The following is a 72,089-nucleotide window of genomic DNA, read 5'->3' as shown; positions in this document are numbered from 1 at the left end:
GGAATTTTGCCTTCGGTTCGGTGTACGATAATGCAAATTCCGAATTTTAGGTTTTTGTGGTCATTTTATTAACGTTTTAGAAACCTTTCTAATCTGTCTAGAAATGTGATCATTTTGTCAAACTGTATATTGGTTTGGCTCTTGTCACGTTTCTGCATTATGATGATGATATCTCACATACTGAACCGAAGGCCTTGTACCGCAGTATGTGCCATATCGTGGTAAGGGCGTACCGCTTCATTCTAATAGAAATACATGTAATGAAACATTATTCTGATATTTTCAAAGTTTGCTTATTTTACATTAAGTAGGAGTTGATTCCTGGTGATTACTGGTATTGTTATTGCTTATAAATTGTGAATTCAACACATATGCACAACAACCACTCGCTTCAACTCTGAAAACGTGGGATATATTTTCAAGAGAACACTATACATCAAAATAGAATTTCATTGGTTGTCCTTTTTTTTGTTTTCTTTGTGTTTTTTGGGGGGGTTGGGGTTTTTTTTTGGTTTTTTGTTTTTGTTTTGTTTTGTTTTTGTTTTGTTTTTTGTTTGTTTGTTTTTTTTGTTTTGTTTTGTTGTTTTTTTTTGGGGGGGCGTATTTGTGCTTTGTACATTTTCAGTACACTTGATTGCTTGTATTAATAAAACAGCAAACATTTTGCTGATGACAGAATAAAGTGTGCATGGAGCTGAAGAGAAAAGTTACTTGGGGATCAGGTATCAGAATTACTTCACGAAGAACAGAATATCCTCCTTTGAAATATATAATTAGGATAAGTCTTTATTAGTTACCATCAGCCACCTTTGTTTGCATGCTGAACAACCACCTATGTTAACTACTGAATGAATGCATGACACGTTGTATGGAAAACACCTTTCTATTCTTTACAAGACGTACTAGAGCTAATTCTTGCTCCTTGTTCAGGTGAATGCAGCATTCACTGAAACATCGAGTAAAGAATAAAAATGTTATCCATAAAATGTGTCACGTATTCATGTTTGTCAGCTTCTAAATGTCTTTCAAGAACTTCATGGTAAGGTTATAAGAGGAGCGTCTGACGACATACCTCTGAAACATACATGCTTACACACATGCACATAGGCTTGCAAACACACACAAGCAAAACACGAAATATATTTATACACGCACGCATTAAGTCTGCTACGTGTCTATGACAGGAATCCACATACAGTGATGGTGTTGGAGAATGTTGACGAGTGAAGACAAGGCTTTAGGTCAAGGCTTACTTGTGTAAACCCTTTTTCTGGAAATAAGTTATTAAGAATTGTCAATAAGGTACACACAAATGAATAGCCAATGGACGATGGTGATTTTGCAACTAATCAACTTGGGACGAATGAACGGGAATCAATGTAACATGTAATAGCTATTGGGAAACTTTCTAGTAGGTGACAAAGTGAATCCTTTCAAGGAGATACATCTCTTGTATATGAGTGTTTACTCACCTTTACCATGATTAGGGTAGTAGTGAGTGAGTGAGTTTAGTTTTACGCCGCTTTTAGCAATATTCCAGCAATATCACGGCGGGGGACACCAGAAAATGGGCTTCACACATTGTGCCCATGTGGGGAATCGAACCCGGGTCGTCGGCGTGACGTGCGAACGCTTTAACCACTAGGCTACCCCACCGCCCCGATTAGGGTAGTAGGCGAAATAACTATTATGACTACAAATATTTGATGGATATGTATATATATACCCGTATGAGAACATCTCAGACAAAATTCATTGCTGCTGTTTCACTTGCCACAAAACGGACGTTCTTGTGTATATTATCCTTTGGAATGTAAACAGACTTGTAAAAGAAGAGTAAATAGCTTTGTAGTTAATCATACCAGCAAGCAAAGAGCTCAGGTGTATAGATCGAACGCAAGTCTAATCTGAGCACGGGGCTATTGGCTGTTTATTTGTCTCATAGTCAAACCGTTTAGACAATACGTCGAAAGCTATTCTTCCATTCCCCACACTGGTACGCGAACTGATTTTCATAGATTCCCCTACTCGATTCAAAAGTCATTTATGAATATATCTGCCAAATAATCGTGTCTGGTTAAATAGTACAGAAACAGGAAGCGTCATGCAATACAATTCAATTCAAATTCAACTCAGTTTAATTCAGAAATACAAGAAATGCCATGTCCACTGTAGGTAAGGAAGATCTGTGTAAACTACAAGCGATGGGTTTTATTTCTGACGTCAATGAATGACGATATATTACCACTTTTGCGTGAGCTGAGTAAGTTAGTTTAGTTTTACGCCGCACTCTGCAATATTGCAACAACAAGGTGGCGGTCTGTTAATAATAATTGAGTCTTAGACCAGACAATCCAGTGATCAACAGCATAACCATCGATCTACTCAACTGGGAACCGATGACATGTGTCAGTGAGCCTGCCCAGCAGATCCCGTTAGTCGCCTCTTACGACAGACATATTCGCCCTTTGTGACAAGTATGGGTTGCTGAAGACCTATGCTACCCTTGAATATTGCGGGTATTCATTGCTACATACACTGTAAATGTTTTCATGTATCAGGTGAGAATTTTAGCATCAACCATGTCCAATCTTCACTAAAAAGTATCCACTCAAGTTACATATCCATACAAGAGCTATTGATTTAAAAATAAAAATAATGGCTACTTTATTAATAAAAAACACTGTTACAGATCCTCAGCGGGCTTATAATATTTTCCTAACAAGATTTTTACAAGTAGATTATTTGTCTGTGACCTTCATGATTCATGTGAGCGTTGACAAAGATATTAATAATTCATCACTAACAATAGCAAAGTGCCCTGTAATCGAATGCACTGAGAGAAGTGAAAGACTGTGGGTTATTGGCATCGAATGAAAAGGGACAGGTATTAATGACGGTATTAATAATCAATGGTTCCTGCAATGGTACTGAATTGCCAGGCAGGTATTCATTGGAGTCATGATATTGCTCTTGAGTGCGTTTGTTGTCTTAGAAAGTGATCTCTAATTATTTTCAGAATCCGTTCAAGGTCTAATCAAATTGTACTACAACCTAGATATCATGCAAGAGCGATTGTGACGACGTCCATTAGATCGTTTGAAGAATTTAGCCTTGGATGAATTTGTGAGATTTGTGTAAGTGTCAGATACAGAGATATACCTTTGGCCAAACATACAGACTTAATATACGTTCTACTACAGCCACAATAAATCTAGTTTCACTAACTTATAAGTTACAAATATCACTTCTTGTCCAATAAACCTTTCCGAGCCTGCTTACGTCTGTGTCAGTGAACTGGCATTAATATCAAATGTTTGAAAAATACTTGATCGTATGCTACCTAATCTGTGTCACTTGTCAAAAACACACGTATAGGCAAGGCAAGTGTTCATCTGACTTAGAAAAGAGCAACATGGGGATTGTTTAAGGCAAAACAGGTAGTTACATCGGAAATATTTTGGTCACTGAGGCTTTTATTTTTGTAAACATGATGAGTTCATTTTTAATAAAGAAAGTTTTAACAAGAGATTGTTTCGCACGAATCGTTAAATATTGACACAAAATACAGGCGTTGATGAAGTTGAGTACTAATGGCTGACGTGAACAGATAATTGACCATTTGACAATGACTAAACACGAGACAGTAAGAAAAGGAGGGTGAGTGTAACTAAGTCATCGTCTTTTTCATACTGTTTCTTGTATATTTTTGGTCATTGTTTACGTAAAATTCCAGACATAAGATAGAATATCACAATAAAACTGTTTGTTTGGTCTCTTTAATTTTCAGTTTAGATTAATATATCTGTCTGCTCTACCCAAAGCTCATATCAAATGTTTAGGCTCGACGCCATGTGATGCGAATTTACATGTGCAATTGAATCCTGTTTTAAACTCAATGACATGTAATCTGAGAGCAAGTCTGGCATTTCACACAATGTCTTTTTCATGATACACTCACCCGATTAATTCAAAATTATTTTAGTGTGGTGTTGAGTGGTCCTGTACATAAAGCTCAAGTCATAAATCAGTTGAAGACAACAGTTTCTTATGGATGACAACTTCTTTATTGTGAAGAGTTGCGACGTTTCGAAGTATGTTCTAACTTCTTCACCAGGCGAATGAAACAATGGAGCACAGTCAGCTATATATGTACATGTAGAAAAGCAACAGTATGACAAAGGAAGCCAGTGGTTAATTGGTGGATGGACAGGAGTGGAAGCCAGGGGGGTTGTTAACCCAGGCATGATTGGTAAGATAAACAATAGGAAGCCAGATTGGGTAGGGTATAATAGACAAAAGGAAGCCATGGAGAGGCGTGGCTGATGTGGTAACAGTGACGGCATGTAACAAGTAGTAAGAGACAATCAGTTGAAGATAAGCAACTATGGGCACGGAGAGTCCTTGGATGGGTGACCGTGTTCTTGGTCCTATCCTAAAACGAAGCATATGTGATACATGTGGTCTCACATTGGTCTCACATTCTTCCAAATTGCCTCTGTAAGCCGAGCAGAAAATGGGTACCCGGTGGGATAAGTCATGTGACTGTTAACCTCCACAGGCAGCTTGGGTTATCTGGAGCAATAATGTATTAGCGTTTTAAGCATGCACAAGTGTGTGGAAACTGGTGCTTAATAAAGCGGCATTATTATTTATATTCATTACGTATTACGCAAATGTTGTATCGTCTATGGCCACCGCGTTTTGTGACAAACAGTTTTCGTTCTTTCACGGGATGTACCTGCTCTAAGATGGCTGTCTGATCGAGTGTGACTGACATCATGAGCATACGCCTACACCAAGCAACACGCATAAGTTGCTAACCAGTTCTGACTCGGTTGAAGTGATAAAATATGGATCCAGGATGAATTTGTTCCTCGCGTTTCTCATGAACACGGGTCGAATGTATCATTTCATGTTGAGTTTCTGTTTTCTCGTGTTATTCATAATCCCTATTTCATTGTTGAAATCTGATTGTTGCCACACCATACATCTCTACCTATACGACTAATGTACTGAATTAACGGCCCATTGATATATTTGCCCTTTCATCGAACCAATTTTTCTTCACCTCCAGCCTTTGGTGTCCACTTTTAACATCTTTTGAGGTAGAATCAATCACATTCATTCTGCGAAAATTTCAAAGCGTCAAGCGACTCCATTGCTCAAAAGCTGTTTGATCAAAGTTATAGTCTATGCTTAAGTAAAGACGCTAAGTTGAAAGGAAAGGCCATTAGAATTCCACTGTGAAAACAGTATATGAAATGCTGGTCTTTCCCATCACATCTATCGCCAAGATGGGGAGCAAGAGATCTGGACAACAAGTACAGATTCCCACAAGCACCAGTTGTGCTCCCCTCCATGCATAAGAATCCGAATTTCTGCTATTTGGGCAACGTCAAAACACGTCAATGTGACCAAGAGATTGGTGAGTATACCAGTGCCCTTTTATCATGTAATAGGGAATTCCCAATTAACCCTATGAACTAGGAATACATGAGGCCATATATATATATATATATATATATATATATATATATATATATATATATATACGCCTACGCCTTAAGGTCAATGATAAAACAAAAGCGTTGAACAAAACTTTCCAGCTGTCCATTTTCGCTTAAGCAATATTCCAAACGACGCCAGCCTTTGGTGTTCCAGGTCACAGATTTCTTGATGCAATCGGGCATGCGCCTTTAACCAAAAGGGCCATGTGATTCTTCTTCTGAAGCTGTTTGATCAGTGTTACAACATTCAGAACCTCCATCATATTATAGCCTTCAAAGGGTTTTATGGGAATAACATTTCCAAATTATACGCATCAATGACAAAGATTACGTCGATACAATTCCCATTTTTTTATCAGGTGTACAATTGCCTAGCCTTTGCATGTGTTCAGTGTCCCGTGGGGCAGGACACGTTCACCTTTTGTCAGACACCTTGAATCATCGTTGCTGGTTAGTAATTCACATGTTTATGTTATAGCCGGTGAGTGAGTTTAGTTTTACGCCGCACTCAGCAACATGACAGCAATATGGTGACGGTCTGTAAATAATCGAGTCTGGACTAGAGAATCCAGTGATCAGCAGCGTCATTAGGGTTACGATGACATGTGTCAACCAAATCAGCTAGCCTGACCAACGATCCCCTTAGGATGGGTTAAGAAGATCAACTGTAACCCAGATCTTCACAGGTCCCGTATAATCAGAAACGAATCACCTTTTGTGTGATAGGTATTATGAACATTGAAAGGATGCTGTCGCTACATAAATTCTTGTTCTTCATAAGAAACATTCGCAAGAGATACTGTCATAAGCAATATGCCGTATGTAATAACGTTTATTCGTCTCTACGTGCGTGTGCGTGTGCGTGTGCGTGTGCGTGTGCGTGTGCGTGTGCGTGTGCGTGTGCGTGTGCGTGTGCGTGCTTGTACGTAAGGTGATCAATGCCAATTGCTAGCCCACTGAGAGACCAAACAGTAGTATATCTCAGACAAGACAACAACAAATGAGATACCGAAGCCAGAGATCTCACCACAAACCTCCCCACTCCAAACAGACGGTCATCTCGGAGTTTCACGATATGCGGCAACATCATGACATGAAAAGCTAATATTAAGCGTACATAATATACTTGATGAACACATAAGCAATTACTTCCTACTCTCTTCAAACATCCCTCAGAAATTTTTCTACCGTTTCTATTATATGTCATGCCTTGTGACTAGTGGTACCTTTCTTCATCCCATATTTTTATCCCACCTTGATCGATAAAGCTATAATTAGAGCAGTTTTCTATTAAGCAAACGGCTAATAAGGCACCACATGGTACGCCTAATATTGTATCTAATAATAACAGAACAGGATAAAAGAATCATGCAACTTCATAAGATAGTAAAGAATGTACTTAACCTGTCAAAACTTACAGATGGCTTTTGAATAAATCCGCCAACAAATTCACTTTAACCTTATCGTAAGACAGGATATAGTGTTCGGATTCTAGGTATATTGACTCGACTTGCGTCAGGGCACAGACAGGGTATTTGGAAAGAACTACACACACTGCACTGAAGAATGAAAAACCTGGCTCCGTTTTTGGCCGAGCAATTACTACCTTCACACCTCTGTCAATACATTTTTCCACAATGCATTAATGTTTGATGAGAGTGATACCTCTCTTCAAAGGACGCATGTGGGTCTATATCTTATATCGATCGCTGAGGGTACAGGCGAAAGGTGAAAATGACCAAAATTATTTTTTTAAGGCTACTGAGAAGAACATGCTTAAGGATGTGTAAACCTGTTTGGGTTTTTCTTTGCTTTTCCATATTTTTCTGCATTGTTTGGTTGGAGGGGGACATGTGCTTATGTTTACATTTGTTTTGGGGGCGGCTGGGTAGCCTAGTGGTTAAAGCGTTCGTTCGTCACGCCGCACACCTTGGATTTGATCCCCCGTGTGTAATGTGTCGAGACCATTTCTGGTGTGATATTGCTGGAATATTGATTGTTTGTTTGTTTGTTCGTTTGTTTAATGTATGTTTGTTTGAGGCGATGTGTGTATTGGGAAGTGGGATATTCTCTTTATTAGGGGGTCTTGGGGTGGGGTGGGATTGGGCGGGGTGGGGTGGGGTGGGTGGGTGGTGGTGGTGGTGTGTGTGTGTGAAGAGGGGGGGGGCGGGTGGGGAACGGGGAGGCAGAAGCTCTTTATGTTTTTTCTTTTGGTGGAATTTGGGCGGGGAAAGGAGTTGATTGATGATTTTCTTTGGTTTCTGTTACTGTTGTTTCACCGTTTTACTTCTAGCATGCGTTTACACGTCCCTGTATGGGTATCAAACACTGCATATGTTACTTCAGGGAATAATACTGCATATGTTACTTCAGGGAATATGTGTTCATTATCAGCTCACTGGGAGTGACATATTTCACAGATATTCAAATTGTGCCATTTGTACCTCAAGATAAAATAAATGGATGTGAAGCAGTATCATTGCTTGGAAATGGCCTTTATCTGTGATTAAATTCAGGAACATGTATCAATTGTATCATGATGTAATGGTAGTATAGCATGACGCCATACCATTCTCATGACGTCGTGCGTGACGTCACATCTATTACAAAACCGTAAACAGAATTTTATTTTCAGACTGCAAGGTGTTATTGAGTATTCAAAGTCTATTAGTCTGACTATATCCAGGAATCAACTACTTGAAAGCACCAAAAGATGCCCTCATTGACAGCATGTCACTGATGACTACAACAGGATGACATATATGACAATTCGGTCATGTGATATTCGAAGTCTTAGGTAGCGTGACCATCAAGTCACTAGGTCACATGTGGTACAGTGATGAAATTGTACATTCAGTCATGTATATCATGATAATATATATAATATATATGTTACATTCTCCTACTCAGTATTAATCAAGTTCGTGTCTGCTGTCTCCTGCATTGTTGAAAATATCAAACCACCAGCGTCATTAAACGGTCGTTGTGATGGGATTGTTCCAAATAGCCGACCAACTGTCTGTGTGGCATTTAATCAACCGAAAATACCTTCACACAGCGTGTATGCATTTCGTGTGTAGGTGTACATAGACTGTTTTGCAATATGGGGGTTCTGGAAGTGTAGGTGTCATTATTTGTGTATAATTTGGGATTAGAATATGGCACAGTGATCTGTATTCCACATTTGATGGATCGACCCACTATCTGTGTATTCATATACTGACGTTCTATTATGGGATCTTTTAGTCATATAGGAGTAATTATAGGTAAATGTTGAGAAGCGCAACTGCGGAATGACCCAGACATTTCAATTAAATCCCAAATTCCACCTGGAGGCTTATGATTTGTGCAACCATAGTTAGGTTCTGGCAGAGATTTGTTAGTTTTACTATGGAATATGTTTGTACTCAAAGTGGGAGAAGTTTTTTGGAAACACTGATCACGAAATGTGTGATATAACACTAAGGCGCTTCAACTAAATCAATTTACGTTGAGGATACGTTGTTAAAAGCAGCTACAGCGAAAGTTTCGTAGATTGCATCTGAAAAAAATGGCTTAAAACAACTTACTACTTTTAAACATATTGAGCTATTGTTTTTAATTCAGATTTTATATATCTTCAAAGTAATGGTAGAAGTGATTATAACAAATATTTCTTTTATGTATTATACTTTGTTCAAAGTATCAAACGATTTGGGAGTGGCTTACGGGAATATAAAAAGTCATATAAACACCTGCATGTATGTACATGCATAAATAAAGCTTTTTTTACTTGAACGTGCATTGTTAGAACATTAATTGGATTCTCTATGTTTTACTAAAGGCATACTTAAGATGTTACAAGACATAGTACAAAGTCTTTTCCAACTAGAAACATAACAAAATAATACGCACTGAACAACGTATTTACTCAAGATATCAACATTCGTTGCAGACTGTTGTGTTCACGACAATGTAGCTGTTTGTCTATTTCTTAAGCTCCTTACCGAATAAACCCCGAAAATACTCAGCATATAACATGAAAACACATGGAAGCAGAGACACTTTTCTGTTGAAAGCGTTAATCATTTTGTTGATGTGAGGAGGGATGTTTTCTGTGCTGTTGCTTAGTTTCTGTGGAGCGGTCAAGGTCATCGCCACGTTTACATCACTGAACATGTACAAAAGCTCGGCATAGTTTCGCATCTTGTTTACTTCCGCACATACTTGTGAAATAATGTAATCTTCTCCACAGACCATAGTATAATAATATTGATACCATAACAAGCATTGGTAATTATATTTGTAAACAGGTGTTACAGGAAATTGTATCGTGTAATTGGAAGATCGAAAATGCCAAGGACATGGATTTCTCTGCATTATGTATTTGTGCATATACAACCAACTACTAATCTGTACATGAAGGTCGCGTGTACTTGCAAACGGACATCGTTGTTTTTTGTGTGTCGAGAACAAGATAAGACGTAAAATGAAGAGATGTTTTTTAGACTGACAATTATACATTGTAATACGTAGTAATACTATGTATCATTTATCATATTCTGGATACACTTCAACATGTACTACAAATTTAAATCTTTTATGCAGAACCACAATTTCGTATTGGAGGAATAGGAATTCCGGGTAAAAATAGGTTCAAAGAAACTGATGTGGAATTTCGGGGTCAGGTGAGGTTACTTGTTTCATAGCATGTCACGTTATCCCAATGGAATGGATGGATACTGATGACGTCAGTTGCTGGATTGTCTAGTTCTGATTCGGTTATTGACGTCATAAAAATTGAGATGGCGTTAAGCCACAAATACAGGTGCTGGCATTTTAGAGTAGCTGAAGGAATTAACATCGCAGCCCTTTCTGTTCTGTTTAAATTAGGGAATGGTTTAACGGGTGCTACATGTGGGGCAGGATTACTTATCCTTTTTTCCGAACACCTGGTGTCATCACTGACTCTCAGAAATCCATTCATATAATTTTCTACATAACATTTCTTCATATAAAAGTCCATGATAAATGTCTTCTCCTCATTTAATGGATTATTATAAATGTGTTTTCTGCGTTTAAAAGTCCCAGGTAAAAGTGTTCCCCTCATGTAGAAGTTCATGATAAATGTGTTCTCTTCATTTAAAGGTCCATGGCAAATGTGTTCTCTCTTCATTTGAAATCCCATGATAAATGTGTTCTCTCCATTTAAACGTCCATGATAAATGTGTTCTTTTCATTTAAACGTCCATGATAAATGTGTTCTCTTCATTTGAAATCCCATGACAAATATGTTCTCTCTTCATTTGAAATCCCATGATAAATGTGTTCTCTCCATTTAAAAGTCCACGATAAATGTGTTCTCTTCATTTAGAAACCCATGGTAAAAGTGTTATCTTCATTTTAAAGTCCATGATATATGTGTTCCCTTCATTTCAGTGTCCATGATAAATGTGTTGTCTTCATTTACATGTCCCTGATAAACGTCTTCTCCTCATTTATAATTTTTTGATAAATGTGTTATATAAACACGTGTATTTTCGAATTTATTTTTCCTGCGGTGAAATATTTTAATGGTGCCAAATATAAAGCCACTATGCCTGAAAGAGAGATCAAGTCTCAATCATTTTAGTTTTAATAATTATTTTAATAAATAATATCCACTGGAAGAAAGGATATATTTATTGGTCCTAGAATGTACAGACTCATTTCTAACAAACTTATTCGAAAGACAATTTTAAGATTGAAAACCTACGACGGCCGAGAAAAGATTTTCTTTTTACCTATGTGAGAAGGTATTTAAGAACGCTAGAATTAATACAAAACAGATTCACAAAGATGAATAGATACTTGTTGTTGTTTTTGTTTCTTTTTTTCAGAAAAGAACTAATTCAGTTCAGTCAAATCAGATTCGATATTTTTCAAGTTACTTGCAGAGATTTGGCGCATATGGGTGATGTTGTTCAATACTGGTCAGACAGCCAGTTCCCTATCAACGTTCTACAGTTCTACATCTGCAGCTGAAAAACAAGGAAACAATGAAGCGTCTTTAGTGTTTCATACTCTGATATTTTTGTAAACTTTCATTGTCGAAAAATGTATCTGCAAGATTGCATCCCACGACGGATGGCATCAACTGTCCAGTGGTCATCTTTCCCTTTATATTGAGCTATGTTTCAGCATGGCAACAGTTTCTCTAATCTTCTCAACTTTTGATACGACATTGAGTATTTCAAAGAACACCATATGGCCATTGTTCCAATCGGATTCATTAGAGATACAATATTCACAGCCTTTGATAATTAAAAGAGGTGTTTTATGGTAGACACGATTACAAATGTGACTTATCATTGACAGCAACGATTCCTAATATGTTGACTTCTACAATATGTTCCCTTTGTTTGTTCAGGAAACATTAACTTGCCTTGGCATGTGTTTGTAATGGGTTTGCGGGTTAGGATCAGAACATATATAGGAATTGTATCATTATTATTTGATGGTTATTCATGACACGCCTAGTTTTATAATTGACATAGATTTCTTATGAATTTGATTTTTATTTCTTTATTCTAATTTTGTGATGAAGCGAAAAAAATCCACGAAGCCGTTACTCGTCTGAGACAAGTGGTTATAAACTGCTCTTTGATGTTTTTGATTTCCCGTGTGATTTTACGATGCGGAACTCTAATAAATACCGTCCGTCACATGTAAACAAGGAAATCTGTCTGTACATAGAAAGTCAGACTTCAGTTCCTACAATTATAGAACGATTTCAAGAGTGTCCTACACAAATGAAAAGAGTTAATTTCCGTTCATCTTGTCGGTTCTTTTTACTTTTTGAGCCAAACATTCTTCGGTTATGTAACTGAAATGTTGTGATTTTCGTTACGTGAAAAGGCATCTGCCGTGTTGTCCCATATTAAAACATGAATGGGAAACTTTATCATTTGTAATGACTTCTTAGATAAAGTTATGTGTGTTATTTTCATGTAACATGTTTATTGAAATTCATCACTAAGTTAAAGATTCCACAGCAAATGCTCATACATTTGATTAATCATATAATATTCAAGTGTTCTGTTTGTCTTGATGTCATGTGTTTCTTGTCACCACAGCCAACTCTCATACGAAGTGACAGTCTGTACAAGATTCCAATGAGTAAAGGGTACATATTTCGTCACATATTAATCATATTAATCTTGGAGAATTCGGTTGGAAGTAGAAAGAGGCATTTTCTTCTCATTACATGTTAATTACATTGCAGTAACATGGCGGGCATGTGCAGTTGTATAGCTTATCTAGTCGAGTTGGAGTTATATGCCTTGATGTGATAATGATATATGGCACAAACAATGAACAATCTAGGATATAAATTAACTCGTGGTCATTTTGCAAAAAACAACTCTCAACTCATTTTTGCATAAAGGCGCATAGTAGGTTTTCATTTGTGTCAAACAAGACGACATTCGTCGGTAACGTTACTCACAAAACATGTGTCCTATGTAAACTAGCCTCACAAGAAACACCACCAAACATTTTCCTGGCCTAAAACAAAATTTAAGCTAAGTATGGTAACATTCAATGCTTTTTTCCGCAAAATCATTCGCCAACAGTATTTAATGGATAACCACAATATCAAAGATCACGTAAATGACATTGAGGTGCATTATCCAGTATTCGATCACCAATGCAGAATCGACTGGGAGCTTTTACAACGTTCTGGGCAGCACATATTGTTCAGTGCCGGATGTGGTCATCTCTAGCATGCAGGCCCAAACCCGGCCTCGAACTGAGTAGCTGAGTCTTCTGACGACTTGAGTAGGGATCCGACGCCATTCCATTAGCAGAGCAGCTGCCAAAGCGTTCCTCGACAATGGCTGATTTTTGGTGTTTCCAAATACGACGTCCCAGTTATTCCCAAAGGTGCTCAGTTGGGGACAGATCTTGAACAGATAGAACTTGCTCATAGTTCACTCTTCGCCAGTTTCGCTGCTGCCAGTGTGGCACAGTCCTGGTTCCTCTCAGTCCGGCACGTCAGTTTTGGCACGTCAACGTCACGCCTTTGAAAGGTTGATCGGCACAGAGACCATAAAGGTGGAGTCTGCTGACTGGATGTCCAATGCTGTTGGCGCATGATGACGTCACGGTGACGTATCTGTGTGTTTCTTAAGTGAAACAGCCGTAAATACTGATCTTCTTTCTGGGTAGTGATCTTCAGCCTACCACTCCTTGGCCTGTCCACTGTATTGCCAGTCTGTCGTAGACGTGTACCAAGACTTCCGATGTTGGATTTGCTACATCCCATGGTCCTAGCCATATGCTTGTGTACCTGTTCCATCTGTAACATACCGATTGCTCACGCCCTCTGCGCTGCTGTTAAACCAGGCATGTTCACGGTTGTCATTCGATTAGCATGATGTAAGAGAACAAACCTATTTTCCATTTATACCCTAAGTTGATACGGGTGACGTTATGCACATTTTCAATTATTCGAGTAAATTCGGGTTTATTTTCACAAAATACGAAATGCAAGTGCAAGTATTCACTGGGAATAAACATATTGTGTTCGAGAGAGGTGTTTGTACCTTTTTACGAACAGACTGACAATTATTTTGACAATTTACAGTTGTCTTTATTTTGGTGGCGTTACTTTTGGTCGCTTGTTTGTTACATGGCCCTTCTACATACCTGGAAATTCGCCTCGAGACGATTGACCTCATGCTGCTTTTGCCTAATGTCGGCTTCAACTGACCGCTAAGGCTGGTGATAACCAACACCTCTCCGCGCCGCATTGTATCATATGGTATACAAGACCAAGACACAAGAAAACGATAAAGTATATTCTTTTGCATTCTCATCGCCGCGCCAATATCTATGGTACCTCGATGTTTAAATATTTGGCAAACGCTGACAATGATCTCATGAATCACTAATCAGATTATGTTAACCTATTTCCAAAGACGAGTTCATAGTGAAGTCACTCATTTGTGTGGTTCAAAACGTCATTACATTTCTGAGCGCGGTGCTTGCATCTTACGCCACCTTCTATTAACCTATCATTTGTCTAGAAACATTTTCAACCTAACTGGAATTTTTTTAAACGTTTGCCGACAAACCGGCGACCTCTACAAAAATCTCAAAATGCTTGGAGCCACTTCAGCTCTCTGTTTTTATTATGCATAAATTGTCAGAAATGATACCTACGAACAACGTTTCTGGTAACGTTTAATTACAGACGTTCACAATATGGACAAAATGCTCAATCAATGCACGTTGTATTTTTGACACCAACATAAACGTCCCAGCCCGGTATTGCCGAAGTTGAAAATGCACTTATCGACTATAACACCTAGAAGCGAGGGTATCGGCTTTCGGACAAGCATCTCCGAAATTCGAGTCGGATAATAGGCTAAATTTTAATTACGTTTAGTTGTCCGAGAGCTCATTAGATGGTTCCAATCGACCTTCTCCAGCTGGCAACGTAGCAGCCATTGAAAGTCAATGACACGTTTTCATAAAGTTAGTTCGTCTACCGTACCAGATAGTTCTCGCCTTTGATGGAGGTGCTCGAGGAACTTCTGACACTAGAATATTCCTCGTCTGCTTGAGAATAATTGTCGTCTGCTTTGATCGTTATTCGAAGGATGAGTCTAATTACATTTCACTGGCTTGTTTACGTGCCCATGTCATTAACCGGATTCGTTGAAATTAGACATGTGATTAGTTCCCAGTCGCTGAACACACATAATGAACTCTTCGTTTGACAGATAGGACCTGTTGGGTGGCTGAACAACCCGCCAAACCTCGCGGACATGCTTCTGGTCCGAGGATTCTCGGAAGATAGGCATACGGGACAGGGTTGAGACCAGCCTATCGATACCTGTCACAGCCATTTCTTCAACCAGTGACAAGGATATGTGAAGATGTAGTTGTAGGAGAAATAATCTACGTCTTTAATGAGCCTTGATAATCGACATATATATTTCTCATGTTAGCCAAGAAATTGACTGTCACTGCATTCTTAACTAACCTCATTAAATTTCTGTCGTTTTGATGAAGAGTTTTGGCGATATTGCTTGGATGAGGTGGCAGGCAGGTTTCACGGGGTTTTGGGGGGCACTGTGAAGAGGGGAGTGGGGATGCGGAGCCGGGGGTATTATATTAGCGTTGTCAAGGAATAAGCTATCATGTCAAGCGAATGTGACTGAATAATTGATGTAGATATAAAATGCCTGACGTGGTCTTTGACGTTATTTTACAGATATGAGCAATATGGCGGCCCAGTGGTTAAAGCGTTCACTCGTCACGAATAAGACCCGGGTCGATTCTTACATTGATACAATGTGTGGATACCATTTCTTTGGTGCCCTCCGTTGCGACACTGCTGGATTATGGCTAAAATCAACTTGCTGTCACGAGGAAATTCTTGTTGGAATTAGTCCCCATAACGTGACTGAAGAATCTCATGTATAACTAGGTTATTGCTGGTGCCCTTTCGTATCAGCAAATGAATAGATTTAACCAATTTCTCCCGAAACTGAAACACAGTTAAAATATTTGAAACCGCAGTTACCCAAGTCAATCTGTGATCCTTTGGACCTGTAAAACAAGTCATTTATGCATGCTGAGTGACTTATGTAATCATTCCTAAACATCTTTCTGTACTGAACAGCAAAAGAAACGCAATTTTCGAGAAAAGAAATGAAATCTTATAAGCGAAAGCTTCATGTTTTCTATTTAAAAATTATACTTTTTCTTTTGCTGTAAGTATATACCAACAGACCGGGTCGGATACGGTCAAATCGGCATAATTACAGGTATCATGCAAGTCATTTGATTTCTTGCAACATTTTAACTGTATATTGCTAACGATAGGTTTCCCTAAGATATCTAAGATTATCGTAAGATTACCGTAAGAATATAAAGTTCGGAGACGATTGTAACAAAGCCTTACCTCTTTACTGGAAATAGTCAAAAGAGTCTTAGTTAACAGGGATTCATTTTAGTCCCTTCATACAGTGACTCCGATATTCAGTGGATGGTAACTCGTGGGCTTAGTGTTGAGTAAATCATGCAAGAAGCCCAAGTCTTCTGTCAGTACAGACCCTCGCAAAGATACCACATAAACAATGTGTATTTAGGTGTGCAGAATTAGGTTCGGCGTGCCAGAGGTAAGGTGTATGGTGACGTTCTCATACAAATCTACACAATACCAACCATGAGAGCATTCAAGCAGATTAACCTCCACGTTACCCCGCGAGAGCAAAACCTATATTTGTGATGGTATGTGATTAAAATGCAAACACAGCGCAAGAGAACGACGGTTAATAAATCATCTCGACCTGCCAGACGTGCTATTGTAAATAATTTACTGAAACTACCTTAAAACACTATGAAGAGCATTCAGTACAAATATTCAGAAAATGTCGAAATACGTTTCTGACAATTTACCTTTAAGTGCTCAGTAATGTTCATTATTTTCTCGCGTATTTAAGAGACACACTGGGACGAGATAACAAGTAATTTTCACTCTGAGAACCTTTTTTAGAGCGAAATTCTTGCAGGACCTCTCATGAAACTGTCTGGAACAATATGGTGATAAGAATCGGTTGATTGCATTACAGAGCGATTAGTCCTTTCACATACTACCCAGTGCAAAGCTGTAAAACATGAGAACACGCAGCGGGAATATATTAAGTTAGCTTTCAAATTAAATCTTGAGTTCGTATGCATAACGCGTTTACTTGCTTAGGATGTTCCACTGTAAATATATGCTCTGGATACCATCAAAATATTGATAGGTCCTCACCTAAAATGCTGCTTTTCAATTAACATTGTATTAGAAATATTATATTGTATGACACTACACTGACCAACATTACATTCTATAGCATATTTCATTTAATCAGTCCATAAGAGTCAAAATCAAAACTCAATTTAAAGAGCAACATAATGCTTCTAAGAGTCGGTAATCTGCATTTCACTTTTTTAAAAATCACTTCCAGCTATTAAGCACATTTCTTTCTCAAAGAATGTTCTGCGCTTTTAACATGTCTCATATTAATTATAAGACGTCATTGTCAGACATATCGGTATCTCTTTAATGTTGCGTTCGATCGACCGTCTTTATTGGGATGCCCCCATGTTCATTATAGGGAACGCATTAAATACAAACTCATGCATGATCCATGTATACATAAAAGCACAATGGCGATGCGACGTTTCCATACATATTCTAGCATCGTTTTCAAGCAAGCAGAATCTGTATCGAAACGCAGCATCAAGTGAACAAAAAGTTGTTCATCCATAAAGTCTGCCCTTATCTGAGTCTCTTACCTTTAAATGTCCTACTCAAACAAGTCATTTAGGTATGTATGTATGTTTCCATGTGTACCTACTCCTGATGGAGGAGAGACCAACATTACTTACTTCTTGCATACCTTACCAGTTAGTTAATGGAGCATGTTCGTACTTTATGAGAAAATCTGGTAAAATGTTATTCACGTCATCTGACAATATCGTGTCATTTATCATAACTGTATGCTATGAAGGTCGTTTAGATTACGTTATTTTCCTTACAGATATGTCACACAGTAACAACATTGTAATTTAAACACTTTAGGGAACCAGGCGCTTCGTAGTTTCACCTGAGACAATCCGCTGGCATTTTATGAAAGATTATTAGAGAATTTAACGACTTCATTTGAAGACTGACATGTAGTCCAACACACCTACCTTTTTTTCCCCGGCATGGTAGGGTAAAAGCTCTTTTGGTAAGTCCTTTACAGAAGACATTTTGGTCCACTATTTTGGGTAAAGAAGTAGGTAAATTAAATAACGTCATGATATGATTACCACAACACGCCTTTCAGATGAGGGAACCATTCCGACAAGTATGTAATCCAATTGTCGAGGCCTTACGAAAAATATCGATTCTGTAAAATGGGAATATACCAAGGAGATGATAAGGAACAGTATGTGTTAGACACATAACATTTGTGGAAAATACATAACAGTTTGTGTAAGATACAGAACAGTTTGTTTAAGACACAGAACAGTTTGTGTTAGACACATAACTTTTGTGGAAAATACAGAGCAATTTGTTCAAAACACAGAACAGTTTGTGTTAGACACAGAACAGTTCATGTAAGATACAGAACAGTTTGTGTTAGATACAGAACAGTTTGTGTAAAATACAGAGCAGTTTGTGTTCGATAGGTACAAATAAGTTTGTGTAAGACACAGAACAATTCGTTTAAGACACAGAACAGTTTGTGTAAAAAATAAAGAACAGTTTGTGTAAAATACAGAACTGTTTGTGTAAAATACAGAACAGTTTGTGTTAGATACGGAACAGTTTATGTAAGATACGGAACAGTTTGTGTTAGATACAGAGAGGTTGTGGTAAATACAGAGCAATTTGTTGCAGGATAAGGAACAGTCTATGCAAGACAAAGAACCGATTATGTTGTGCAGAGAACAGGTTATATAGATACTGAAATGAGACAGGACAGTTTATACGGATACAGTTTATGTAAGATGAACTTCTTGCTGCTGATGCATGTTCGTACAAGGGTTATATTTCCTGCAAGTTGTCTATTGTATTTCCAGCTATGCACATTATTGAGGATGTAGCCGGTGCTACAGATGAAGTGACAGAGCCATGCCTGTCTTTGAGGAACAAGCTCGGTGTGTATACAGCCCCTGTGGAACACCTGGAGGTACGACTGCCTTCAGAAGACCGATTCAACCTTAAGCCTCTCTGCAGGTGAGACTTCTCACAAAATGTTCTGTATACAACGGTGGAATGTAAGGTGGATGATATGTTCTAGTTTTGTTACTTGGAGTAACCTAGAGCAAGACACCTGGTATCATTCCTGCGTTTGTTCGTTCTTTTGAACAGTTACCTGTCTGTCTGTTTGTTTATTTATTTATTTACATGCCTGGCTCAAAGAAGTGACACGCTGTTCTACCATTTTCCTATTTTCGTCCAACCAAACAACAAAAGTATACATCCAAGTCTGATATTCACAAAACAGGAAATGATTCGTGGCAGTGGTGTATGCCTTATATCAAAGAGGACATCACAGTCTACACTATCATTGTGTATTATGACATTACATTCAGCTTCTCTCAATTATCGAATCAATTTAATTCTTGATATAACGATGAACGAGTACCTTATGTCCTCAGAGCACACATCAAAGAGAGATATTTGATACAGTCAGTTGATACAAAAGTGTAATGATTTCGGTGACATATATTTCAAAGAAGAGAAGCATCTTTGATCAAAAACCAATATGAAATAAAGTAACAATTGAATATCACGTTTCAGTTCACTATTGATCAATCGAATAAATCCATCATTTCTATCTTTGAGAATAGCCATGAGCACCTGCATCTATCCGAGTTCAAAATGTCGAATAATTGGAGTATCCGTCCCTTTTCTGCTCCAGCTCATACAATTCTCATTCAACCAATTTCAATTCGTCTCTTGGGTATACTATAATAGTTTTAATATAAATTTATTTCAGTGAAAAAACAGGTTTCCTTAGGCTTAACATCATCATAAACATTGTGCCAGTATGCATTGGTGAAAATTTGGATCTCATTAGAACTGTCTAGCAACACATTAAATACAAGAAAAAACATGCATTTGTAAACGCCGAAGTTTTCAAACTAATGTCTGTATTTGTGTACAGTTTCCCCAGAACGTGGTGAATTCTAAAACACTCTCAAACTCGTTTGTTAAATTTGTTAATAACGTGACCATATGCCAAATGCTGGGGGCTGCATTCCTAGGCAAGATGGGATATGGCGATATATATACAACATATTAATGTATATTTACCATAAAACGACGATACCCTCATACTGAGCATTTTACAAACAGGACTATAAACAGCATGTACACACTATTACCATGTCTGTAGCGAACGGAATGCAGAGGACATCGCCATACCCGAAAGAGCCATATCCGAAAAGCCAATATGCTCCCAGAATACGAATTCTGCCCAACCATACTTGTGACTTGCCGATAAACCTAAAATCACAAGTGAGAGCGTCATGGCTAGGTCCTGCAAATGTACTACCAAATCCTGTCTCAACGACAAACGTGATCTTTAATACAAATATATGGGAAGACGTTCTTTAGAATTTACAGAAAGTGTTTAAGAGAAGTAAAATCGCTGCCAATTAAGTTCGCAAAAAGGAAAAGATATTCTTAACTTTTACAATGTCAGAAAAGAACCAAGTTCAATTATATGAAAACATATGAGTATATAGAGCACTATCCTATAAGATAAATCTTTTGTTTAATTGTGAAACAATATAACCATCGATGCTGTCGGATATTTATCATTTAGACGTTTTGGACAATTTGTCAACAAGTAAATCAAATGTCTTCCAAGGAAGACGTTTAAAACAGTGTCTGAAATGCTGAATTTCTGCCGAAAACACATATAAAGTTTGGTGTAAAACATTTGCACAAGTTCAAGGCGTCACCACTTGTTCGCAATGTCGTTTTGCATGTGAATTGAAATTTCTGGTTGACTCAGCAAACTCGGAACACAGGGATCCAAGAAGCTTAGCTTGAGGTCCATCGATGACCTGAAAATCAAATAACAGTCAAGCAGCCAATTCCTACTTCTGAGTTATCCACCTGAACAAGATGTAATATAGACATTTGAAAGTACCTCATCTGTTGTATATTTAGATCTAGGGAAATAGATCCCGAATGCCAGAGGTTAGCCACAAGACTTTATGAAAAGAGTGATGACTTCATCATTCCAATAGCCCACATGGCCTTTCTGTCGAGCAGTTAGCCATGAGCTGCAACATATCGCTGGTCCTGTCATAGGTGTTTACGTTGAAGTACACGTGGTCTTGTTTTTTCGGTTCATTCTCACTTATCCACCACCCTTTAGTTTTGACAAGGGATTAGATGGGATTAGTTGACACGGGTTAGTGATTACACTGCTCACTCTGAAATTTGGTCCTGGTGGGTGACACTAATTAGCTGATTTGCCCTGTTACAGTGAACAGTGTTCATGAACTTTAATTAAATTGTGTCGATTATGCTATTTGGTAACTGAATATAAGGACAACCCGGACATAGGTCGTCTTGTAAGACGAGCGATTGCTTTGCCCCTAGTACCAGTGGACTGTGTGAGTGATGTGTGGTGGCAGGCCCTGGAAGATGCACCTCCTGGGGTGGAACAGTTTACAGACTATATGACATCGTACTGGGTGGAGGGTGACCATGGCAGGACCATGTGGAACCACTTCGCCACCGAAGGCCCCCGCACTACTAATCATGTTGAGGGCTGGCACAGGAAGCTTTCCTGTTTAGAAAACCATCCCAATATCTTCAAGATTATTGAATTCTTGAAAAAAGAACAATCTTACGTAGAGGCATCATGTATGCAATTAAGAGGAGGTGCCAAACCTCCTCGCAAGAAAGTTAAATATGTCAATTTAACAAACAGATTATGTAACATCAAACAGTAAGGATCTTATTTCACAGGGAACAAAATTTCAGGGACATCTATTGTCTTGAGGATTATTCCGCTTCAGTGACTTGTCCACCTAGAACAATAGGTGGTGGATAAACGAGAAGACCCCGTTTTTTCTACTGAGATTTCGGAGAACTTCACAATTAAGACTATTGCCAGGCGTTGTTTGATTAAGTTAAAACTCCAAGCAAGGTCTTATGAAAGATTTCAAAACGATATGTGGGTGACATTTTCCAATTTACAGCATCTGTAACAACGTCTCCCTTAATCATGCCCGATGCAATTGTATTCTTTTACTTGTGCCATATGCTGACGTGTTTTGTTCTCGTAAACATTTGACTTGACTTTGCGTGTGTCATTGTGATGGGTGTCGCTGGAGAGGAAGGGTATGCGAGCAGGTGGTATTTTAACTATATGCCTGCTTGAATCGTAATCGCAAGCTGTGTGGTTGGAACCATATAATCCATAGTGCTTTTAGCAGAATTTTGTAATGAGTATGGGAAACGTTCTTTCTGTCTTTTTTTCGACAAACGCATTAGTGTTTGGTCATTCACCTTAGTTAACAATGAATTCTTAACAAAAAAAGAGCTCACATCCGAGGACATCTTAAAAAATGACGTTCTAAAAGCTAGTGTACCGATGTAATGGTTATTTATTAGTGGTACTATTCCTAGTCATGCTTAATCAAGTACATTCCAGTAGCACCACCCGATCGCAGGTTCATCTAGTTCACTGTACAGTTGTCTCATCTCTCATCGAACTCTATTTCGCCTGTTTCGTCTGTGTACTTACAGGCAAATTTAAATAATTTACATTCAAATTTCTAATCTGCCCCATTAATACAAGAATGAGAGAGATCATAGTACAACCAGGATCTCCTATCTGTCTAATCCAAAGTTCAAATGACCAGTTAAAAGCTGTTCTTATGAAACCTTTTTTCTCTGAGCTCGGTTAATATTTCTCCCACGCATTAACTCTGAGTAGACTCTACTGACATAAGGGATGGTTTTTTTCATCAGGACACTCTGCTTAGTTATGTTTGTCAAATGTGCACCTGTGTACATGTACGAGGAGGGCTTTTCCGCACTGGAAACGTTTCACGGACTTCTCCTGCAACCGCCTGAATACCAGACCTTGACATCTGTAACTAAAGTACACTTACTTACCATATTCTTACGAATCATTAGGCTCCGTAATACTATTTTACATTAGATATTCTTTTGCTGTCAGATATTGTTTTGTAACATGTTATTCGGGCCAAGATGATTGTCGTTTGTCATGTACACAGTGACCTTTCTCATTTTGACTAGGACGTTAACGAGTCAGTATTGTATGATTGATTATCAACATAAATCATTACAAGCCTTAAAAACGTTACTGTGCCTCATTAATTGGTTTCCTTCTCCACTTTTAGCTAATAATGTGATAAATGCCATGTCTACAACTGAGGCTTTGTATGTATTGAGTGGTTATCAAAAACTTATGTTGCAGATTTGCATTTCTCTGCATCTGTTTTGAATTAACAAGGAAGCAATGACCTGTATTACTCATCGAAGCCTATAGTTGTACTTATGGTTTATATGAGACCATCGCGACAAAACCATCAATTAAATAATATATCCATAAGTGTATCTATTTTAGATGTGGTTGTAATGCCCTCGAGACCTCTCAGTCTAAATATAGCATAAGTGTACATGCAACACACGAGTGCTTTCACAGTATTAAACACCGTTAAACAATTAGTAACACTGACAGATAACATCGAGTGAACAACGGGTGGAAGACAAAAACGTCCTTTCTTGATAACATTGATCGTAATTACAAGAGTGAGTGTGTCAATGAGTTAAGTTTTATGCCGCTTTTAGTAATATTCCAGCAATACCACGGCGACACCAGAAATAGTCTTCACACATTGTACCCATATGAGGAATAGAACCCGGGTCTTCGGTGTGACGAGCTAACCGCTTTAACCGTTGGGCTACTCCACCGCCCCAGTAATTACAAAAGATTAAGTTGACGTTATGTTAACAGGTTGCTGGAAAGAGAAGGGAGTGAGTGTCTGTTCCCCGACCTGTTTCAATACACTTTTGCGGTTGTTCCTTTTATTTAGATACTAAGGGGTTTACCTACCAAAGCTATGCTCCATACTAAGCTCATATTTTATGAATGTTCGTTAAATTTATTATATATCACCTTAGAGACTTGCGCAAGTCTAGGGCTAATCCGACACGCAGTCAAGCTGACATACCTTGGAACGGTATCAGGGAAACCCGTAGACGAAGCTTGGTTTCTGGCGCACACAAGGGAGGCAACTCTACACATGGGTGATTGGGCCCTACATCTGTGTAGTATATGTGAACCAATATATGTCTTACGTTCGTAGTCGTAAAATCCACCAGTTCGCCTAATTTGTTCTTTAAAGCTGAAGCTACTCTTTCTATGTAAACTTTAGTTTGCTCTAGGTAAATGTTAGTATAGCGTACACACAGTGTATGATGAGCAAGTACTTGACAATATATCAATATATCTTTTCACATCAAGTATATTTAAACTGATAGATTTGTGAAGCGGCATAAAGAAGTATGTAAAAATATTATCATTCATCGATTAGACACATGCCCACCATGTAAAATGTAATTTAGTTAAAATCAATGTGCCAAGCTCGCGAACCGCCGTTTGTCAAAACATCCCAGCACGCGTCTAAATAAAGAGTGAATGTCCTCCGTGAACATCAGTAAAATGAAGCCTGGGATATAACCAATTGAAGTTTAGATTATTCTTCTAACTTTGGACGAGATAAACCACACGTGTTATTAACAACTGAATCGACGGTCCTTATCTTGTTCCCGTGGTTTCGATGCACGGTTGTGGAGTTCACGAATGACAGATGGGTCAGCAAGGGCATGTCATCTAGTGGCGAACACTATTGGAGGTATAATGGGCAGGCTTGTGTCATCTTGACGAAAGATGGATGGACGGGTGTTTGAAGTGAGTGACGAGAGAGAGAGAGAGAGAGAGAGAGAGAGAGAGATTTGATGAGTGCAGAGGTGGATGAGAGAGTGAACTGGGTGTCTGAGTGAGGTTAATGTGTAAGTGGATTCGTGGTGAAGAGGATGGAGGAGAGTGAGTGAGGTGAATGAATGAATGAGGTGAATAAGTGGTGAGGTGGATGAGTGTAAGGGACATGAATGGTGTGGTGGATAAGTGGTGAGGTGAATGAGTGATGAGGTGGATGAGTGTGATGGAGATGAGTGGTTTGGTGGATAAGTGGTGAGGTGAATGAGTGGTGAGGTGAATGAGTTGTGTGGGACATGAGTGGTGAGGTGGTTGAGTGGTGAGATAGATGAGTGGTGAGGTGGATGAGTTGTGAGGTGGATGAGTGGTGAGGGGGGTGGGTGATGTGGTGGATGAGTGGTGGGGTGGATGAGAGGTGAAGTGAATGAATGGTGAGGTGAATGAATGGTGAGGTGGACGAGTGATGACGTGGATGAGTGGTGAGGTGGATGAGTGGTGAGGTAGATAAGTGAGTGAGATTGAGTAATTAAGTGGGTTTTCTGAGTGTGTTGATGGGTCGGTGAGTGAGGGAGTCATATCTTACTGGAAGCCAAACTTAGGAGAACCGATTTCGCAATTGTAAGAGTCAAACGCATCTTTCGTTTTCTCCATTTCAAGTATTTGATTTTTGTTTCTGAAGGTTCCACACGGAATCTCGGATGTTTCCTTCTGTCATTTGTTTTATTTATTTTTTACCAAATATTAAATAAATTTTATTGTCACTCTTATGAAAGAAATACATACATCATTGTTTGAAGTACGTCTCCTCGCTTCGCACACAGTGTCCTTGGCTAGGAAAATTATCGAGCTTCTTTCGATAAAATGGACACAATTTCCGAAGCCAATACTTTGCATTCAACGCTTTGACACAAGTGCAATTTAACCTAGCCGTAAAACCCTACTCGTTCAAAAGGTAACATGTGTTTACCATCAGATTCAGCGACACTTCTGCGGAGTTTGAATCTTTTAAACGGTAATTTACACTCAAACGGATTGATTTTGGTAGTTGACGTTGAAGTGCCAATTTAAACAACAACCCGATCAATCTCGTGTCGTTTTGCGGCCGGTTACATCTAAACGTTCATGGACAACTATACAGTGGTATTGGTCTCTTGATAGCACCATGAGCTTGTGTCCTTTGATTTCTCTGATGGTTTTGGTTGGGTTTGACTTTAGTGTTGTGGTTTGCGGTGAGACGAAGGATTTCATGTGCTCATTGTCTGGACGCTTGAAGTTCTTACTTCTCGCTCTCATCTGTGCTTCTGAAGTAATTCCCCGCACCAAGGTAACGGTAAATCGATTCCTCAGACACGTTTTGAGTCAGGAACGCTACAAATACGCCATTACAACCAACACGCCATTCCTTACCACTAAACTCTAAAAGAGGCATGCACATGTGCCACAAAAGACGCAACAGAAAAGTATGCTGTTACCGTTGTACCATCAGTTTATGCATTGATACGTAATTATGTTTCCTGAGATGGACACCCTATGTCCGTAGTACCTTCTGAGGCCTGACATGGAAAACCCTGTGCGTTAAGTACCATCTTTGCTCAGACTTTGCATGTTAGGCCTGACATGGATAGTCTTGTGCATCATGTGCCGTCTTAGACTAAAATTGGAGACTCTCACGCATGTTAGGCTTGATTTCGATAGCCATTTTTTCCCAAGCTTCTAGACCCGCGCGCATCGTGACCTGACTCGGTGAGCTTTGTTCATCACTCACCATCCTAGCCCAGGTTTGGCGACCCTCACACATCTTAGGCCAGGGTTGGAGAGCATTGTGCATTCGTTACCATCTTAACCCCGACCTCACCCACCTAGTACAAGCTTGGGCCAGACTTAAAAACCCTTATATACCTTGTACCATCCGAGCCCTCTTGAAGTACTTAAGGCATCTTACCAAAGACTTGTAGACCCCTATGACCTTGTACTGTCTTTGACCTGATTTTGAAGCTCTTTGACACCTGGTGCCCTCTTACCCCAGACTTTGAGACCCTTAAGCTCCTCATACCATCATTGCGTTGCATAAAATGCTGATAAAACACATTGGTCCTGATTATGCTTGACAATTATTTCTAATAATGCCATTAAATGGATCATCGTGTAAAATATCTCTGTATCAGGACACTTCATAAGCACGTTCATTAAGGCCAGCGCTGTTGCCATGCCGAAGAGCAGATGTTTTTATAATATCCCCATTATCGGTCATTGTAGAACTGATATTGATGTCAGTGGGTGAGAAGAAAACAGCTGATGTCACATACCTAACACGCCACCTGGTGACGGATTCCTAAATGTATTTGTTCATCCAGGGAGATGTACCTTGAATCCACACCCAAGATTGATATTGTAAATGCGGGTATTGTGCTCCAAGAGAGAGATAGTCACGCTGGTATCATCGTGCAATTGGTCATGTAATCTTCAGTAGCAGGATTGAATGAATTTTTAATGTCGAACTTGCTTTTATTTCTGCCACAGGGTGAAAAACAATCTTTGCATGCTTGGAAAGAGCATGGAATTAACGTGCACTTCAAACACGGAATGAGTGACCACTTATTTCATATTTTCCAAGAACCCAATGACTTGCTTATAAACTATTTACAATGGATGATTGTTTCTTGTCGTATCTGTGGAACGACACCGCCATTATATGAATTGTTTTGGATTAAACTGGTTAGGGATTCCTCTGGTTTCAGTTGAGGGACATAGATGCATTCTGTTTTTGTCAACTCAAATCCAAGAATATCATTTTGGTTATTACTAAATTTTAACTGTTTCTAACGAAAGCTGTTTTCTACACGCGTGTTTTTTTCAGATTGTGGCATAATGTAGACAGGGTTTGTCACTAGCGTGTCAAAGAAAGTTGTTTGCTAGCCAAATATTCTGCGTTAATAAGATATTCTCTTTAGTGATATCATTCCGATTAACAGAAAAATATTACTGTCCCTCAAATCGTAATATCCTGATGTCGAAATCGATGCCTCCTAGGCTTAAGGGAAAACTTTATCAGTTTAAACATATCATTGTCCAGGTTGTCGGACTAACAAAGTTTGTAGTATAACATATAACGACGAAAATAGCATTACTCGTTGCTTGACATGTAAAGTACCTCGTGGTCGGAACATGATAGTGGCTAATGTCAGTCTGTGTTAGATGTGAGTTCGATTGGGAATTAGGCACTTACCTTCCTGACAATATTAGAGCCACCAAAGTGGTCTATGTGACTCACTGGCATCGCTTCGGACTTTACAGTGTCTCACTCACTCACACACTCACACACTCACTCACTCACTTACTCACTCACTCACTCACTCACTCACTTACTCACTCACTCACTCGTAGGTAAGGATAATACGTAATATATATAACAAACACCGAAACAGGTTTTAGTGTTCTTGGGTTTTTTTTACTTATTTTTATTTGGATGTGTGTGTTGTTGTCGTGTTTGTTTGGATTTTTTTGTTTTTTATTCCTTTTTTGCTTTCTTTTGTTTTGTTACGATTGTTTTTCTGGCTTATTAAGGCCCCACTCATCAATATGCCAGCCATATGGCGACGGTCTGTAAATAAGTCGGGAACAGACAGTCGGGTGATAAAAAGCATCGATCTGTGTGATGGGGATAAGTCAGCGAGCCTGACCATAGGATCCCTTCAGTCGCCTCTTTAAGACAAGCATGGGCTACTGAAGACACTTCTCACCCGGACCTTCACGGGTAGATCCAGTGCCGTTGGATAAGTACAATAACAATATGAAATAATTAATCATCTGTTATTGCATTTGTCTCCTGTATCTTTACCTTCTCATGTACGTCATAATATGAACGAATACACATTCCATTATTCTTGTTTTCATTTGCAAAAAGCAATTAGCGATGAACTTACTGATTGTCTCTATGACTAATTTGACTTTGAATCGGATCCTCGTTAACTAGATAATCTGGGGGCTATCTGCGCAATCGCAATGTCCAGATGGTCAATCTTGGTAGAGTGGCGATTATACACGATACGGATAACCTATACGGATAATGATCCTGACATCAACATGGTCGAACGTCTTGTACATGAAGTCAGTTTATGAGTTCGATTTAAATCGGTTTTTAATGTATGGGATTATGCATTTAGGAGTGTAACACTTTGTAATTGTGCAATATTTGTATTGTGTCTGAGACAAAATACCAGTATGCTTCATTCTACGGTTATAGACGGATTTGGTGCCGACAAACCAAGTAGAATTTCGACACATTTCGAATTTATAACCACAACCACAATATTCACAATAATATCCTCAGAAACCAGAGTTTGTTGTACATGTATGACGACAACATAAGCACTTGTTGATGAGTTAGTGAGTATGATTTTACGCCGCTTTTAACAATAATCCAGCAATGTCAGCGCGAGGGTCACCAGAACTGGGCTACTTATGTAGGGAATTAAACCAGTGTCTTCGGCGTGACGAGCGAACGCTTTAACCACTAGGCTACCAAACCACCCCCAATGCTGATAAACCGGTATGAACATGTGACGTCAGCGTATCCTGTTCAAGCGCCCACAAGGTCACAAAAACGTGCAAAGGCAATAAAAATGTCCATTTGAACAGACTGAAACATTTGGAACAAGTTATAACAGGGAATCTGACATCAAATTGACAATTCCATGTTTGGAAGGTCCCCCAGAGCACCTTGTGAAATCTTGACAGGTCATGAACGTGGTAACCCTGATCAAACGGCTTTTGAAATGGGAACCGTATGCCTCTTTGAAATCTTCATAGATTACACCTGCAATGTTGAGAATTGCAGCCATAAAAGCTGCTGGAATATTGACAGATTGACGCGAACCAAAGACCTCAATCAGTGCCAGTCAGGAATGAGTGGAAACAATCAGCATTTGGACGATGATCTATATAATCATTCTATTTCAAGAGAAGAACTATCCAAGAACTATGTGTACATAGAAGCGGACAGCGGCTTACATACCTGCCCCGATGTTGTGTCCGTCAACAAGCACCGATGTATACACAGAATTATCGCTGTCTTGCAATATAGCTGTCACAGTGTTTTTGTCACATTACACGAACTACCATCATTCATGTTTAGCGCCTTCCTAGCTTTTCCTCAATCAACCAAAACCTAATCTTTGAGAAGCGTCAAGTTACACCGTTCGGAGCTAAAGGTTAATGGCATATCACCAAATGACTTTATTAAATTCTATTGATCAAATAACTTTTTTACTAAAGTGAATGTATTTGCATGAAAATTGACAGGTTTGTGGGCTGTCTGCGTTAATGTCTGCTTTGGAATGATTCAGTTTGACCAAATTTCGGTTATTCCGGAGCCTGACTCTGCTTGATGAGCTAGTTTTGAACCGGCATCACACAAAACTGAATGAATAACATGGTATATGCGATTTTTATATCCTATTTATATCCTGTGCATAAAAATACATAATAAGTTTAAGTAAATAGTTTTATTGAAGCATGTTGTTTAATGGTTTAGAAATAAACAAATATATGAACATGTAAATCCAGAAAGAGATATAAACTTGACAATATGAGTGAGTTAGTTTAGTTTTAGGCTACACTCATCACTATGCGAGTTATATGACGGCGATCTGTATATAACCGAATCTGGACCAGATAATACAGTGATCAACAGTATGAGCATCGATCCTCGCAACTGGAAAACGATGATCTGTGTCAAACCAAGTCAGCGAGCCTGACAATCCAAACACGTTAGTCGCCTCTTACGACAAGCATAGTCGCCTTTTATAGCAAGCATGGTTGCTGAAGGCCTATTCTACGCTGCACCTTCACGGGTATTGATAATATGACACAAACTGTGGGTACATAAAGGATACAACAGAAACTTGGGTTTGACGGAAACGTTACAAACTTTACGAGGTTAGCGCTTTAATCAGACTTACATGTTGTACCCCGACTGCATAGATGGATGCTCATGATATTGACCACTGATGACATATGTCAACCACGTCAGAGCCTGACCACCTGATCCCGTTAGTCGCCCTTAAAAAGCACGGTTTGCTGCAGACCAATTCTAGCACGGATGTTCATGGGTTATCATGAAATGGAAGACAAAACTCTAGTCATAACGCGTGATATGTTTGATTGGCATTTTTAAGGTCATGTGTCATAAGACAAGTCGGATACTTTAGAAGACGTTTCTTTATACATTCGCATACCGTGTATACGGTGTAAGAATCTATATCATAAGCCTGCATAAAAAATTTATGTTTCTGGGGCACACTTTTTTTCAAAAGTGACGAGGGCGGTAGGACCTGTAGAACAGAAATAAATGTGACGCGGGAGGAACACATTTTTTTCTCTCAGAAATACAGCTTGGGAAGTTCAGCACGTGTTAATGAGTTGTAGAATAAGTCACTCTCGTTCTAACAGACACTCGTATTGTGGACAAATTGGATGATCGGGATTAAAATATAAAATTATCAAGCGCACCAATATAAGTAACACGCCGATACCCAAGAAACATTTCACTTTTGAATTTTTTTAATTTAAATTTTACGCCGCGTCCAGGAATATTCCAGCTATATGGAAGCGGTCTGTAAATAATCTGTGTCTGAACCAGACAATCCATTGATCAACAACATGAGCATCGATCCGCACAATTGGGAGCCGATGACACGTGTCAACTAAGTCACCAAGGCTGACCACCCGATCCCGTTAGTCGCCAAACGACAAGCATAGCCGCCTTTTATGGCAAGCATGGGTTGCTGAAGGCCTATTCTACCCCGGACCTTCACGGGTCTGCAGAAAAGTACCTAAATTCTCCTAATCTAAATTCATTAAAACCACAGACCTTATGACGATGTGGTTGCTTTAATTTCATGGACGTAGCTGAACAGTATATAGTTCCAATAATATAGTATTTCTGAAAGTATACTCGTTATTTTTAACACATAAAATGGAATTTAAGAGCACGTTTTCTAATGAATACCTTTGGGAGATTATTATATTACACAAATTCCATGACTGCTGTAAATAGAAGGTCCATTGAATGTTATGTGTCTGACACTTTTTACGAGTCTTGAAAACCAGTCGATTGTTGGTGCTATCTTATGACGCCAGAAATATGAGGTAGTTGATATCAGGAAGAAGACAGGGGAGGATGAAAGATCGCAGCCATTGCCAAAGATCCCCCGATGTTTTAATTGCGCCATGATGCATGTGACATTGGTCACGCTTTTAGCACGTGCCAAACTAGCGTACGTGACCCTATCAAGGAGATGGGCGTCCATGTTAGGTAGTAACGACAAATGGAGGAGTTGTTAGCCGCGAGTTAATCATCGGTTTATAATGTGTCTTTTGTTTGTGTGTTTTGCAGACTATATGGGGATTACACAAGCTGCATGGAACCGCATCAAGAAAACATCACCCAAGATATCCAACAAAGGCAGCAAAACCTTGACGCCGTATTTCATCCTCTCTGCAAGGATCATTTCCAAAGTGAGTGATTGTAGATCAATACCTCTTTCACAACTATTACGACATTTTATATCAACGGCCATTTTCAGAAAATAAAAATAATTGGAGCATGATTTAATTAAGACACCAGCAATGGAAGAATTAATGAATCCCTCGGCTAATATTTGACAAGATGACAAGAACTCCTTAAGATATCCAGTAAATGCTGAACTCCCCCTCTCTCTGGCTAAATCAACAAAACACGACTGTGGGGCATTAACTCCTGGACAGGTTTGGCGGTTTAAATGAACTCTTGTTGGCGGTCTGTCGGCTACTCTACCGTGTCAATCACCCGATAAGTTGCCATGAAGGGCTAGTTCAAACACTGGCGACAGTGAGTCTTTAAACATGGCTCGCTGTTCCTCTTCCATGTGGACCCTACAAGAGGCAGGCAAGTCAACAGTAGGTTTTAAACACCAATAATAGGACACACTAAACGCAGCCGTAATTACATAACAGACACGGCAGTCGATATGGAGAAGTTCCGGGTCCAGAAAGTCCCAAAAGAGAGGCTCGTTTTCTATTAATTTACCAGCACATTATGAATATAAAATGAAAGAGGACAAGGATTTGTATGTATTCCCGTTACATCTTTCAATTCAAGTGACTTTGAGGGTCGTGTCTGGCTTCGGAAGTGTACTCACTTACAAATAAGAGTGAATATAGAGCATATGATACACATCAATGTTGGAACGTCTGTCAGTCGGACAATAACATAGAAAGCCTTCATCAATAACGATCTTAAAATAGAACAATCTTGACTTGTTAACTATGTTACATGTTAAATATTCATAAATTTCCAATAATTATGTAATAATGTATGCAATAATATGTAATTATGGGATGTTGGTATTACACAAGGGAAAGATTCCTTGGTCTGCTTGTCAAGACATCAACACTGGCTTATATGAAATAATCATTGGTTCATTTGTTCTTTTGTTTCAAATGGGTAATCATAGACAAGAAGGTGTCATACTCATACAATAACACATGTAAACCGTTATGTTTAGGAACACCTGGTGTCATCACTAATTTGTCATTCGTGTTTCATATCGCCATTAATTTATCTTTGGAAATGCTTGCCTGGTAATGAAGATTGGTTGTTGTCTGGCGTTAATAGTATATAACTGGTATGGCCGTTGTATGATCTTCACATGGCATCTTGGTTGTAATTTTGTAATTGTAATATACCCAAAAATACTGTCAAAGCGACGCCAGGTGGAATTCTCTTGGTCTTGTTTCCAACGACGTCATCCCAGAGTCGCCTCCACATACCTTCAGTACGCTGACATGTTCCTACATGTATATGTGTTCCACTTACGTTCCTCAGGAGTAGCTTGTTTTCATATCAGGATTAATTCTTTCTCTGTAGCGTTGCTTTGTTTAGCAGTATGTAAAATATATGTTATAACATCACATGTTAGTTAGCCTACCGGTAATAAAGTCAGACGAAATACACCATTTTTATTGGGATAGGTTCATTCAAATTTAGATGTCACTACATCACGATAAATACTACTACACAAATGTCATTCGATCACCATGTCAGTGTCCCTCGTTGCTGTGGTTACTGATCTATTACTAGGTGTGACCTACCGCTCATGGTAGAATGTCGTGTTTTATATCAGTCGGACTCTTTTGCTATAAAATGGTCACCTGGGCAGGGAAGCTGATGATTCAACTCTAGCCCAACACATAGAGAACTCTGAGACTTCGGTTCTGTGTCACACTGAAGCACATGGGACGCAAATGACATCTTGGGCAGGTCACTGAATATGTGTCTGTTAACCCAGCAGTCAAGGGGTACCCAGTAAAATAATATGCTGATGTTAACCGTAATGCATTTCCAGGCAAACTTGGGTTGTACACTCCCTAGGAGGTTAAAAATGAAAATCGAAAACACACTGATCGATTGACCGGGATAAGTTTAAACAGGCTTTGGGTGTGGATTTGAACATATTACCAATATTCGTTTACATTTTTCCGTTCCTCGTATGGCGTTGATATCACAGTGCTGAATTTTCTGGTGTCTCCCGCCGTGATATTGCTGAAATATTGCTAAAATGCGGCGTAAAACTAAACTCACTCACCCGTGAACTCTCACCTATGTATCAATTGTAATTGATTGATTACAATAAAGAAACCAATGGATAGAGAGGAGAATATATGCAAGAGTTTTAAAAAAGAACTCATCAGGATTATTTGTTCTTTGTTGCATCGCACTCAGAAATACTCCAGCTACGTGACAATTACGAATAAATAATCTAGTCCGGATCACATCATTCAGTGATTTATATTTTTAGCAACGTCGAGTCAGTGGGTCAGTTTCGTCAGTGGGGCTGCTTCGTGATTTCCCTACCCCACAAATTTGTATGATAAAATTCTGCAGCCTATTCAGTACAGTCGGAGTCATCACTGAATACCATTACATGCTGATTTAAATTCCTTATATAAAATTCCGTTTTTACCTCCCCAGTGGTATCTGAATCTCAGGTGCCTCCAACTGAAGGTCATGAATAGTTCACCGTAGTCCGCCCACGGAGCCACAACGAACAATGCCGAGCGCCATAGGGGGGCCGATCATTAGGCTACACACAGTTCCAATATCAATAAACTCACCTTTCTTTTCAATATTTGTCAGGCGAATTCTGGCGAAGGAGAGCACTATTTTTGGTTTAAATATGCCTTGCATTGTATAACCTTCAAAGTCCTGCCGAGCGAAATGACATTATGGTGACAGGTCCCAATATCAAAGATGGCGAAAGATTTGCTGTGCTGGGAAGTAGCGTCGTATTTGCCACGTGGCTAGTTTCTGACTGCCGACGTAATTCCGCACCTCATAAAAACATCAACGAAGTTACCTAAATCATTCAGACCGATAGTACGGCTTAATATCCCAAATAAAAAATATTGATTTTTTTTGCTGAGAATTCCTGTCAACTTGGGTCTTTGCTCCGTGATGTTTATATGGTTAAGAAATATAGGGAATTGTGGACAAGCCTTGTATTAGGTTACTAAATCGTGTGTGATAATGATAAATATTAGCTTAAGCCTCTGTTGTTATTGCTGCCGTATCAAATAACAAGCAGTGTTATGTTTGATTAGATTGGACATTAGCAGTAAATTCGACGTTATCGGGTTCATGGCGTTGACGGTGGCTTTGATGATGGCGTTGGACAAACATCAATGGATGACGCTCCCAAAACGGACGGGATACGATTGTATGACTAAATATCTAATTCGGATAAAGTCATCAGATTGACGCGCCAAGCTACATTTTACTAGGAGGCCTTGTTTGATTGTGTCACGGGTCTTGATAACACCAGGCGACACATTTAGAGACAAAGAACCTTATATTGTCTGAGGTGCGTGAGTGATGTTACGTGGCTGAAGACAAACATCTTCATCTGATATTCATCACAAAGCTCCTTCCGCTATATTAACCTGAATTAAATGTTAAGAATGACGTCTAGCCTTATTATATACCGTATTACCTGTAACTCAATGTATGGATGGAAATGTCTTGAAAACAAGAACTTCAAGCTGTTCTTGACTTTTAATTAAATCTGCACAAGTCTTCGGCAATGTACTTAGTCTATGAGTAAACTGATTTTTTGAAAATGTTCATCTCTGATATGAAATATTTTTAAAACATCAAAGATACCATGTAGGACAGAAAAACCTGCCACTTCCATGAGAGTGATTTGGTTTTTTGGCTTTGGACATATTTCAGTTTTGCCTCAATGCGAATGAATAAATGAGTGAGTTTTGTTTTACGCCGTTTCAACAATATTCCAGCAATATCACGGTGGACACCGGAAATGGCCTTTACACATGTACCTAAATGGAGAAATGAACCCGACGTCTCGTGACGAGTGAACACCTTAAGCTCTAGGCTACCCAAATGACCACGATGCGAATGAATGCTGTTAAGTGTTGAAACTATAGGGGAGTCAGTCCGTAAATGAACTTCGCGTGAATCCAACAAACAGCAAAGCAGTGCGACATACTTATGGAAATTAACGTAATCCGTATCAAGTAAAACATGAAGCAAGAGCCCCAAATCAGACATATAGATGAGTCCAGACTATTCTTCTTGCAGATAAGGGGTTTGGGCAAGAAGAACATCTGGACTTATCCTACATACATATTTATTGCCCTCTGCTAATGTCTCTTGTACCATCTCCGCCATATGGCTGGAATATTGCCCAGCGAGGCGTTAAACAACAATCCAACCAATCAACCATTGTAGAATTCCTGCCAACAGTATGTGTTAATGAATCATCATCAAGAATGAGATGATGGTGATCAATAAAATGCATGCCATCAGTTCTTAATGACAAGCAAAGTATGTATCTGTAAAGTGTTACGTCATGTTTACCTCCATAAGACACAATATCCTTGCATCGTCAGCCATGTTTACCTCCATAAGACACAATGTCCTTGCATCTTGAACAATCTGTCAAGTCCATTCATCGCAAGGTTTCATAATTCAGACTGCACTTTCATCTTATAAAAACTGTTCACATCACATGTGCACTATTGTTTTTACAGCCTATACGATATTTTTAAACCAGTGCTCTGACATTCATGCCTTTTTAGATACAGTGACAAACTGCATTGTCCACCGCACGCCAACAACCCTTTGATGACATGAGAATACAGAGGTCCGCCAACTGATTGAAACCTTGTATGGCCCTTAAAGGTCGACAAAACATTAACCAGTCTTCCGCGATATCAATACTTTACCTGTATTTTATATGATTACTGGAAACCTCTTCGAAGTGGTGAATATTTCTATTCAAACTTCTATTCATTTTGTCCAATTTTGTACCTCTTTGAAGTAGAATAATCTCCTGTCAACTATACACTTCATGATACACAATATAGCTTTGATACCGTTCTTTGCCATCCCCGTCGAGCTTGTGTTCGCTATCTTGTTAACAAGGTATGATTACCTTTCTTCTCAGACCAAATACCTTTGACGTTTGAGATTCTTATTAATAATCAGAAATAAATACATGGGAATGAGAAGTTTCTTTATTTCACTGCAGCCTTGGATTAATAATCAAACCAGCTGATCATTTTTTGTTTACGTTAACTGATTGTTACTCACGTTATTGAGTTGCTACATGGTCGGTCTTTGTGGAATTAGGTAGAAATGGCGGGTTTAAATGCCAGTAGGTATTATGAAAAATCCCCCGTCGTTACTTTACACGAATTGTTCTCAGGGATGAACCGTTTTGAAGTAAATTTCAGCACTTCATGTGTACTTTATCAATTAGAGTGCAAACTCGGGTGAGTATGGTCTTACGCCGCTTTTAGTAATATTCCAGCAATATCACGACGAGGGACACAAGTGAGGAATCGAACCCGGATCTTCGGTGTGACAAGCTAACGCTGGAACCGCTAGGCTACCACTCTGCCCCTGCAACTCGAGCTTGCATGAAGACATACATACAATTCTGTGCCAGCCATGGTCATAGTCATTTTTATATTTAGTATTTATATTTCAGGATAGTTTTACAGCGCACATATTGCTTGGTGGTTAAACTCTTGCTGCCACTAGGCGCTTCGAGTTTTTTGTGGCTCTTTCATCCTAACAAGGTACCCTATTCACAGCTGGGTGGACTAGGACACATAATCACAGTAGTTTGTCCTGGTTTACTGCACGTTGCTGCACCCGCAACTAGTTGTATGCACGTATTCATGTGGTCACCATCTGGTCATATACCAACGGATTCGTGGTTTCTTTTAAGTGCGCAGAGTTGTGTACTGCACACTAAGGGTTGTGACAATACGAAAAGAGTCTGCTCACAAAGTTGACTTCAAGGATTTTAAACACGGTCACAGGCGATCCCGACATCTCATCCTCGCTGGATCACTAGCCTAGCGCTTTTGCCAGCTTGCCCACCGTCCACCGTCCACCGTCCACCGCACACCGCACACCGCACACCGCACACCGCACACCGCACACCGCACACCGCGCCCTATTTCATTGTGTATGTAATTGCGTGCGTGTGCGTCGACATGTGTACGTGTGTGTGTAAATGTGTGCTTCTATTTACGTATTGACCACAAATGGCTGTTCTTGCTTGGTTTTGCTGTGGTGAGAGTACACATTTATTGTTCTCGAGGCACATTTCTGTTAGTCTACGATCAAACCATACCAAGTATGGAACATTTATCATTTCCAAGAAGTGCTGATCCTATCGAAATATTTACTTTCCCTTCAAATGCGTGATACATACATGTATGTCTATACCCGTGAGAATCCGGGATAGAATTGATCTTTAGTACCCAATGCTTGTCGACTAACGGGATCGGGTGGTCAGGCTCGCGGACTTGATTGACACACAACCATCGTAGCCGAGTTGCGTAGATCGATGTCCGTGCTGTTGATCATTGGACAATATTTCGACTTATTTACAGATCACCGCCATATGGCTGGAATGTTGCTGAGTGCGGCGTAAAACTAAAGTCACTCACACCTACATTTCTGACATAGTAATTACATTGTATCTGTATATATTGTGTGCTGTGCATGACATTGGGGGAATCCGATGTTTCTTCAAAACGGGGCGGTGGGGGAGCCTAGTGGTTAACGTGCTCGCTCGTCACGTCGAAGACCTGGGTTGGATTCCCCACATGGGTACAATGTGTGAAGCCTATTTTTGGTTTTCACCGCATTGGTATTGCTGGAATAATGGTAAAAGCGACCTAAAACTCTTTGACTCAAAACGTTTTAGACCACCAAACATCCTTCTCATGCATGGATTCGAATCGGGCTTTTGGGATTACGAGACAACACTTTACCTTCTTGGCTACCCAACCCCTTCACCTTGCATATTTGTGTTTGGTACACGAGTCAGTCTAGCGATAGGGGCTAGATCTGAAGACTTCGAGTGAGGAATTGTCGACATGAGGCTGAACAGCTGGGAAAATCACAGGCATATGGCGTTACATGTCAAGCAGCAATTGAATTAATTCCCTGATTAGAACAGATCGCACTTTCTGCAACTGTGAATGGGAGTAGCACCGCACTATATAGAGGAGCGACGTTGGAAGCCGCCAGAGCTCATGGTGACGTCATGCCAGAACGTCGTCGCAATATAGAAATGAAGACATATACGTCACAAGGGAGACTGTCAACAATTGGCTAAAGAACAAGAATGAGAAATGAAGCTCGTTCAATATGAACGCTTTATGCTTGTCACTGAACTGACGTAATGTCTGTTTAAGGGAAAGATCCGTCCTACTTACCATTTTAAAGCGTACATGCAAGGAGAAATTATTTATTTGTTTATGACATATGTCTAAATAAATCCCCCTTCCCCGGTGGGTGTTCTAGGTGCGACTGAGCAAGATCCAGCCAAACAAGGAAGAACTGCTTCGTTGTGGGTTTCAATTATGTTTTACGCCAAACCACCCCTCCACCCCTGAGTCGACAGAACGGATTTTCCGAATGTAAGGTGTAGAGGGCAAGCTTCTGGTGGCGTTACAGGTGTTCCAAAAATGACATCTTACCCTTTTGCATAATGCTTCGCCAAACCACCCCTCCCACGCTGAGTGCGACACGCCCAGAGACTCTAAGTTGTCTGAATCCAGATGTATAACGCTACCTCCTGGTCGTGTTAAAGGTCCTCCGGAAATGATGCCATACTCATTTGCATAATGCTTTCCAGACAGCACCTACGTCACGTCTGGAAAGAGGTGCGAAGGCTGACGGCACCAACTATGTCGAAAACGGGGGATGTTGATGAGGTTTTGTACACAGGTGCATTGTTCTGGAGGAACAATGAAGACGCATCATCACCTGTAGATGACACTGTCCTAAACAGTGAGTGGGCCTTTTCAACTGAAGATCCTTATATTTGGTGAAGATGCAGTTTGGTGTGTGGAAGATGTTCAGATATGTAAACTATGCACAAGGATCAGAACCTCTCTGGAACCCTCATAACGAAAACCCATCAGCGTGTCGGATATCATATTATGGCTTTCACACACTCAGCAGAAAATTTTGTCACTCTTACATTTGACGTGTAAATTAAATTGGAGCTTTGTTTGCACCCTTATTTACTGAGCTGGATTATCTCCCTTACACAAGACAGATTCTTATGATTGTTTTGTTCGAATCCCAGTCGAGTGATTATATCTGCAGTTCGTCAGCAATATGGTCATATCCGCTTTCTCTGAGATACTTTGATGTTTCTGAAAGATTGTTCAAAACTCCAGACTTCTTCCTCTTCTTAAACGATGGGGTAGCCTAATGGTTAAAGCGTTCGCTCGTCACTCTGAAGACTCGAGTCTGGTGTTCCCCTCCGTGTTATTGCTGGAATATTGCTAAAAGCGGCGTTAAACTCACTCATCACATTTTTTCTATAACGCTACTCTCCTCAATATTCCAACTATATAATAGCACCAGACAATCCAGTGACTGGCGTCATGAGAATCCATCAGCGCCAGTGGGATGAATTCTGGCTCTCAGCTGTTGGGTGCACGTGTACTAGACAAAGGCCTAAGTATACAGACACGACTACACCATGCTCGTGTACCTATATCCACCAGTTGATTTAAACACCAGAATGTCAGTCTAATTCACAGAATGATATTAGTTTACAAATCCCCTCCTGAAGCCGTTGTTTACCCTTAACCTTGCATACTGTCTATATCCATCCCTTTAGACACGTTCGGTACCTTCTTTGTGAGGTTAATGTAATCGCCGATATTTCCGTGCTCAGACGGTGTAACCTAGACGTATTACTAACACAGTACAAGTAAACCCTTCTGCTTATGTAGATATATAGATAAAAGACGGTGTTGGGGATCTGTATTCACGTCACGTAACGGGAGCAATGAGGGCAAATTATCAAGGCAGTTTGGATCTGGTGGCTGAGAAAGATTTCAGCAATTATCGACCATTGCACGGTAGAAAAGGCAGCAAGGATATCGTTTGGGACGTCAGTATTCTGCCTTGTCAATGAAACTTCGAATATTTGATTTCTCTGTATTAGCGGTAGTTAAGCCGACGGGTGTTTATTTTAGTCTGCTATTACACTTCAGCAATGGTCATTGCATTTCTCCACTGCTGTCATTTAACGACATCCTAAGGGGATATTTCCCATCTCTTTTTATATAATCTGAAGGATGTTTATGTGCCCTACCCTATTTTGCTTGCCGTAACTTTTTGTTGTTGGAGTTTTTGCATTTTCGACAAAGATTGATTTTCTTTGAGTTCCATGTTAGTCTAAGCTTAAATGTCAACTGACTCAGGAACAAACCAATGCTGTATTAACAGGCAGTCGATGTATCCTGAAAATTATTTTCGTAAAAAACGTCAAAAGAATCTGTATTGTTCCACAACACTCTCTCCTTCATCTGCCGTATTGATATGAAAACACAATTTAGAGAGAGGTCAATTGTATCATATGCTATACTTGGGATTACGCTTCTTCTATAAAGTACAGATTCTAGTACAATCGATATCGCAAGGCGATTAGGTACCTTACTCAGAGAGTGTAGATTGGAACCTTAGATGGAACACAACGAAACTTAAGTACTGGAAGTTGTACTAATAAAACGTAATCCCCTACATAACATCTGTCACACATGTAATATTTTGGACTCGTGAAGATCCCGAGGTAGAACAGGCCTTCAGCAACCCATCCTTGTCGTAAGAGGCGACTAACGGGATCGAGTGGTCAGGATCGCTGACTTGGTTGACACATGTCATCGGGTCCCAATTGTGCAGATCGATGCTCATGGTGTTGGTCACTGGATTGTCTGGTCCAGACTCGATTATTTACAGACCGCCGCCATATGGCTGGAATATTGCTGAGTGCGACGTAAAACTAAACTCACTCACTCACTGTAATATTATGCGTCATATTAAGACAACGAGAAAATATTGATCGGAACCAAGAAATATTGTTCGGAAGGTATTTCAGGAGTGTTCCGAGAGTCATAATTGTCTAATGGTGGGACGACACTAAACTACTGACTTGTGAGAAACCAAAATAAAGTGGCGCTTGTAAGATCATTGGTTCAAGCGTTCAATATTGTTGTATGGGAGACGGGGTTCGATTCTATACTATCCCAAAAAGAAACGCATAGTCGATTTGTATTTTCATTATATATTGTTGTATTCAAACAATCGTCGAAATATGTAACAAAAGTGTTGTTAACATGATTTTACACAACAGTACAAGTAAAAAATCGATTGTACCTTAAAATGTTGCTTTTGATGAGATTTCTTACAAGGATTAGAAAGGCATCGCCACAAAGCAACAGAAATCACCTTCCAGTTGAAATTGTGCAGCAAAGAGCATTCACTATCTGGCAATAAAATCCAAATTACTGTCAGAAATTGGCATTGGTTTTGTTGCCAGGTGTCTGAATGTTAGTCGGAGCAAGATATCGTGACTTGCAGCTCGCTGCAACCAAAGAGGTATAACAAAAGACCGTCCCCGTACAGGCAGACCTCGAACTACCACTGCAGCCCGAGATCGGTACATCCGGGTACTGCAGTTGCGTGAGTGTACTGCCCTGCGTGAGAGCATAGCAGCCAGCGTGCCTGGACTTCGGAGGGTATCCGGAAAAACTGTACGGCACAGGCTGAAAGAGATTGGTCTGAAAGCCAGAAAACCCGACGCCGGGATCGAGCTACGTCGTCACCATTACGTTCAAAGTCTCCGTTATCTAAAAGTATCCATTTGGTTGTATAGACATTACCTTCTTCTAAACTGGTTAAAATTTCATGCACTAAACTCTATTTGTGGACGAGTTATACAAGTTTGAAAATACATTTTCGCAACAGATTTCTCGTCTATGCGTCTCTTTTTTTGGGACAGTATACATATTGGGTAATGGTCCCGTCGTCCCTACTTGTGCAACAACACAAAAACGACGTTGAATTATGTGAAGGTTTATATGCATTCTTGCCCAAGACCCTGCAGTTTGCTGAGCAGGGTTGCGTACCCGATCTTTACCAACCACGTATGTCCTAGGTTCGAATCTCGGTTTGTAGATTTTACATCTCTATGTTTATCCACCCGAGTTCAAAAATTAGATATCCTTCGGAAACTGACACAATTTCTGTTTTTTCTAACTCGTAACGTAAAAGGGACGCTAACTCATACATGTTCAATGGAAAACAAGCGCATCTACTGAGATATGTTTGTCCCACCTGTCCATGGTTGTGGAAGTGGCTTAGAATCGGTATGACAACGAAGCCTTTGTACAATGCTTCAGTAATCATACATGCCAAGATCAACTTTATGATGTACAAACTTGACAAAGGATTTGATTTCACCCACCCCACAACGATGTCGATTTGCGGAGCCAATATCTGGTGTCTCGAGTACAGATATTGTTGGAATAATGCTAAAAGAGGCGTTACTCGATAGTCACACACTCGAAACCACTCACACGCTAGGATTCGAACCCACAGCTATTTGAATCATTTCAGGGATGCAGTTTTATGATGCAGTGTTACATACTTGGTCACCTGATAACGGAATTTAAATTTATCTAAACATTCTTTAGTTTCTTGGTATGCCTGCTTAATAATTTAACGGTATGACAAAACAAGAAGAGATCAGTCTGATATCAGTTGTTGATTCAAAAAATGGCCAAGTCATGGCTCCATACTTTACGTCGCAGACATGCTTCCAAGAACACTTTTCAGTTTACATACGCAGCAAGTGCTATCTCAAAGACCCTGGTTCTTTAGAATTACACCATCAAGGAAACACGGCTTTATAATTGTGTTCTTGGTAGTACACTGGCCCCCTTGAAAAAGCAGATGCCTGTTGTTGGGGCACTACATCATTGTCACTGTCTAGCCGCTGGTTTTTCCCTAACATTTTCTTCACACACTTCAGCCGTGGATTTCACAGCGGAGGACAAGCGGTTAATTGCTATGGGAACATCTTCACCAGTGGAGTGAGGTGGATGAGTGGGCTGTGTTTGGGTGGCTGGATGTACATGTGTGAATACGTAACTATGTGTGAGTACCCAACATGGTGTACTTTTTTTAATACGTAACTCAGCTTCGTGTACATATGTGAACACGTAGCTTGCTTTAATGTGTAAGTACAAGGTGAGTACGTAACATGGTTTGCTGTACCTGTGTGAATATATAACGTGGCTTTCTGAACGTATGTGAATACGTAACTTGGTTTGGTGTATAAGTACGTGCGTGAGTACGTAACTTGGTTTGGTGTATAAGTATGTGCGTAAATACGTAACTTGGTTTGGTGTATAAGTACCTGCGTGAATACGTAACTTGGTTTGGTGTATAAGTACGTGCGTGAGTACCCAACTTGGTTTGGTGTAGAAGTACCTGCGTGAGTACCCAACTTGGTTTGGTGTAGAAGTACCTGCGTGAGTACCCAACTTGGTTTGGTGTATAAGTACCTGCGTGAGTACCCAACCTGGTTTGGTGTATAAGTACCTGCAAGAATAAGTAACTTGGTTTGGTGTATAAGTACCTGCTTGAATACGTAACTTGCTCTGGTGTATAGGTACGTGCGTGAATACGTAACTTGCTTTGGTGTACCTGTGTGAATATATAACGTGACTTTCTGAACGTATGTGAATACGTAACCTGGTTTGGGTGTATAAGTACCTGCGTGAATACGTAACTTGGTTTGGTGTATAAGTACCTGCGTGAATACGTAACTTGCTCTGGTGTATAAGTACCTGCATGAATAAGTAACTTGGTTTGGTGTATAAGTACCTGCGTGAATACGTAACTTGGTCTGGTGTATAAGTACCTGCGTGAGTACCCAACTTGGTTTGGTGTATAAGTACCTGCGTGAATACGTAACTTGGTTTGGTGTATAAGTACGTGCGTGAATACGTAACTTGGTCTGGTGTATAAGTACCTCCGTGAATACGTAACTTGGTTTGGTGTATAAGTACGTGCGTGAATACGTAACTTGGTTTGGTGTATAAGTACCTGCATGAATAAGTAACTTGGTTTGGTGTATAAGTACCTGCGTGAATACGTAACTTGGTCTGGTGTATAAGTACCTGCGTGAGTACCCAACTTGGTTTGGTGTATAAGTACCTGCGTGAATACGTAACTTGGTTTGGTGTATAAGTATGTGCGAGAATAAGTAACTTGGTTTGGTGTATAAGTACCTGTGTGAATAAGTAACTTGGTTTGGTGTATAAGTACGTGCGTGAATACGTAACTTGGTATGGTGTATAAGTACCTGCGTGAATACGTTACTTGGTTTGGTGTATAAATACGTGCGTGAGTACCCAACTTGGTTTGGTGTATAGGTACGTGCGTGAATAAGTAACTTGGTTTGGTGTATAAGTACCTGCGTGAATACGTAACTTGGTTTAGTGTATAAGTACGTGCGTGAATACGTAACTTGGTTCGGTGTATCAGTACGTGCATGAATACGTAACTTGGTTTGGTGTATAAGTACGTGAATACGTAACTTGGTTTGGTGTATAAGTACCTGCATGAATAAGTAACTTGGTTTGGTGTATAAGTACCTGCGTGAATACGTAACTTGGTCTGGTGTATAAGTACCTGCGTGAGTACCCAACTTGGTTTGGTGTATAAGTACCTGCGTGAATACGTAACTTGGTTTGGTGTATAAGTACCTGCGTGAATACGTAACTTGGTCTGGTGTATAAGTACGTGCGTGAATACGTAACTTGGTTTGGTGTATAAGTACCTGCGAGAATAAGTAACTTGGTTTGGTGTATAAGTACCTGTGTGAATACGTAACTTGGTTTGGTGTATAAGTACCTGCATGAATAAGTAACTTGGTTTGGTGTATAAGTACCTGCATGAATAAGTAATTTGGTTTGGTGTATAAGTACCTGCGTGAATACGTAACTTGGTTTGGTGTATAAGTATGTGCGAGAATACGGAACTTGGTTTGGTGTATAAGTACCTGCATGAATAAGTAACTTGGTTTGGTGTATAAGTACCTGCATGAATAAGTAACTTGGTTTGGTGTATAAGTACGTGCGTGAATACGTAACTTGGTTTGGTGTATTTATAACTGCGTGAATAAGTAACCTGGTTTGATGTAGAAGACTACGTAACTTAGTTTGGTGTGTAGCTGTATTCATGAATAAGAGACCCGCCGTTGGAATGTCAGAGTGAGTGAGTGCATGTAATCTGAGTATGTCATAGGGGTTGGATAAGTTAATTAATGGATAATTGCGAGATTTGGTGGTACACCAGAGATATGAGTGTTTGACTGGCCTAACCTTAGGGTTTCAGGATTGTCTGGTCCAGACTCGATTACTTACAGAACGTCGTCATGAAGCTGAAACATTGCTCAGTGCGGTGTAAAACAAAAAACAAATACACCCTCACTGCACTCTCATGTGTAGATAATAAAGATCGGTATTTCAAAGGAGTCATAACAGTCACGTCTAGACTTTATATCGCATAACACATCTGCGTCTGAGAATATCTTCAAAGAATCTGTGCCACTGACGTCGATATTACAAAGACCTATGGACACAATCTGATACATTCGAAAGTTCATCAAAAACATATGTTCTTTACACTGATCGATTTTAAATCATTTCTTCTTATTTCCGTATGACACATTAGCGAAACAAATGCTCATTAATAGCGGCAGTTCTTAAACAATACGATCAATAGATCGCATAAAACTTAAGATTTATTCATAAAACTTCACCATTTATCATTTTTAGAAATATTAAAAAGTAGATAATGGTCGTATAGAATTGACAATGTATACATAGTGATGCACGCATGCGCGGCCTTGAAAGGGTCACGGTAAAAGTAATACTATTTATTTATTCCTAAAACACTTACCTGAAAATAACGTGCACTCGATGACAAAAGATAATGAACACTAAGGTTGTACAGCATGGCATCCTTGTAATCAGACATTCATTAACGAAGAGCACACTGTCATCCTGCGCAACTTGATTGATACGTTGAATTGATCGGGGGTGCGAAATCTGAGAAACATTGATCAGCCGAAAATGTAAGAGTAAATTGAATAAATTGAAGGGAGGCTAGCAGATGTATTGTGAGTTGGTACCACTGATAAGTGCCCATCGCCATGATGGACAGAGAAATTGTTCTTTCATTTAAAAAGGGTGGTCGAAAATAATCATCGACCATGTAAATATGCCAGAAAGTTTTCTTCTGCGTCAGGCATATAGAAACTCCATGGTAAATATACCATATGGAATTTTGAAGTGTGTCGAGAGAAACATCCATATCTTTAATGTATACACTTGATTTTGTGGGAAGAATGAGTGAAATTTTCATTGTTAAAAGTCTAATAGTGTAGTTTTTTCTCGACGTCATACAAGTGAGTGAGTGAGTGAGTGAGGCTGCTTTTATGATTATTCCAGCAATTTTCATGGCAAAGGGCACCAGAATTGGTGTTCATTCATTGTACCCATATCCAGAACTGAACCCGGGTTTCGGTGAGACGGGTGATCGCTCCAACCACCCGCCCTCCTGCGGTTCCTAAATATCCGCGAGGTGACGGCAATAAATACATTTGATTTCAAGTGAAGCATGTGTGAAAACTGTGTAAAAACTGAAAGACCAATAGGCAGCATTTCTCGACGTGGGTTTGGTTTTATGCCTCTTTTATCACTATTCCATCAATAACGCGGCGGGGATACTCATTGTATTCATGTTGAGACCTGAACCCAGACCTTCGACCTAGCTCTTAAACCACTTGGCTACACTATATATGACTTCACGCGTGGTATCAACACTCTGTCTAAGGTCTTATTAACTTGGTCTGTCAAACAATTATATAATACACTAAATGAATTCTCTTTTTTTTCTTTCTTTCTTTCCCATATACACGTCACTCGAATGACGTCGTAGACTCAGCTTTGTCTTTGATCACCTGTGTCTTGGCCTTCGACACACTTCAGCTAAGAAAAGATATACTTTGTATATTAATGCTTGATAGAAGGAACGACAATGTAATCTAGTCAGTTGTCAATGACGTCATGATCAGCCATTGTACTCATCTTGAGGTGGGTATTCGGTAGGTTATTCCTGGAAGTTTGACCTATGTCTGTAGACGTTGTTCTATTCGTGGCATGGCAACAGAAGACCCTTTGACTAATCAACGGTCATACATCTGTGAATATTGTTCACAGAAAATGACTTATCAGTTATGCAGCTCAACAACAATTCTGCAGACCTGAATGTTTTAGCTCGTATTTTCGGTTGTTTTGTGCGACTTTGCAATAACATATTAATACTTTCAACCAGTTTGTTTGTTTCTACACCTTACGAATCAAAATATTACCCAATCGATTGTTTTTACTTTACGAATCAAAATGTTACCAAGTCGATGTGACTTCATAATGAAACAGTTTTTTATGCAGTTTTATTGTCACACATATTTGAAACATCTTTACGAGTATATGCCTTTAAAGAACTTTTGAATCGCTCATTTTGGAAGCGAGGCTACAATCACATGTTTTTCAAGCTATTTTATTGTAGTCGCAAATGTTGAAGCATTTATAAAATCACAACATTTTGAAGTGATTTTACCATCACAAACCTTTGAAGCAATTTTGCAATTGAATAGGAAGCTATTTTACAAACACAAAAGTTAGAAACAATTTTGCTGCACGTGCGTAGCGGCTTTTAGCGACTATCTACAATACGTTACAATATTTCTGGATGGACTTTGCCATGTCCGAATGGCCAGACCATGGCCATAGCTTTCACGAACGTCTTGGAGTCGACGCAGTAGTCAGGCCACGTGGAAACTAAAGATTATCGATTTATCTCCTCGTATTGGACAAAGAAACATTGGTCAATATCCCTTTGACATTAACAGCCAGCATTGTAGAGAAGACGTTTCACCAATTATCAAGTAACGTCAATTAAAATATTCATTAAACGGACATTAAAGGCAATTGAATACTTCCATTTAACCCTTCAATATGTAGCAATCTGATAATTATTAATCATTCCTTTCACACTCTTCTTATGTTCATAAATGTATTCCATGTTCAATAATTATTGCATGAAATAGTTTTGATTCAGGTTCTTATCGGAATGCATGGTTACTATACATTATTATATAATAAATATGTTTATGTATCAGTATTCTATTTTCTGAGTATGCGTTCTGAAGTAACTGTGATTGAAGCAATTCCATTTAACAGCCTAATACCCCGCACATATATTTAAGGAATGAACTGAGATTACAATACAATCACTTCTCAATCGTGTTCTCAAAAGCCGTGAAGTTCTTTATCTCTACACAATGTGCCATTATCATTCTATCATCACATGAATATTGACCAGCAGAAATAATTATTCCATTTTCGATTATGTACCTCAAATGGATATTGTCATCCCAAGAAATATGTAACTGCAAATCTGAATATTTCCTCGAATCGGTATTTGATATTGCGCCTTCGGGGGGCCATTTCGATTTCCTCCTTGTGGAGGGATTAGTTATCGATCGCTCCTCTAGATTCTTTGTCTCCAGCTGGAGACCGGCAACAACATATCTCGATATTGTATCTACAAAATGCTAGTTTTCGTTATCAATATAAGTTCCACAGTCCGTACATAGCGTAGCGTCCTTCATGGACAGCAAAAACTTTGAAGCCAGATCATGTTTTCTTTTAACCCTTTTTTTCGAATGCATTAATGAGCTGTTTTCTTTTATTTCCTGTGTTATTCAATCTATTTTCAAAGTTAACGGTTACGGAAGATTTTTTTTACTTTTGTAATGAAATGAAAATGAGTTTATGATATCATGTTAATGCCGGCATGCAACGAAGTATGCGGGGACAATTATTAGATATTAAATTTTGGGGCGAAAGAATGAAACATTCACGATAGATTTTTTTAGGTGTGGGGCTTTTTCAGTATTTTTAAAGATTGTATGTAGGTTTTTTCTTCCCCTTTTTCATTGTTCTTTTTTCAGAACGGTTATAGCGTTTCAGTTCAATGTCATGCATGTTTCAGATCGGAGGTTTGAAGGTTTTTAATTGTTTGTTTGAGGTTTTTTATTTGGATTTATATTCAATCATGTCTATATTGGCCCTGTTCGTTTTGAGTTTGGTTTATTAAATTTGGGAGCTGCGTACATTGTTTGTGTTTTGTATATTTATAATTTGATTTTTGTCTGTTTTGTATGGTCGAATGTGTATAGGAAGGAGGGGGCACGTTGCTGGACAGATGAGCGACTCTCGCCGATGAAACCCATCCATACCATCACCAGGCGATACCAGGTCTCAACCTGACAAGCAGTGTCATGGAGGTGCATTAACGTTCCATCCAATATGCCCAACCTAACAAAGTGCCACAACCTTGTCTGGTCTCACATAGCCTCAGCCTAGAGTGTCCAGTTCCAGAGTTCATCTTGTAATGCCTCAACGTGATGTCCAGGCTAGATTGACCACTACCTTAATGTAAGATTGTCCGACAGTACCCCAAGACCCGTGTCAAGGGGCCGGTCTCGAGGGATTAAAGATCTAGACTCATGCCCCCGAACTATTATAGGGAAAAGATTGGATTTTCTATGATAGTAATAACCAATTGATTGATTACACTTAAAAGCGCTTTTCATGTGCCATACAGATCCTGTGCCGAAATTTGGCCTCTCTTTTCCAGAGGTCTTGCCAATGTGGCATGTCTTGTAATAGCTTCTCTGGTTCAATCTCTTAGGCCCTCGTAAATATTGGGGACCCCCTGGCCTCCGTGTCCTTGTTGTGAGACGTGTGAGGCAACAAGCTATCTTATTTCAATATATAGCTGTCAATCAACATCTTAAGGGACTCGGTCTTATCTCTGAGGCTGATTATAAAGGATGTAACATCAAGCACAAACATGTATGTGAAAAATGAACTAATACGATCTATACATGTGAGGGGTAATGGATAATGGATCATTCTCTCACATAGTTTAATTACGATATTGACTGCAGTAGTGCTCGGTCGTTATACAGTATTTGTGTGTTTTATGTACTTTATCATCTGACAATGTGTCGTTATAAAGTTACGATGCCCCTGTCTCTTAGTGTGATTAGTCTTTTGACGAAATAGACATGTACTCATATGACTAATAACTGCAGCAACAGCAGCAGCAATGCTACTTATCAACATTTTAGTGTGGTAAAGGTGCGTTTGGGGCATTGTGGGCAGTGCATGCCTTTTGAGTGAGGAAGGTCGGTAGAGGACAAGGTGCAAGAGGACGCACGCACACAGGCCTACATACATGCATGCATACATACATACATACAAACACACACACACACACACACACACACACACACACACACACACACATACATACATACATACATACATACATACATACATACATGTCATTAACAGGACTTCTTAAACAGTCATGGACACAAATACGACTTCTGATATCGGAAACTCCAGCAGTGTCTCAGTGGCTACATGTATCAGTATATAAGTCATCGGTGTTCAGTGTTACAGCAATCGATGCATCAGAAACCGTTACCATCGTGTAACAGTACATCTGCATATTCATGAATATGTTCCGTATACCTAACGGTGATGATCATGAACACAGACAGCTTTCAACATTCACAGTCATGAACATAGAGGATAATGCATAATGCTGCGAAACACACACTTTCGCGCGTAATGGGTTCTCTGCGTACATCTATATTTATCTCTTCCCACACAACCCTGAAAACTCGGCACGAAAAAAACCCAAAAGTTGTAACAAACGGCGAAACATGTGTTAATCTGTCAATCTCATTTCTTACAAACCATCCGTGACCTTTCCGTCACATTGACGCGACCTCTCATTAACCATTCATGAGTTAATTTGGCTAGAAGAAGCTGCACACCTTACCCCATAAATGTCAATCCATTGACAAGCACTGAAATAGAAGCCAAATGAATTAGCCCGCTCTCCTTTTTGTCATTTCTAGACATGCGGAGAATTAGATACAAACTCCATGAGTTGCTGTGTAATTGATACCAGCTTACAGAAAATCAATGCCAGTTATCATCAGTCCAGTCGAAACAGTTGGAATCATTAAGATCCTCATCACTTGGTAGTAAAAGAAAAACCTATGGGAAATTGTTTTACCACGGGTAATTGACAAGAGAAACGTTTTAACATCTGTCAACGCCCCCGCGCAATGCACGTGTGGTTGAAACAAAGAATATTTCAATTGGGCAATGTCTAGCAAAGTTCTTTTCTCATCTTTATTGCATTGAACCATTGTTATGTCGGCATATTCTCAGTGTGAGCTACAGACCAAACTATTGAACCTTTGTTATGTCGGCATATTCTCAGTGTGATCTACAGACCAAACTATTGAACCTTTGTTATGTCGGCATATTCTCAGTATGAGCTACAGACCAAACTATTGTACCTTTGTTATGTCGGCATATTCTCAGTATGAGCTACAGACCAAACTATTGAACCTTTGTTATGTCGGCATATTCTCAGTATGAGCTACAGACCAAACTATTGAACCTTTGTTATGTCGGCATATTCTCAGTATGAGCTACAGACCAAACTATTGTACCTTTGTTATGTCGGCATATTCTCAGTATGAGCTACAGACCAAACTATTGTACCTTTGCTATGTCGGCATATTCTCAGTATGAGCTACAGACCAAACTATTGAACCTTTGTTATGTCGGCATATTCTCAGTATGAGCTACAGACCACACTATTGAACCTGTGTTATGTCGGCATATTCTCAGTATGAGCTACAGACCAAACTATTGAACCTTTGTTATGTCGGCATATTCTCAGTATGAGCTACAGACCAAACTATTGAACCTGTGTTATGTCGTCATATTCTCTGTATGATCTACAGACCAAACTATTGAAACTGTGTTATGTCGGCATATCCTCAGTATGAGGACCAGACAAAACTATTGAAATTCTTAAGTCAGTTGATAGTCTCGTAAATGAATCTATTTCACACACTAGAGATATATGGGCAATCGAACTCAGATGATCAGCTGAATCGCAAGACTACTCTAATGCCATGTATGTATTTTGCAAATGTTAAAGTCAGCTCGAATGTAAAATTTGATGCAAACAGACATTCACTGACAACAAAACCACACAAGATAGTATTTGAACATGAGACACATACATACATGTATGATGAATGATCTCTTAAAACTTTCGAGACCAACAGTTAGGGATGAAACCTGATCTAACACAATTCTTCCATCTTCAATGCGTTTCAGAGGCGCACATATTAACAAGCGAATAAATTCCCAGTAATTTTTCCAATCGGTCAAGATGGCCCCTGCGATATCCTGGCCGCTTGTCCAGCAGCCTTCTGCAGCGCTCTGTACAGCGATGACGATGATAACTCACACCGCAACAACGCTAGATTACTTCAGTTTGCACAAGGGTCTCATTGTGGCCAAATGGTAGCCCTTGCGTCCTGGGTATTTGTTCAGAGAAGAATCGGGCAGTCTCATAATAGAGCGATGGATAAGCCAGAGTCCCGACTGAGGCTTCACAGCGTTAATGTGCTCAATACAACTCTGGCAGATCTTAAACAAATCACTGCTGGGGGAACGGGAGATTTCTTCAACCGGACTTGCATTTCTACTGCCTGTCTGACAGCATCTGGTTCACTTACCAAAGCCTCCCTCGGCACTCATGTTCCATCTAACATACGTTTAATTGCTGAAGTTGTGTTTCACATATAAATAAACTTTGTCGTCTATACTGTTGGTTCTTCATACGAGGTTGATTTAGCGCGGTCTCACAACAGGATTTATATCTTCCGTGATTCAGTGCAGTAGATCACGCATGTAACAAACTTGATTTGTCCCGATCACTAACACTATATATAAGTCGAATTTTGTATGAGTAATCACGGTTATAACGAACTGAAAATAGTGGTCTTTTTGAGTTCGCTATTCCTCTAGTTTTAAATGATTTGAATAATGGTTGGAAAGTTTTGAAATGTATTCAAATGTCTCGGTCAAATGATCGGTATGTCATTGCTAATTGAACGGAACTTCTCAACACAATGGCAATACACAAATGACTTATCTCAATAATAATTCAAAAGAATTTGGAGTATTCTTGCATCTCAATCACGAGAAGAGAAAGGATCAGGAAATGCAAATGAAAATCTCAACGTGCAACTACGTTATCTGCATATACTGATTATGGGTAGCGAAGCCGGGGTTTTACATAATTATATCGCGGCGTGGGTGAAATCCAATTCGTCTCACGTAAGGGCCCAGCATTAAGCTTCCAATCCTTATTTATCATCAGATCTGACGAGGTCTATGTATATAGATCTATGTCAACTTTTGTTTGGATGTTAGTTGTTTAACGCCTCCCTGAACGATATTTCAGCTCTGTGAAGGCAATATGTAAATAATCCAGTGACTGACATAATGTTCAAATATCCGAGCTATTTGGATCAGATGACATGTGGAAAACAAGGTTGGGAACCTGATAAACAGGGCCTAGATAGTCGTTAATTAATGTTAATGCATGGCACTTAGGGCTAGGAGAGTTTCGAAAATCTGGGCCCAGATTCGTTGGTCACCTCTTCCGACAAGGAGAGGTTGTCGAAGACAAATTCTATCCCAGATGTTCACAGGTGTCTAAGAGTCAATATGAGAGACAAGGAGAGGTTGTCGAAGACAAATTCTATCCCAGATGTTCACAGGTGTCTAAGAGTCAATATGACACTCACATCATAATAATACGAATTCGCCCTCGCAATTCTAAGCACTCCGACAGAAATTCACAGCTTTAATACAATGTGTGATCTTAATATGAATCCAGGTAAGACAAAGTCATACCTGTGTCAGGGGCAATGGGGATAGCTTACTGGTTAAGCATATATTCCTCACACCTATTGATACATTTTGTATAGCCCATTCGTGGTATGCTATTTCTGAAATCTTGTATATGTGTAATAAGGTGTGTTAAACAAGGCTCATTTACTATGTGTAACTGAGTACTGAACCCCTTAGGTACGTCGTGACGAAAGCAGTCTCATCCTTCAAACTGCATCTCTGAGTATTGTTTAGATTGGTTGTTATTTTAAATAGTCAATCGAATTAAAACTAATTCCCGTCTATTATGCTGTGGTAATTAGATACACTGCCACGATAGTACAATTTAGAATTATCATTGTCACATACCACTTAATAATAAATATTTTTATTCCATATTACTTTTGACATTTTTTACAGACATAGAATCACCACTTCCCGTCCGTAAACGGAACAGTGTCTTCACGTTTACGTAAAAATATAACTATACTTGAGTCCCTCGACAATTCACCAAGGCATAATATCACGGCGCATTTGTTCAGGCCGAGCTGCAGTTTCCGGGGTTATGACAAAAAAACATCCGTGGTACCTGTCCTCAGGAACCGTTAAATCCTGAAAGAAGTGCAACTTTCACCCAACATCTTCTTCTACAGTGTCGGCAATCTCTTTGATCTCATTTAGTCATTGATTTGTTCTATATTTAGGTCTATAATCATTCGATCGACTCTTTCTTACAATATATTTGCTATTCATTGGGAACCTTTTGGTTTCCACAGAGTGCCAGTTCAGTTAACATATTACTCCTAGCCAAGGTTTCAATGTTGTCCGATCGTTAATATAACTTAAGCTGGATTTGTACCATAGAGCGAAAGAGGAAAACACATTTCTACTACAAGCGTACCGATGGAGGCAGTGACTTTTATTTCCAAGAGCATACAATGGTTGTGATTTCATTAGCAGTAGTATTGATAACGAAACGGCGATGTTTTAAGTGGTAAACTGCTATATACAATACCTTCTTAGGAATGGTTTCTTTTCTACCGATCCGTAGGGACACTGGGGAATGGTAAACGGATCATTTTAAATCTTTGAGGGCGATCATCACGTTCCCTCTTGTCGTGGTTTTCTCTGGACTTTTCTTTCCTTAATAAAGACGCTTTCATCGAGAATACTGACGTGAATATTAAATGTCCTTCACACACACACACACACACACACACACACACACACACACACACACACACACACACACATGTCTGTATATATGTGTGCATGTGCGTGTGTGTGAGTACTAATTATATGGTATCTATGAAAAACATCTTTTTCTAGACATCTGCCATATTTCTTTCCGTAAATGATCGGATGCGGGTTTGCCGTTTTTAGTAATATCCACAATACTATCATGACGACTTAAGAAAGTGGATTCACACATTTATGTTGGGTCTATTCTATGATAAATTTGATAGAGCGGCATTCAACTCTTCTTCAGAAATCACAATATTCAGGTCACAGGGAATGTTTCGGAACGTTTCATGGTAGTCACACGTAGGAAATTGCACAATTTGATGCATCAGTGACAAGCTAGGCATGATTATGTCCGAAGCAATTATTCCTTATTGTCAATGACTGAATCATAATACTTTCTACCAAATGTTAACCTGTTGCGCTAAAATAAATCTATTTTGTCACATGATCACGACGGCTAGTAGTCTCTGTTGTTTGTAATTTAGTATTTTAGTAGTGTTTTAGTGAGAGCATACTGGGATGATACAAAATTCTCAAGTCGCAAACGCCAAAAATCGGTTAACGCTCATAACACGTGTCAAGAATCTAACCTCTGTCTTTCTTCGGAAGAGTGAACGCTTTAACAAGTGAGCTTATCCCGCAGTTCTTACTATGACGTATTGAAATGAAATAGTCTCAGAACCACAAAATGTTTCGCAGCACGCAAACACTTCTTTCAGTTTGAGTTTTATGGCTCTAAACATACAATCCCTGGTCTAAACAGACTTATTTAGTTACCTTCTTATTAACTCCATATTGAATCACTTCGAATTAAAAAGACCACAACTCGCTAATATGAAAATTGGCTTATTGTTGTTTAACTGATTCCGGATATAATTGACTTTGTGTTTCCTATATACCATTTAATTTCATTCAGCAATCAATTCAGCTTCAACATCAGTTCTCCAATCTCCCGAATTCCTCAAATTAGATTTTTAACGGCATTGTACATATATGCGGTTGACTTCTCATGTACAACACAAGGCTGTATATTTCTAGCTATTTCAGAAATGTGAAACCAGAAAATATTGATTTAGGCCGCAGGTTAACAGCAGATAGGATCATATATTATTGTTCTTGTCTATTTCTATGCAACCAGTCTGGAAACAGGAATTTGTACACAAACTGTTACCAGCTTGTAATTCTTCTCATAATTCAAAGTAAACATTTCTAAAGTGTAACATTGATTTGAAATAACACACTGCTCAAAGGGCTTCTGGCTAACTGCATCATACACACGCTACCTTACCCCGCAGTTGACGTGGACACCTTCGTGTAATAGATTACATTTTGTTGTTGTAAACATGTCTGCCCATCAAGTAGGTAGTCCATTCAAATCTATATGAGCATGCACGGGCGCACTGCCTGATCCCTTTACGTAATGATGTCAGAAGTTCTGTGCACTAATAATATCTTGCAAATTATTAATTTTCCGTTTTTATTGAGATAATCTGCCTAATCTTGAAGCTTCAAATTAATTTGAACTGATTCGTTCTGTAGCATGACAAACACAAATAAATATACACTGTTTTACTGTTAGATGCACACATTAATATAAGCACATATGGAACTTGAACACGTATATTCACCAAGGAACATCTATCTCAGGACTATCTGAGTGCATAGACACATTCGACACGTGCAAGACCTGCGCGCTGTGCACAAGGCCATACGCTGTCACTATTTATAATCAAAGTGAATCAGACCTGGTCCACTGTCTGTTGTTGGCCGGTATCCCGATTCATTGACATGTTTATTTTTGCAGGCTATGTGGAACATTATGCCTGCTACAGAAGGATGAGGAAATACTATGGCAACTGCCGTCGAAAGCGTCAGAGCAAACTGCCACTTGGAGCCAGAACTCCACGAGGCCACTTCTGGTGCAGGTGGGTACACAGACGCTAATATTGTACAGCCATCTTAAAGATCCAATCATCTACATTGATGGTAACTTCATATGGATCCAGAGGCAGATGAGCTCATGATATATTCCTTGTCATAATGGCATTAATGCACGAAGAATCTCCTGCTGACCTAATTGTATTTATAAGTAGTCGATACTAAAAAAAATAATCAAAACTGTTTAACCTGTGATGATGATTTTTCTATTCAGGTGTCATATTTGTGTTTTGGACCCTCAGTTTGCAACGTCAATAACGGTTTGACAATGCCATTTTTTAATCCAACTTTCACGTTTATCCTTTGATATTCATGGATGTCTAAGAGTCATTATGGACCAAACACCCCAGTGATTCACGTCACGGACAAAAATTTAGGCCATTGCGATCAATGACACACCATCAACTGGAATTAAACACTTCTTAGGTATTTCAAAAATCCGGGTTAGACTTGGACTTCAGGAACCAGTGCTTGTGGTAAACGGTGGTGGGATTCAAACTAGGTAAAGACAATGAAGACGGTTTCAGGTATGAATGCTAGCTGACGTGGTTGACACAGGTCATCGTATTCCAAGCGCGTAGGTCGATGACCATACTGTTAATCAGTGGGTTGTCTGGTCCAGACTCGATTTACAGACGGCCCCAGTACAGTTGGAATTTTGTTCAGTGCAGCATTAAACAAGAAACAAAAGGTACCAAACATGTTACATATACAAAGAATGCATACATTGCTATCTTCAGTCTGCAATAGCTTGTCTTGACAGCCGGTTTCGCAATACCAACAAACAAGTGTCCATATGTGCCTCGTCTCTTTTGCTAGAAAATTAAGTTACCAGTCCGTTTACAAGAATTTGCACGTAGTTAACGAGAAGTCGTTCACCAAATACCGTTACCGTGTACACATATGTTATCGTGCTCACCATCATTCATTTTTGCTTCACAACATCTTTAACTAACAAACATTATCTTACAAAGTTAAGCATGCCTCTCCAAACCAACAAGAGCAGATTTTATGCAGGAAAACATTGTTTTCAGTCGAATACTTCTACAATTCTGTCTGCGTAACCAATGTGGGATTTGAATGGAGCTACATGATAACGAACGATTCATTGGAAGAAAAAAATCCTTGTCCAAAATATTCGACGATTCTGGAACCATTTCACTTTCACATTCGTTTGGCTAAGATAACCAATATAAACTTGTTCTTTGAGGTACAAGAATCTTATGTAAAGTTTGCAGGTCTGAACGTGATTTAGACGTCGTGAAGGACCTCTCTGAGGTATTGTTAGGCTGAAGTATGGGGTTAAGCGAGAGCGCCCTGGCAAATAAATTATCATGTTTAAAGCATAAATCTGCAAAGTCGAAATCCGATCGATGTTTTGGAACACTTGACCCATAGACCTCTTGCAGGGCGTTTTAACCCGAATTCCCAATTTAACTTCAGAATGGGAAATTGTACGGTTTTTAGAAAATATATTCCACACTATACTGATATGAGATTCTTCGTAGGTGTTCGTAACCCAGTCCTAAAATATGTGGACGTTTAGTAAAGACGTGTCATTAATTTCTTGTCAATAGAATGAGTTGTTTTTATGTTGAATTAATCTTTTGTAAGTGCTTGACTTTGTGGATGTAACAATGTATTCATGTCAGCATCCTACCATGTGGAGTGTTAGATAAGTTACGAATATATCTCGATAATAAACCATAGCTACCCATGGTGATTTGGGGCTAAATATTGTCTTCCCGGTTTGTAAAAACTCGACGTAAAACGAATATTTAGGATAGGGTATTAAGACACCCTTACTATTGCAATATGTTCTGGTATTTACGGTAGCTTAATTAACAAACGCACCTTCCTGTCTTTATATTGTTATATATCAGAACAGGCAATGACGATTCTCCCAGGGGCGCCTCCAGAAATACCAACACTCCTCAGAAGACGAACTCTGCTTGACATGTATAAATACACGGTCAGGGATGGGGCTGAGTCGTTTGTGTCTGTCGTGTGGATAATCTTTGTGGACAAAAGCCCAATCCTTAATGATCAACTGTTTACGTAGTGGGATTGGAGATCTGTTATAACCTGGAAACGAAACAATATCAGCTAACAAGACAAAGAACGTTTCAATTGTCTGACAGTACAATGGAACGCACCAATCCTGCGTCCTCCTGTACCTTATGAGAACAACTGAACCATTTTTTAACAAGCCTCATATAGCTAATAAAATGACATAAACCTGAAACCTAGCTGAAACATTAGCCATTGTGATATTTGTAATTTAATATATGGTGATAGGTGGAACCAGAGAATTCGTTTATTGTAAACTAACCAATTATTTCTGAAACAATATACTTAATGCGCTGGTGAACTTAGACTAATGCATTGTCGCTGTGATCTTAGACAGACATTTGCAACATTGCTTGTTGAAGAACCTGTTCCTAATTGGATATTTATTACAAAATAGTGATAGGGTAGTGTTAGTTACTCGCCACAAATGACCAACAGTGTCGCATCCTTGCCCCTGTACAGCTTGAATCACAGGCACTGTTGTAAGCTTGTATAATCAGTTATATCTGTATGTGAATCTACCGCTGTATATAGCGATACTTCATGTCAGCGTTCATGAAGATATGGGTTTAATGAAACATCTAATGCTTTACGTACCTGTTTGATTTATGAACCGTTGTAGCTTTGTGTAATAGATGATATGTGTGTATGATGAAGCCATTTACTTCACTTTTTATTTTGTCCCTGGTTTTCATGTGCTTCGCCTAAGGAGAAGAGGCTACTGTCGAACACTACATAATGGTATTCGTCCACCGTTCAGCGCTATGTTATGGCCAGCAGTTCACTTTGATTTAATGACAGTTTCTTTATATGACTAGGATTTAATGACAGTTTCTTCATATGACTAGGATTTAATGACAGTTTCTTCCCATCACTAAGATTGAATGACAGTTTCTTCCCATCACTAGGATTTAATGACAGTTTCTTCATATTATTAGGATCTAGTGACAGTTTCTTCCCATCACTAGGATTTGATGACAGCTTCTTTCCATCACTAAGATCCAATGACGGTTGCTTCCTATCAGTAGGATATAATAACAGTTTTTTCCTGTCACCAGGATTTAATGACAGTTGCCTACTATCACTGGGATTTGATAACAGTTTCTTCGTATCACTAGGATCGAGTGACAGTGGCTTCTATTTACGAGGATTTAATGAGAATTTCCCATCTTTTACAAGAATCCAATGACTGTTTCAACCTATCACTACGATCAAATGACAGTTTCTTCATGTCACAAGGATTTAATGACAGTTTTTTCCTATCATTAGAAATTCATGACTGGATGCACTGACAGTTTTCAAGAGTTTGTAGGAGACTTCCCATCAGTCTCTTAGTTTAATTGACAGACAGTCAAACTGACTTTAATGACATGCATACCATATGCTTGGTTGTAATGCTTTCATTTTTCCAGAATATAATTGCAGTTGTCAGCCATACCGGTGACAATTTTCAACCTTTCACTAAAATTTCATGAGTGTTTCGAACACTTCCCTAGGATATAAAGACTGATCGGTTTCTCTAGGACTCAATGGTAGTTTCAGATTCTTACCTATGATATTTCTGTTCCATTCTCTGGTTTTCAGTGCTAGTGACTCCCCTATGAAATTTGAAGAGTGCATTAATCTTTTACTGCAAATGACCAATATTCAGTGTGATTTTAGGGTTTACTAACGGAAATTGAGGTCAACCCTGTACAAAGTGACAAAAGTGACAAAAGTCCCCGGTAACCATTAATTGGAATACAGTGATGCTGCTTAGGTATAAAGTTGGTAGTCCCTCGCGTGAAATTATCTAGTTTTCCACTGTTTACGTTATTGAAGCGAAAAGGGGTGGATAAAGAACAGGACCCTGTGGCAGAGAATTGCCTGAATTTAGGATTTAACGTCGGTTGTCCGTATTTGGTTAATATCAGTCGTAGATGAGACTCTACACGGTAATGCCGTTGGTGCTGCAGCCGTTAAGGTTTGTAAAAACTGATGACACATTGTGAAATTTGACAACACGGTGCAAGAAAGGATGACACAATGTATGACTGGATGGTGCTAATGTGAGATTGGATCGTGCCAGTGTGAGACTGTATAACACATTGTGAGAGCGGATGAAAACTATGTGAATCTGGATGACACGGTGTGAGACTGGATGACACAACGTGAGATTGGTTGGCACAGTGTAAGATGGGATGGTGCAGTATGAGGTTGGATAGCACAGTGTGAGATTGGATGGCGCCAGTGTGAGACTGGATGACACACTGTGAGTCTGGATGACACGATGTTAGACTGGATGACACAATGTCAGATTGGATGGTACAGTGTCAGATTGGATCGTACCAATGTGAGGTGATCGTACCAATGTGAGTGGATGACAAGATGTGAGACTGGATGACACAATGTGAGATGGGATGGTGCCAATGGTTCAATGGCCTTGAACAAGATTTGTTAACAGTTGCTAACTTGGAGAATACTTGGAATTGCTCCAGAGTATCTCATGATCATAGCTAGACACGTCAGATGACTACACAATGTATGACATGCCCAGTAAGTGATGGTCCTTGAAAGCGATGTCAACGGTTTGTGTCACTCTATTCAACTCGTTTCATATGACACTGTCTTCATTGTCGTAAGCCAGTTGGAATCCCATGCTGCATTTTCTACACAAAAATCCTAACCTAGTTTTTGAAGGTACAACAACATCCTCCTTTCAACTTGATACTTTGTTTTGGGACATCGTTAAAGATCAGCAAGCTGCCTGTAAAGTAGCGCACAACATGGGCATGCAATAACACTATCAGACTCATTTGATGTTCAGCAAGGCTCCTAATTAGTCACTTATGAGGAAAGTGTCCGTTTAACTCATCCACACAATTGAATCCTGATGTTGTAAGAATTAGAAGTAATTCCCTTCAGCGTCCCATAATTGTGACCTGGCCCCCATCGGGTCTCACGTTTCGTTAAATCACTGAGCTCGATACTCAGGTCCCTTGGAAGCTCAATCGAAATTAGGGAACACTCCGGAAGTTAAATATCATGTTTTCTGAACCCCAGCTGTGAACGGGGCACCAAAGGATGGTCATTGATCAAAGTCCCGGCACTTAATCCCGTTTTTAGCCTTAAATAGTCTTTCTGCCGTATGCTTTTCCTTACCCTGCCGTGAACCATTTCAGTGATACCGGCAGAGGCTATTGCAGAACCAATTTAAGAGGGCAGTAGGTCTGCATATCATACTGCGCCTTCCTAAACTGATATGATGTCAATGGTATGCAAATTGTGACCAGGAAGAAGTTCTTCTTTACAATAGAAATTTTGATTAGGCAAGTTGAAATATTTCAATGTTGGTAATTCGTGATCTGAAAAAGTGGACCCCCGCCGAACTTATTGGCGTAATGATGTTAATTCAAGCAAGTATTTCTTGGAAAAGGTAAATTATGGTGACACATTTCCAATTCAATTTCCAATTTTTTAGTTCTATAAAAGAATTTAGTTTGAATGGTACACCTGAATGTGTTAACTGTTATTTGTTCTGACGCTGTATGACTGAACAGTTGACATGTTGTTCGCTTAATATATTGTTTCGTCTCGTGAGAGATATGTAAATCGGACTTAAAGAGGCATTCATCAATATCCCCGCAACATGACAGGGGTATGTAGATCATCCAGATTGCAAATGGATACTTTCCTTGACGTGGGGCGGTAGGCTAGTGTTCACTCGATACGCCGAAGGCCGGGTTTGATACATCATATGGATAAAGGCCCATTTCTTGTGTCACCCACTCTGATACAGGTGGAATACTGGTAACAGCGGCGTAAAGCAATACCCACTCACACACATAGACATGCACGACCCCACCTCTTCTTTGGTGCCAGTCACGTTGTAGACGGCACATTTGGCAAAAAGAGCTCACGTCCAAGCATCCTCAGTGCGTTCCACAGGTTTCAGTGTGTCATCAACATTCATAAATTCATCACTCGACATAGAGACTCTCCCAATACGTTCTTTATTAGCGCCAGAAGAGCAAACGGTAATCGCTCCTCCACTTTTGGAAGAGCGATAAACGCTTCGAGCTGTTGTAAGCCGGGATTAAACGATTCATTTGCTTACTCTAAGCGATTTTCGGCTTGCAACACCACCTAATTTTTATGTTTTCTATTCTGCAGGATAACGAACGACTACGTAACATGCATGTACAGCGTAACAGCCTTAGGATGTTCAATCAATGCTGCTCACACCTATCTCGTTCTCGTCAACGGCACATTGACGTCACTTCCTCACACAGGACCCGTATGTACACTGAAAAATCCATTGGACATATTGAAAACAACAACCACACAGAATCCAGTGACGTCACCACACTATCTTCTTCGGTTGTCTTCCCCGTATGCCGGGAGATACCCAGCCGCAAGGTCAAGGGCGAAGCACAGTGGTGAATATCAACTGAGTTTATTTATATTCTGCTGTTTGATAGTGCATATCCTCAGGAACTGCCGCTAGAGAATCTACCCACAGGATTTCAACATCATGGCTTATATATATGTATAAATGAGAATGACAATGTATGTTCAACATGGACTTCCACATCTTTTGCGGGCATATCTAAACACAGAACTCGGACTCGGCATTCGGATTTCCGCGGACGTTTGTGACTATATGGACAAGTTTCTACGTCGCAATGTGACGGTTGAGCGTTCGAAACATGATTTATCTGAAATGTTATTGGCTCACAAATGCCATGCCAGTTTTGGCGCTTGGCGTTTGGTCTTGATGAAGCCTAATAATGACATACTGCTGTGTTTCATTTCAGACACAGTGCTGCGCAACAAGAACTCTAACGATACGATATATGTATAGATGTCAGTTGTTAGTACACTGCGTGGATTTTAACGCCGACTAAACTCTACTGACCTTGAATTCAATATCAGTTCGTTTGCAGGTTAACGTCGCTCTCGGCAATAGCCCAGCCATAGCGCGGCGGTCTGTAAATAATCGCGTCTTGACCAGACAATCCAGTGAGTGACATCATGAACATCCACCTTCGCAATTGGATACGATGGCATGTGTCAACGACGACAAGCATGAGTTGCTAAAGACCCAGTCTAACCCGGATCTTCAAGGGTAAGAGATTAATGTCAGAGAAAAGATCTAATAGTAACCTCTTTCATGAAAGCTCACCACGCGCTAAGGACACCAACGGATCAAGGATCATACACAGTGATAGGATCCTGACACCACAAGTAATTTATCCTTGAATACATAAGTGAATCATTCAGTCAATTGACAAATCAACGGATTAAACGCGAATGGTTAGCGCATGTGCTTTGTTATGAATACGGGCTTGTTATATAAGTAGTTATACAATTGTATAGTAAGGACCCTAAAATATTTCAGTAGATAAAAACAAATAACCGTCCTTGTTCGCTTGACATTATGTAACCATAAAGTGTGGTCTCATGGAGGGCGGGAAAGCATTATTTTATTATGATGATGATGATGATGATTGTAAATATAATTGTTACTACCAAGATCTTTTTAACACTTGATGTTACTCAGATGCCTGTTTGTTTACCTCTAGTCGTTCTTTCTACGTTGATACGGGAACCGCCTGTGGTTGCTTTGTTGTGTTCTGTACCTGATAAATCGACTGCTGTTATCTCGATTGTATTTCACCTCGAGGTTGCCACTGATCTGCACTACACTTGGACACAGCAGGGGAACATAACAAATAACAAATACACGTAGCGTTATTACGTGCAACAGGCAAATAATAACAAATTCTTGTTGAATAGGTTATAGCCAAATAACCATGAGGGTGTTGAGGATGGGTGTAAAAATATTACAGTTACGAAAATCCTTGAAAAAACAGTCGTTATTGTTTCACAGAAATTTGAAAATGCAGTTCGTTCATTTCTCGTTCTAAACTGCCTTAATATCTCCTGTATAGTAAAATATGTGATTATACCGTGATATCATTTTTATCCGGGAGATATTTCGTCAGTTAAAACAAGGGCCATGACATTTCAAAAGCGTATCTTATCTAACGAGGTAAGAAGGTATCTTGGCATTTACATCTTCGGGGCCACGATGATAAAGCATATGTCTTAATGCCAGCTAGAAAATGCCAACACTCTAACGCCAAGTGCTGATGAATGTCAATTCCCATACGATGTGACACTCCCCGTGTCCATTTTACTCAGGTCATGGCAACGTATTTGTTGTTTCGAGATAACGGAGGTTCGACATATCGAAAGCCTTCGCCCACTGATATTGTTGTGTTGTTGTTGTTACATACCCGTTTATACCAATATGTGGTCCAAACCATGTGATACACAGAATATGTCATTCAAAATGTTTATGTTAGAGTTTTAATAACAATAGTAGAATGTTTAGTGATTGACAGATTTATACATGAAAGATGCCTATATGTTTTGTCGGTACTGAGGAAGCTCGTGCTTGATCATTAATGGGGAGGCTCGTGTGCTTCAACATTGATGAGAAGACCAGTGTCTTTCATCACTGATGGGGAGACCCGTGTATTTCATCATTGATGAGGCCAGTCATGTCTTTCATCATTGATTAGGAGACTCGTGTGTATTTTCACTGATAAGAAGACTCTTTTGTTTTATCATTGATGAGGAGCCTCGCCTGTTTCATCATTGATGAGGGGATCAGTGTGTTTCATCATTGATGAGGGGATCAGTGTGTTTCATCATTGGTGAGGGGATCAGTGTGTTTCATCATTGATGAGGGGATCAGTGTGTTTCATCATTGATGAGGGGATCAGTGTGTTTCATCATTGGTGAGGGGATCAGTGTGTTTCATCATTGATGAGGGGATCAGTGTGTTTCATCATTGGTGAGGGGATCAGTGTGTTTCATCATTGATGAGGGGATCAGTGTGTTTCATCATTGATGAGGGGATCAGTGTGTTTCATCATTGGTGAGGGGATCAGTGTGTTTCATCATTGATGAGGAGCCTCGCCTGTTTCATCATTGATGAGGGGATCAGTGTGTTTCATCATTGATGAGGGGATCAGTGTGTTTCATCATTGATGAGGGGATCAGTGTGTTTCATCATTGATGAGGGGATCAGTGTGTTTCATCATTGATGAGGGGATCAGTGTGTTTCATCATTGATGAGGGGATCAGTGTGTTTCATCATTGATGAGGGGATCAGTGTGTTTCATCATTGATGAGGGGATCAGTGTGTTTCATCATTGATGAGGGGATCAGTGTGTTTCATCATTGATGAGGGGATCAGTGTGTTTCATCATTGGTGAGGGGATCAGTGTGTTTCATCATTGATGAGGGGATCAGTGTGTTTCATCATTGGTGAGGGGATCAGTGTGTTTCATCATTGATGAGGGGATCAGTGTGTTTCATCATTGGTGAGGGGATCAGTGTGTTTCATCATTGGTGAAGAGACCTGTGTCTTCCATCATTAATGAGGAGACTAGTGGTTCATCAGTAATGAGAAGATACACTTGTTTCATCTGTATTGAGGAGACTCATGTGTTTCATCATTCATGAGGAAATATTCGTGTCTTCAGTAATGACTAATGATCCGTGTGTTTCATCAACAATGAGGAGATCCACGTGTTTGATCATTCATGAGGAGATATTCGCGTGTCTTCAGTAATGACTAATGATCCGTGTATTTCATCAACAATGAGGAGACCCACATGTTTCATCAGTAATGAGGAGACTGGTGTTTTTCATCAGTAATGAGGAGACTCACGTGTTTCACCGTTTCCCCAGCGACGACATTCCTAAGATGCATTCACAATCATTTCAGCTACACAGAAGTGAAAAGAATTTACAGCAAACATAATTGCCTTTCCTTCATCCATGTGTTGTAGAACATGTCTGTTGCCAGTACCGTGTGTAGAAGGATGAGGAGAATGTGGGACAATATTACACTAGATATGTTGTTACAATGTGGAATTACTGTAGACAGTGTTGATGTATATTTTAGTAAAGAGTGTCAATTACGTGTGTGTTTTCTTAGCAGTTTCATGAGTGAGTGAATGACTGAATGAGTTTAGTTTTATTCCAGATATATCATGGTGGGGGACGCGAGAAATGACCTACACAACTTGTACCCATGTGATGAATCGACCTCGTGTCCTTGACGAGCGAGCGCTTAAACAGTAGGCTACATGCTGTTGGTCACTGAATTGTCTGGTCTAGACAGGGATACTTACGCACAACCGCCACAGTGCGGCGTTAACCAAAAACAGCAACACAGATAACAGCGCTGTGACTGTTGAAACAAAGCAACTACCTAGACATGTGTTAGACGCGGAGTTCAGATCAGTTCACGTTCTCGTTACCTGACGTTTATCAACAGATATATAAGTCGCATGTAATCACTGTTACCTGGGAGTGATTGAGTATGGTTTTACGCCGCTTTTAGTGATATCCCAGCCATAACACGATATCCCAGCCATAACAGGGGATACTACAACGGTTTCACACAATTTACCCATGTGCAGATCCGAACTCTGGTCTTCAGTGCTACGAGCGAGCACTTTAACCACAAGGCTAGCTCATCGCCCTGCCGCCAGGGAGGTGAGCCATCAAGGAGCTTGACATTTCTAACAGCGTTCACTCTATGAAAACTTACCGCTCCTTTTCTTCAAAATATGGACTTGTCAGGGAATTATTCCTAATACAGACCCTAAACATGCACAGTGTTTAGTATACAGATATCTGCGCATATCAATGTGTTGTGTGTGGACCCGATGGAACACATTGCTAACTGTATGAAACAACTGTTCTTCGTTTGAGTATTTAATGTTTGGACTTGACCATACATTGCACTAAGATAGATATTTAAATATGCTTTGTGTTAGCATACAATACGCTGTCGTAGATCGTGTGCAGCATACATACGACGCGGTACGCTGTTACATCATGAGGCGACCTGGGCCCACTTTCACAAAGCGACCTTAGCGCTTCGATGCTTGTAAATCCTACATTTTCCCATGGACATAACGTGGTCGTAGCGACCGCTTTATGCAGTCGGGCCCATGTCGTCAATGTTTTTTTCTAGATATAAAATGATTTGTCATTTGAAATATAATATGAGTGTGAGGTAGTGAATGAGTGATTTTAGTTTTGCTGCATGGCAACAGTCTTTAATTTATCGTAATTTATGGGACCAGACAATCTAGTCAGCAAAATCATGAGTATCAATCTACGCAATTTGGATTCGATAACATGTGACAACCAAGACGGCGAGTCTGACCTCCTGATCCCGTTAGTCGATTCTTACGACAAGCCGTATCTTAATACTTAATAAGAGGCCGATACCGTCAAAGCAGTTTAATATTAAAGGACCAAACTTTCAGCATGTCCAGAACAGAGCGGAAGTTTAATATTGAGGTGTTTGGGAAAGGGATCAATACCATTTTCTTTGAAAGGAACCAAACGTGTTTTGTGCCAACAATTCAATTCATCATGGCATTCTTTGATCAGTTTGAAGCAAAATTATTTTTTATTTGAACACATTATATTGTTCATTCCTTAGGGACCCGTCAGAGGGCCTCACTCCACACGTCATCAACATACGGGACTTTCCCAGCGTCCATATAAGGGTCCAAAACAGTTCAGGATGCTGAAATCACATGGCAGTTCCTTTCAAACAAGGGAGAGTGAAATGAAAATTATGTTTCCATACAGGAACGTCGGCAATGTCAACAAATGCCGTACATGCTGAAACGCGAACACAGTCTTCAATATACCCATACACACTATATATACACACAAAGAAATTAGTTAAACGCCCCTGACATATCTCTGTTGAGCCCCGATTTTAACCCTTTCGAGTATATCTGGGACATCATTGGTCGTCGTTGGAAACAAAGTTATTCTGCACACAACCTGACCAAATTGGAATAGCTGTTGCGTCAATCAGGTGGCTGACTGAGGGTATGAGGAGGAGAGTGCTAGTGTCATACAGTCACTTGAGGTCCCACTCGGTATTGACCTTGAATGGCGTAAGCCACGCAAAATGACATTTTCAATGTTCACATTCAAGATTAAACATTCGAGCTTTTGAGCCGCATCTTTTGTATGAAATCAATGTCTTGTGGGTTTTTTAAATGAGAAATCATCACCATATAATCAACAAGGATTCCAATCATTTTTGGGTTTTTATGAGTCAAACGATCACTGGGGCAATGTTTCCTATTGTGGTCAATACGAGAAATTGTATGTATTTGCTTAATTAAATTACAATTGACACAATGGACTGGGAATGCAAAATTGTATTCAGAATAACAAAATACTTTGACATATTGCTAATCAGATGACTGACGAGTGCAAATGCATCAATCCTGCAGTGAGAGCATTGGGAATGTAAAGGTTAATAGATACTGATCCAATACCAACGCACCTGGCATTTTCATTGATCAGTGAATTGTTGCTTTGTGAATGTTAATAGTCATGATAAGTGGAAGCATGTCATGCAGTGCATGACAACCCAATATCACGCTTGGGCTGCATTTTCTGCTCCAGATAACTTTATTTTATGTTGAGTATACTCATTTATCTTTATGAGAACAAAACAAAACATATTTCAACGGATGTCATTTGGAGTACCTTTCGTAATGCATACACCAAGACAAGGACATAACTCTTTAATGCATTAAACTGTCAGTCAAGAACAAAGAAGACATTTTGAAATGGAAATGGACCAAAGATAACATGAAAAGGGTTTTGTTATTTTATATACTTTAAGGGTGAAAACTATTGCCTAAACACTTTCGGTCCAAGAGGAAAATCAGATACAAGGGTTTGTTATGTCTGATATATTTATTGAAAAAGGGTTTTGTTCTACCTCTTGATTTGGAAAAAGATCTACATAAAGGTGCCATGAAGGTTATGCTAACCATCATTCTTTTATTAAGATTCATGAAACTAATTCAAGAAGAACCTGCTGAAAAAAGTCCAAAGATGCCAAGATACCAACGCAACGTACATTCTGTTATCAACGAAACAGACACAGGGACAGTTCTCTCTCACGCGTCACAGATCGTTACTTTCTGAAGAGGAACGTAGCTGAAGAAACGATGTTTACAAGCTATCCATCAAATCCTGCACCTTGACAGAATGAAACAAAACCTCTCACGCTCGACTGTGTAACAAGCAGAGATAAGTATTTTGTTACAGACAACAGAAACCTCTGAAAGTACTTATCAGTCTTAGTTCTATACGCTAGCCATTCTTCATTATCAGAATGTTGAAAACACTTACATTCATTACGGACTACTTCAGCGGGAGACTTTTAACTCCACTTTTGCAAAGTTGATTGTTGGAAACACTCATAACAGACTCGCGCAAACCTTTGTCAACATCTACAGCAGAGCTAGAGCCCTTTCAAGAGATGTAATTAGAAACCTAGACGCAGCATTGATGTATTTCATGAAATGATATCCTTCTCACAAACTCACCTCCAACTTTGGTTTCTTCTTGAGCGAGTAAAAACTAATTCCTAATAAAGTCAACTAGGAAA

At 39.5% G+C, this 72,089-nt stretch overlaps 1 protein-coding gene across 1 annotated transcript; it reads left to right on the top strand.

Moving 5' to 3' along the window:
• The first annotated feature begins 19,102 nt into the window (after positions 1-19,102).
• LOC137261425 (uncharacterized) lies at positions 19,103-65,069 on the top strand. The gene is made up of 4 exons (XM_067799172.1): positions 19,103-19,257; positions 32,415-32,536; positions 58,380-58,500; positions 64,736-65,069. Exons 1-4 carry the CDS (start codon positions 19,103-19,105, stop codon positions 65,067-65,069), a joined length of 732 nt encoding a protein of 243 aa, XP_067655273.1.
• Positions 65,070-72,089: the final 7,020 nt, after the last annotated feature.

This window comes from Haliotis asinina, chromosome 14, assembly GCF_037392515.1.
Source record: "Haliotis asinina isolate JCU_RB_2024 chromosome 14, JCU_Hal_asi_v2, whole genome shotgun sequence".
Lineage (NCBI taxonomy): Eukaryota > Metazoa > Mollusca > Gastropoda > Lepetellida > Haliotidae > Haliotis > Haliotis asinina.
This window is presented reverse-complemented; position numbering and strand designations above follow the sequence as displayed.

Coding starts and splice junctions, on each gene's coding strand:
- LOC137261425 (XM_067799172.1), top strand. CDS start 19,103: ATGCACATTATTGAGGATGTAGCCGGTGCTACAGATGAAGTGACAGAG. Junction 32,537..58,379: donor CTGCAAGGATCATTTCCAAA/GTGAGTGATTGT, acceptor TTATTTTTGCAG/GCTATGTGGAACATTATGCC. Junction 58,501..64,735: donor CGAGGCCACTTCTGGTGCAG/GTGGGTACACAG, acceptor TCTATTCTGCAG/GATAACGAACGACTACGTAA.